The 60,948-nt window shown below is 44.7% G+C and overlaps 2 protein-coding genes across 11 annotated transcripts; both read right to left on the bottom strand.

The window, feature by feature from the left end:
• Positions 1 to 771: 771 nt before the first annotated feature.
• LOC118081770 (uncharacterized) lies at positions 772 to 48,065 on the bottom strand. 9 transcript variants are annotated; one of them, XM_088667353.1, is made up of 32 exons: positions 47,260 to 47,812; positions 42,657 to 42,761; positions 37,286 to 37,447; positions 35,686 to 35,817; positions 34,646 to 34,834; positions 33,491 to 33,574; positions 32,745 to 32,863; positions 32,465 to 32,579; positions 32,279 to 32,365; positions 31,168 to 31,283; positions 30,095 to 30,182; positions 29,275 to 29,354; positions 27,975 to 28,068; positions 26,254 to 26,370; positions 25,388 to 25,650; positions 24,817 to 24,940; positions 23,253 to 23,480; positions 22,163 to 22,318; positions 21,557 to 21,774; positions 20,371 to 20,548; positions 19,929 to 20,075; positions 15,367 to 15,774; positions 14,821 to 14,940; positions 10,670 to 12,433; positions 10,053 to 10,133; positions 8,711 to 8,797; positions 7,394 to 7,488; positions 6,537 to 6,622; positions 5,779 to 5,845; positions 4,827 to 4,984; positions 3,427 to 3,582; positions 772 to 2,257 (listed from the first exon to the last, which is right to left on the bottom strand). In XM_088667353.1, exons 1-32 carry the CDS (start codon positions 47,668 to 47,670, stop codon positions 2,019 to 2,021), a joined length of 6,474 nt encoding a protein of 2,157 aa, XP_088523479.1. In that variant the 5' UTR covers positions 47,671 to 47,812; the 3' UTR covers positions 772 to 2,018. The 9 variants fall into 9 exon arrangements, with proteins under 9 accessions (XP_088523479.1, XP_034964065.3, XP_034964067.3 ...); XM_035108174.3 differs by lacking the exon at positions 14,821 to 14,940 and having other exon boundaries at positions 47,260 to 48,055; XM_035108176.3 differs by lacking the exon at positions 14,821 to 14,940 and having other exon boundaries at positions 3,427 to 3,579.
• Positions 48,066 to 48,134: 69 nt separating this feature from the next.
• Positions 48,135 to 49,284, bottom strand: MYMX (myomixer, myoblast fusion factor). Of its 2 annotated transcripts, none has more exons than XR_015949349.1 (2): positions 48,408 to 48,814; positions 48,135 to 48,262 (listed from the first exon to the last, which is right to left on the bottom strand). XR_015949349.1 is itself a non-coding variant. In XM_035108180.3 (2 exons), the coding sequence occupies exon 2, from the start codon at positions 48,671 to 48,673 to the stop codon at positions 48,482 to 48,484; it is 192 nt and encodes a 63-aa protein (XP_034964071.1). In that variant the 5' UTR covers positions 48,674 to 48,700; positions 49,153 to 49,284; the 3' UTR covers positions 48,340 to 48,481. The 2 variants fall into 2 exon arrangements, 1 of the variants encoding a protein (XP_034964071.1); XM_035108180.3 differs by lacking the exon at positions 48,135 to 48,262 and adding an exon at positions 49,153 to 49,284 and having other exon boundaries at positions 48,340 to 48,700.
• Positions 49,285 to 60,948: the final 11,664 nt, after the last annotated feature.

The following is a 60,948-nucleotide window of genomic DNA, read 5'->3' as shown; positions in this document are numbered from 1 at the left end:
TTAAAAGGTGAAACCAATATATGAGATAGATGGATGACATGCAAAGCAAGATATGTCAAGCCTTTATTTGTTGTAATTGTAATTATTTGTCGTTAGGCTGGTCAATTATAAATGGAATGTAATTAATGAAATGTAATAGCAATGCTTATTTTTGTATTATTGTAACTATTGGTTTTATTACTGTGGAATTTCCAAAAGAAAGCATTTGTAAAAAATAAAAATAAAAAAATAAGTCGCATTACTGAAATAAATGCACTTTTCGACGATATTCTAATTTTCCAAGTTTCACCTGTATTTCCTTGACATCTGATGGGAGGGCACTCCACAGTGTGGGCACCACTACGGAATAGGCCCTCTGCCTGGTTCCCTGTAACCTCACTTCTCGCAGTGAGGGAACCAACAGAAGACCCTCGGAGCTGGACCTCAGTATGATGTTTGATGTTTTATCGTGTTTTTAATATTCTGTTGGGAGCTTCCCAGAGTGGCTGGGGAAACCCAGCCAGAAGGGTGCGGTATAAATAATAAATTCCCTCACTTCCTCCCATTTGAGAACCCGCCACCATTAAAGGGACAAGCCACCTGTTGTTTTCCAGATATCATTGGACTACCACTCCTATCGGCCCCAGCCAGCATTGCTCAATGGACAAGGAGTGCCAAGTGTGCTAAGGAGCCTTAGAGCAGGGCTATTCAGCAACAGGTTCACTGACAGACAGTTAAATAACAACTTGGTAAACTCTATTACGCTTTGAAGGAAGGCACACAGACAGCCAATTGGTGTTTTAATGTGGTGTTAATGTCTCTTGAGGAGATGCAACTGACTATTTAACAAGTCTTAATTGCCGCTGCATTAGGCATCATAGTGCAGGAGAAAAGAAAGCAGAACATTAAGGTTTCTTGTGCACGCATGCACACACACAATGGAGAACTCACCCTGTATTTCTGAACCATAAAAAGGGTAGGTACAGAAATTGTTCTTTTTGAGGTGCAAAAACAAAACAAAACAAAAAAACTAGTTCCATGGGCATGGATTAAAGTTTCCTCCACAAACCTTAATCCATGCCCATTCTAAATTAGTAATGTACCAATTTGCCCAAGAAATAATTCCTTTGCTCTGGCCTCTGTTGCAGACTTTAGGACTGACTCACAGGTTTGCTGACTATCCAAGATAATCCTTGGCCTGGTCTCTCTCTCTCTCTCTCTCTCTCTCTCTCTCTCTCTCTCTCTCTCTCTCTCTCTCTCTCTCTCTCTCTCTCTCTGTGTGTGTGTGTGTGTGTGTGCGTGTTGACATGTGCATTTTACAAAGCCTGACCTGCAGAAATCAGGAAATTACACATTATCCCCTGCTAATATCTGCAAAGGCACCAGGTCAAGTTAAAAAAACAAAAGGCAACCCTATATGGCTGCGTAAATAACATACGGTAGTCAGGATAATTGTTACTGAGAAAGCGCTTCCTTTTTTGATCCCATCATGAGCCATGCAAACATTTGTTAGGAAGGAAGAGAAGCAACATGAGTCTTCCACAAACCCCTGCCTTGAATACAAATACAGTATTAATATGTATGTGCCTGGGAATGTATTACAGTACCTGATTTCCTATATTAGCTTGTGTGTCAAACAAAGGCTGTGCTCTGTGCTTGTAGAGAAAAAGCCCATGGTAGTTGGAATATACTACCCTGCAACAATATGAATTAGGTGGGGTGGTTTTTAATTTTAATTTCCTTTCTCCCTGAAGACCTTTGACCCTTTCAGCTGCTATTCCCTGGGGTTGCTACCCCTATCAGGGTTGAGTTAAATGGCATAGAGGGCTGAGGGATAAGGGATTGTTTCACAGAGCCTACCAGTCCCACCTCTCTCACCTGACCTCCTTGGGAAGAGAGAGAGAGAGAGAGCAAATGTCAAGCAATGGTCCATCACAACAGTGTCCCCTGGTAGCCATTGGGCCCAGTCCTAGGAAGGTTCAAGCTCTTGCATGCAGCCACAAATCCCACTCCTTGGCTGAGGAGAATGAGCTGGTATCTCAGTCCTTCTTCCCAAAGAACTTTCTGAAGACAGATTTGTTCTTCTGGCGAGGCGAGGCGCCTTGGCTCCTCTCACCCAAGGTTTCTCGGGCACCACCAGGAGAGGCGATGAAGGAATGGCAGCGAGGCCTGGGAGGAGTCGGTGTCTGCTCTCCAATGTACAGAGTGACTGAGTAGCTGCTGCCAAGGCCCAAGGGTTCCTTGGACACCGACAAAGGTGTGATCTTCTGGTACGTAGCTGAAAAAAAGAATGGAGCGGAATGGTTGCACAGCAGCATCATGAACTGAAAACAAGCAGCAGAACTATCAGAGGCTGGTTAATAGTCTGTGATTCACACGGTTGTTTTACTCCAGAGTATCATGTCCATCCCATCTCTTAAGTAAAGAGGGGAGAAGAGAATTCAGGGCAGTGTTTGAATTGAGGCTTTTCTGGAACAAGGCTCAGCCATGGAACATGTGATAGTAGTAGTAGTAGTAGTAGTAGTAGTAGTAGTAGTAGTAGGCCACCTTGTCTCCGAGTATGTTCAAAATATGCTTTCCCCTCACCAAGGAAAGCCTTCCTCCACCCACAGCATATTTAGATACAATATACATTTCTGGTCATTATCTTTCAAGCCCTAAACGGCTTGGGATGAAGATTCTATTGCCCATACAAAACTGACCCATTTTCTACATGCTGTAGAAGGGTTACATGCTTTTTTTTGTGGTGTCCCTGCCCCCCCCCCCACGAAGTACACTAGGTGGGGACAAGAGAAAAGGGCCATTTCTGCTGTAACTCCCAGGACGTACAATTCAAAGGCCTGTAAGATTAAACACACATCTTTGTTTACTTTCTGGCCATTGCTTGCATACTTTATTATTTCTGAAGGTCTGCATTTTATGAGATTCTGCTCCTCCAGAAATTGTTTTTGGAAAACTGTAATACTGCTTTTTCTTCTTCTTTTAAAATGTGACTACTTTCACTTTGCGGGGGTGGGTGGGGACGGGGGGGGGGGAGAAGGGATATGCTATATATATATATGTAGTGACTGCACAGCCTACAAAGGTAACAAGCTTCAACTTCGGACGTGTGCCATTGAGTCAAAAGTGTGTTGCTGACACCTAATGGTGACATTAAGCAATGAACTTGTTCCTTTGAGAATAACACCGTTTTGAATGAATGCAGCCAAGCACTGAAAATAGCATAATGATATCATGCTGGGTGCACAACAGACTGGATTTAGTCAGAGAGATTTCAGCTGCATTTGAACAGAAGTCAGTTGGCAAAGGGCCAAACTGAGCAAATGCAGAACATGGGCAAATGAACAGACTCAGATTTCTCTGTACAAACAGGCAGAGGGGTAGAGGTACCGGTAGCCTCAACCCCAACTAGTAACCCATTCTTCTTCAAGGTCATACAGTATATACCTGAGGTAAAGGAATATGATCGCCTCTTGTTCGCCACTAGCCCATAGTCCTCTTCCTCAAAAATGTAAGGTTCCTGCGACCTTGTAGATGCTGTAGGAGAGCACTGCCTCAGACTGTGATCTGTGGTATAAATGGCAGCAGATTTCTGGCTATCTGCTAGGAGGAGAGAAAGGAAGAAATCAAGGATGTGACACAGAGGCAGACCTCCAGGGATTCCTTACTATTATTATTATTATTATTATTATTATTATTATTATTATGTATTTAACTGAACTTGCCACATTATACCAAGGTCTCAAGATGATTTAAAACAATGGACAAAAAAAATAATCAACAACAATAATTCACACATTTAAAAACGCAGCACAGGCATCAAAATCACAAGGGGTCACAATAAAATCAAGGAGCCCTCTCCCCTGACTGTCTTAAGCAGAACCAGCATCAACAGCTAGAAATATTCCAGCAGCAACAGTGAGGTGCTGCTCTGCTTTGCCATGGCCTTTGAAACCTGAAAAATGTATTTTAGGACCCACTCTATGCTCTTGATGGTGAGCTGTTTTAACTGTTTGTAATATTGTATTTTTTTATCGTTGTAACCTGCCTGGGACTTCATAGTGAAGGGCTGGTAAGAAATCTAAATAAAGAAAGAGCAACAAGAAGACTATCAAGGACCTGACAGAAGATAAAAGTCTGTGTCTGATACTGTAAATATCTTAACATAGTCACTAGGCAAGCTTCTTTTGGGAGAGCATTACACAAGGGGGGGCACCACTGAGAAAGCCCTCTCTCTTGTTGCCACCGTCCAAGTTCTGCCAACAGAGGCACTCTGAGGAGGGTCTCCAAAGTGTATCTTAAGCTCTGACTGAGCAGGCTCATATGGAGAAAAGGGTACCATGAGGTATTGGGGTCCAAGCTACATAAGGATTTATAAGTTAAAACCAACGCTTTGAATTAGGCCCAGAAATATATCAGAAGCCAGGGCATGGAGCCAGACCTGCTGTAATGCGTTCAGATTGTCTGATCCTGTTGGCAGTATGGCAGCTGAATTCTGCACCACTTGCAGTTTTGGGACCATCTAGAAAGGCAGCCTCATATATAATGCATGAAAGGAATGCACTTGGGAGGTTATGAGGCCACAGACCACCAAAGCTAGATTATTAATGTCAGGACATGGATAGCTGAAGCTAATAGAAAGTATTCTGCACCACAGAGGCTATCATTTCCCCCCACTGACTGCAATGGAGTTGCTATAATCCACAAACCACATCCTTCAGGTAAGTGCAACCCCTCCCGAATTGGTTGCAGAATCGTAAGAGACTGCTCAGTCTGGAAGGCCACAGGTCGCCCGTCTCTGCTTTAAAGAGAACCCTCAAGAAACTGTGAACAGCCCACAAACACACCTGTCCGTGATTCTGCTGAATCCAATACGTCATCCTGATTTTCATAAGGCAGCTGCAGCCTGACACTTGATCTGGGTAAGAGTATGGCCTCTTGGCTCTTGGCTGTGAGAGACTGATGAGGGCCAAGGAAGTGGGGAACTCCATGGCTAGGAATCACACTGGGGAAAAATGGAAGCAGCAGAAAATAGAGAATTGGTCTCACATGCCCAGTTGCACAGGGCTATGCCAAGCTAGAGTAAAATTTAGTCCTAGCAAAGGTAATAGAAGCCACCATAATCACAGCCTGGGTTTAGAGCAGGCATCCCCAAACTTCGGCCCTCCAGATGTTTTGAACTACAATTCCCATCATCCCTGACCACTGGTCCTCTTAGCTAGGGATCATGGGAGTTGTAGGCCAAAACATCTGGAGGGCCGCAGTTTGGGGATGCCTGGTTTAGAGTATCTGAATGGGAAATTAGATGTACCAGTGATTTCTACGCAGCTGAGAAAATTCAGCAGAATGAACAATAATGGGATGTAACATGTTGGGGGTGGGGAGCACAAGGAAGTTGCTATCACTAATAAAGGTGGAAATTAGAGCAGAGCAGCAAGGGGCAAATGGGATCACTCCTAAACAGGTTAACTAATGGCCTCAGTTCAAATCGTCCTAGATGCACTTCTAAATCTTAAGCTGCCCTTAAAGAGAGAGAGAGAGAGAGAAGAAAAAGGGGAACACATACCAATTTGCATTCCAAAATCTGAATTTTGGTTAGAATGCATACAAATCCCAAAACCGATTTTTCTGTTTAATATGCTAAGTTTGACAAAATAGCACCGTATGATTCATGAAAAGATCTACTTGCCTCTGGACAGGAGTTCTCATTGGGACAAATGTTATGAGAAGAACTTTTTAAAAAGCTAACCCCTGCCCCCAGCAAATACATCTGGATCAAGCGTTGCTTATAGTAGTTACCTAACAGCAGAGGTCGTCTCCTGGGCAGTCTGGGAAGCTGACTGGAAAAAGTCCACTTCAGGTAAGCCTTTGAGGACAGAAAAGCAAGCACTGAGAGATGGCTTTTGAAAATCAAGAGTGTTGTTCACCCAAACAAACCTGAGGCATAGGTCTGTTCTACATACTTGCTGCCTTGCAATAGGGAGTGGTAGCCTCTCTGATAAGCAGACTTTTAAAAGCTACATATCATTCACCTGTTTTGCCACATGCCCACTTGTTTCTGGGGTGTACACCTAAAAAATGCAATGTGTACAGTAGCCCATGGAACCTATGGGACAGACTATTATTTTCTTCTTTACACAAAAGGAATGGAGCCCAGGAGCCAACTGTTTTGCAGAAAACCTTGTAGCTAAACTGGAATCTGAGCTCCAGCCTCCCACATGCAAGTCCCAGCACCCTATGGGCCTTCTGTATGTCAAAGATGAATCCCCCTTATGAATTCAGGTCTGACTCAATTACAGTGGGAAATGTGGGAGATATAAAGTCTGGAACAAATAAAACCAGTTACCAAAAACATGACATGGCATTGCTGCTTCTCTCAACAGTGAACTTCTTGAGGGAAAACAGAGAGTGCCCATGTTGGCCTTTCGCTCATGTAGACCACCAGAGTGGTCTGCAGGAGGCCTCAAATTACCTCTTGTTCCTGAGTAGTAACCATATCTCCTTCCCTTAGACCTCCAATGCCCCCAGTCTCTTCCTTATAATTACTTCAGTCTTACCTGAGTTCTGCTGCAATTTTGTAATCCACTCCTGCATGAGTGGCTCAGTAGGAGCCCTAAGGAGGTACTTGGAGTCATCCTTCAACCTGGGGTATGCAAGGAAAGGTGAAGGAATTTGATGGGATACAGATACAACAACCAGCACCAACCACAAATACCTAGCAATCTAGGAGCTAGAAGCGGGCACCCTCCACAAAGATTTCTATTATCACCATTTATGCTGTTCAGGGGCTGGCATCAGTGTCCTCACAATGCAACCCCAGCATGTTCAAGTCTTTCTTTCCCAGATCTATCTATCTATCTATCTATCTATCTATCTATCTATCTATCTATCTATCTATCTATCTATCTATCTATCTATCTTACTGTCCTTCATCTGAGGATCATAGGGTCACTTACAATATAAAAACACAAACATACATAATAACAAACGAAACAATACTCCCACCAGTTTAAATGGCCACAGATTGATTATTTAGTCAAAGACCTGGGAGGAGAATGTTTTCACATGGCACCTAAAGATTTGTAATGAAGGCTCCAGGCGAACCTCCCTGGGGAGAGCATCCCACAAACATGGAGCCACCACAGAAAAGGCTCATTCTCGTGCTGCCACCCTCCAGAACTCTCATGGAGACGGCGCACAAAGAAGTGCCTCAAATGATGATTGCAGGGTCCAAATCAATTCATATGGGAAGAGGTATTACGGTCCTGAGTTACTTTTGTCCCCAGTTACTTTTATTTTCTTTTAAAAACCTGTAATAGTATTTATTATTATTTATCATTTATTACCCCTTTATAGAGTTTAATGTATACTGCATGTATTACCTTGTGAAGGAAAAGAAATGGAGGTTACTCACTGTAGTGTGAAACAGTTGTTCTTTTTGATATACTCTGTTTCTAGGGTGCAAACGGCTCCACGGAGGTTCAGCGGCAAGGCCACTGCAGAACTCTGCTGTGCAAAGGAAGGCAAATGATAAAAGTCCCTGGAATCAGAAAGCCACTGTTTTTAAGTTGCATGTCAGTACAGATATGTATTTGTAGGACCCTTCTTGTTTCTGTTGTTTTAAACTGTTTTTAACATTGTGTTTTTAATTGTTGTAACCTACCCAGGGACCTTAAGATGAAGGGCGCATAACTAATAATAATAATAATAATAATATTCTCACATGAAGAAGAGTTCAACTGGAGAACCAAGGAGCAATGTCCGGCAAAGCTGTTCTTTCTGAAGTTATAAATTAAGGACAGGTTTTAATGGGGGGAAAGGCAGGCCTCCCAAGGCATGGCTGCTGAGTCTGAAGAAAGGGACTGCTTGAGTTTACTGCTCTGCCTTTCTTCAGCTGCATACACACCATGCCTTTAAAGCGTCCTTACCCACCAAAAGAATCCTAGGGAATAGTTTGTTCAGGGTGTATGGAACAGTGGCTCTGTGAGGGGTAAACTACAATTCCCAGAATTCATGGGGTGAGGATGGGCTATAAAAGGTATGGTGTGTATGCAGCCTTTGTTCCTTCAGTTACAAACTGCAGGGCTCTCTTGGTGGTGGTGCTCTCACACTCTGAAGTGGGCTCCTACTAGCTACTTCACTCTTCTCTTGGGTGGGCAATTGTTATTTGGGACAGCCTGTGCTGGTACACTGAGCTTTTATATTTGTTGAGTTTTTCTTCTGCCAAAGCTCCCTGATGGTTTTGAGATTTGCCACTTATGACTAGACTTGGTTTTACTGTGATTTGTGGACTGTCTTTATTTTAGTTTTAGATGTAAGTTAGTCTTTACAAGAATTTCAAGTTCTATTTTAGCAGAGAATGTACTGAAGGTTTAGACAAAAATAAATACAATCGGCAAAGTGTAGATGCTTGACAATCTATGCATGCCAAACATTCACAAGAGATGTCAGTGGGCAAAGGAGTATACAGGATATGAAAATGCTGGAGGCAGTGCTTTTGCCCCTGGGTGGACGCAGGGGTATGCATACCCCTAAACATTTTTTGAATCTAAGTTTGGCCTGATTGAGGGGCAGTATTTCAATATGAGTAGGAAAATGAGAGTACCCCTAAACATTTTTTTATTTTAGAAAAAAAGCACTGGCTAGAGGTATATGAAAACGTGACACAGGCCTTACTCATACCCATTTCTTATCTCCATTTGTCTTTGGGCATCTCACTGCCTACCATTACCTTGAGGGTGTCTTTCTTGTCCTGGTAGAAACACAAAGTTTGTCTCATCAGTACTGTATGGAATGTGTTCCAGGAACGACAATTTGCCTAGGAGAAGAGAAATGAAAAGATCAGATCTAAAGAAGGTGAAGAGTTAAGGTTGGTTCATAAGGTGACCTGTTCACACAGTTCCATGTGCATGAAGCCCCTATCTGCCTGTGCTTGCCTCTAGAGTAAGGTCCCTCCCTTCCCCTGGAGGCAAAGACAGGCAGACATTGCCTGAGAGCCCCGTCTAGCTCTTCAAAGCATGGGAACACGAACATCAGTGCAAAGTAAAAGTGAACATCACCTTCAGATATATGGTCAGCTTACTCTGAACCTTATGTTTCCACCTTCTGTCTGCAGCAGCTACAGTTGGCAGTGCGGTAAGAATAAAATCCACATTTTTTTCGTCATTTGGAAAGGCCCTTTGCCTTCTGCACCACCCACACTGTGCTGGTTTAAGCTAGGCCAGTGATCCAGATCCTTATATCCACACCCCATCACAGGCCACATTTGCCCAGTAGGTGGGTCTATCCACCTGTCAATTACTTAATGTCACAATAGCATCAAGTCGCCTGTATTTCTCTGTGTGGTTTGAAATCAAATTGTGCAGACAAAAACTGCAAAGTGGCAACTAGCTGCCTTTCATCCAAGCTTTGCCTTTACCTGCTCCACACCTGACTTCAGGTGTAGAGCAGGTGGGCATGGCTTCATGAAACAGCCTCGTAGGCCCATAGACTGGAGGTTTTCCCACCCCTGGGTTTAGACATAACCATGGCTTGGCATTATGTGAATAAGCAGCAAGGAGCCTCAGTTTCATGAATTCAGCCACCAAGTCTTGTGCAGATCCTAGCTTGGACCAAACCATAGCTAGTTTGTCACACGGCAAACTGTTATTTATACTTCCCCTGGAAATCAGGATCAAATCTTGGTTTGCTGTTATGCCTGAACCACCTCACTCGGAAGTGTTTCTGTTGATATAAGTCAGAGCTTTCCAAATTATGTGTTGTGACACATTAGTGTGTCAGCTGCAGTGTGTAGATGTGTTATGTGAATGCTCCCTGCGCTGCTCCTGAGGCTGGAAAGGGGTTAGTTCAACCTCTGGCTTGCTAGTAAAACTGAATTATTGTGTCATGAAATGATACATGTCTAAAAAGTGTGTCAACAACATGAAAAGTTTGGAAAACTCTGCTATACAGGGCTAGGCTCTGTGGAAGTGTTACGGGAACACCAATGAAGTTGTTTCTTGGTGGCAAGTCACTGGCATCCATATTCACACACACACACCCCTTCACATAATGCCACGCTGCTCTGACAGTACCTTCTTGCCTCCTGCCTGCAACAGATGCTTCCTCTCCAAAGTTCCTTCCATCATCTGAAGCTCAAGTTTACTGGGAAGAGTCTAGAAAGAGGCAGGCAACAATTAATGAAGCAACCACAATGAAAGCAAGAGTGTTTCAAACACGAAGGCATTTTAACACCACATTCCCCAAAACAGAGCAAAAAAAAAAAGTCTGTGCTTTGAGCAGTCATGGAAAATACATGCATTGTATGGCTCATGCTCATGCTAAGTGTTTGGGTTCTCTCTCTCTCTCTCTCTCTCTCTCTCTCTCTCTCTCTCTCTCTCTCTCTCTCTCTCTCTCTCTCTCTCTCCACAGCCAAATCAGGAACAGCACTGATGTAAACATCTCAAGTGTAAGCATCTCATTAGTTAGGAGATCTGTATCTCCTTTAAAAGAAAATACTCCACATAATACGGAGTTGCTGGTTCCTGATAGGGGAAAAAATACACATTTCATTATGCAATGAGAAACTGCTTAAGTACACACTGCAGATCAATGCCAGCAGTATCCAGGGACTTGAGGAAAAGAACAGTAAACACCTGGTTTCCAGGCATACAATCCCCACCTCTGCCCCATAGAAGCCAATGGTTCTGACCTTTCCAATACTTCTGCCCTCCGCCTGAAGCTTCTGCTGGGTCCCTGGGCAGGTACTCTGCAGTGACCTCACAGCTGCAGCAACTGCCCCTTCTGATGGCTCCTGGCCAGAAGTCATGGGTGCCCGGCACCGACTTGGACTGCCACAACTAGTCCCTCTTTCTCCTTCAGACCTCTGAAGCAGCTGGGCAGGGGTGGGGAGCTTGAACTTAGCCACCAACAAATTGTCTGCCGCTGCCAGGAGGAGTCTTTCACCAGAGCTGTCTGGACTTTGCAGCTTATCCACCTTTCCAGCAGGGCTGCTGTGGATCCCCGAGCTTTTCTTGTGCTTCTCCACATTGCTCCATATGGCCTGCAGCTCCTCTTCCTCCTCTTCAAACAACTCGTGGGCAGGGTGACAAGCCTCCAGCAACTTTGGCTCTTTAGTCGTGCTTCCTCCAGGAGCCAGGACAAGAGGGCCCACCCCTGAGGGTGTTGTGGTGCCTAGTTCACAATCAAATACAGACAGCTTGGCAGGAGATTTGACCCGCAGGTGGAGGAAGGAGGGCGAGGTTCTCGCACAGCTTCCCTTCTCTGCTGCCCCATTCACAGCAGGGTTCTTAGTTCTGGCTATGCTGGAAACTGCATCGGAGCTGCCCGTGTGCTTAGCAGGCGAGGGCTTCAGCTTCACCCAAGATGCTTCTCTGGCTTTGTGGTCAGCAGGAGCCTTTACCTGCGCCTCCTTGGAGCTGCCAGTTGTACCCAGTGAGGTAGCTAGTCTGTCCCACTCTATACCTATCTGCTCATGCAGGACACTAATGCGGGATAGCCGGTTCTGCTCGAAATCTAGGAAGTCATCACTGGGACTGCTCTGGCTATTCGGACTCTGCCTGTCTTCTCCACAAAGAGCACCAAAGCAGGCCTTCTGCCTGCTGTAGCTTGGGTTGATGCTCACCTCTTCAAACCATGTGCCTCCTTTACCCTGGGGAAGCTTGTCACGAGCATCTTTGGGCTTGAGGGGCCTTTGGTGCATGACTGGCTGCCCTCCGAGCACTCTCTTTTGCAGGCTACTACCAATCTCCTGCACTTTTGCCCCAGCTGGGCTGCTCCGAGCTCCCTGGCAGGCCTGGCTTATTCCCTTCCTTCCTGCTGCTCCCTCTTTTGCTACTCTGATGGTATCATGGATATTCCTTAGGACTGTGGGATCCTTGGGGAGCTCCAGGCTCAGGACAGAACCAAGAGGAAGATGCTGGCATGTGTTGCTCATCTGCTCTGCCAGTGATGGGGGGCTGTTGAGACCTCTGCTCTCTCTTGGGAACACATGACATCCAGATATTTCCCTAACCAAGTCACATTCAGCATCAATAGCCCGTGCCAATGGGTTCTTCACATAGTCTGTCAACTCTCTGCAGAGTGCCGGGCACACTGCCTGCAAAGCCTGTGCCCTCCTGTTACCCTTTGGGGGCCAGGTGCTACTAGTGCTGCGCCTCTCCCCTTGCCCTGCCTGCAGGTCGCTTGGTTCAGTTCCCATGATCCCTTGCAAGGTGAGTAGCTGGGCATCTTCTGCCTCCACTCTGCCTTTTCTCTTCAGGCTCCGTAAGAAGCAGCTGGAGCTGATCTTGGGCAAGGTGTGGAAGGCTGAGGTGCCCCACCCAGGACTGGGAAATGGGGAAGAGTGAGCTCCGGGGGGCGTTTCCTTAGCAGGCCGCAGCACAGTGGAGCTTCCACAAACCATGCCTGCATCTCTGTCTCCCTCTTTCTCCTTCACGTGCAAATAGGTGCTCACCTGCGGAAAGAGGGAAGACCCAATGAGGAGCTCTCTTCAAATTGCACAAGGTCATTGGAGCATAAACCTACCTATTTTGGATGCCACAGCAGCAAACTGACATGCACCAGCACATGCTCCTTTCAATTGAGTGAGTATACATGCATGCATGTTCATTAATCGTAGCAGACACTAAGGTAGACTGTCCATAACAGGTTCCAGGATGTTAGGATCACTTTAGTTCAATCCTAGGAAGTGGGAACAAAATTTCTGGCTTACCATGGTTCCAGGCTTACTACTGGAGATGACCCAACTCTGCTGGGCTTTACAGAAAGGGCACACTGCTAACTTGCAAGGCTGCTAGATGCACCCCACTCTACTTCATGATAGATGATGCAGCCTGAAAAGAGGCTACAGAACTCCGTGTGAAATATTGCAGTAGAAACTGAAGAGCCTAGCATGATGGGAAGTACCATGATAGCAGCTAAGGGCCAGCTCAGGGCCAAATGAAATGTGCATGAAGAATCTTAGACTGTATGGTTACAGATTGCATGTGGTGCAGATTGCATGTATGAATGCTCCTTGTAAAAACATAAAAACAAAGAAAGAAAGAAAGAAAGAAAGAAAGAAAGAAAGAAAGAAAGAAAGAAAGAAAGAAAGAAAGAAACCCTTCATCTACACAGAAAGTTATCACAACAAGAAGAGAACTGGGCTTAAATAAACTCTTAGTGAGGGACTCAGCCAATACATAGAACACATGCTTGCAGAATGCATGTAGAAGATTCTGGGTTCCTTTTGCAGCCTCTTCAGAAAAATCTGAGAAAACTTCAGTCTGAAATCTGGAATAGCCAATGCCTGTCAGAGCAGACAATCCTGAGATAGAAAGATTAATGATCTGACTGTATAAGGCTTCTGTAAGATCTGGCTCTATAAAGTATAAGGCTTTAAGTTTGTATGAGCTCCTTGATGTACCAGGATCAGCTCTGAATCAGCTCTAAGTATAACAGGAATCCCCCTTCCTGCAGCAGCTGCAGGAGATGTCTAAAAGTTTACCGGTAATTCAGGAATTATTACTGTACATTGTAGAGGCTGATGTTCCTTTCCCTTCATGACTGACAACAATTACACTTTCCAGTCCTGAAGTCCTCCTCTCCAGTAACAAGTTCTTGGAGCTAATGTACCTTCTATGCTCAGGCACCTCGACAGAAACTAGTTTTGGACAGCATGCCTCAGCCTTTCAGTTGTAGCAGCTACCCATCTGCTTCAATCCCTAATTATCTTCTTGCCGTGCCCTTTTAATCACAATTGCTAATGTGTGAGTGATTACGAAGACTTACTTGCTAGCAAATAGGTGTATTCCTCTCCTCGTGCAACCCTCAATTCATCTCGTCCCCAAATCATCAAGACTGAATTCTTGTTCAAGGGACAACCCAAAGTGAGTGTGTCTTGTCATGCGGGTTGTTTCCTCACAGCAAACTAGTTTGGCCTGCCTTCAGCCCCTATCAAGAGGCAGTGCACTTCAGGCTCATTTCCTGTTTCCTCTAGCAAATCCAGTAGCTCTTCTGCTGTGGGATATGAATTACTGTGCTGAGGAGGAAAGCTCCACATTCCACTGTGCTGGCTGCACATTTAAGCTCTGGTTTGTCTGTTAGGATGGTCCTGTGCCTCTAAGAATAATCCAGAAGGGGGGATTCCTGCAGATGCTGCTTTCCCCAGGATGGCAATAATATGACATGACAAGTTGTGCCAGCTGAAATTCTTTTAAAAGGCACAGAATCCACATTTTGTGCTGCACATGGCAACCCTGTGGTTTAACCAGGAGAAGTCACAAAATATTTGAAGGTGTTTCCCCTAAGGGGGCATCTCCTCAGGAGTACAGGTGCAAGCACAGAATGCACACGAAAGCTTATGCCAAGAACAAACTTAGTTGGTCTCGAAGGTGCTACTGGACAATTTTTACATTTTTTATATATTTCGACTGTGTCAGACCAACACGGCTACCTACCTGAATCTAGTAATTTATTCACCATAGCCTTGGAAAGGAGAAACACAGCATCTGTGTGACGTCTTAACATTTTGGAGATGCCATTTAAGTGATATAGGAGAAGGGAACATGCAGCCTTCTAAAAGCTGTTGAGACTCCAACTTGCTAAGTCCCAAGCCGGCTAGCCAGACCAATGGTCAAGGAAACAAAAAATAAATTCCTTCCAGTAGCACCTTAGAGACCAACTATCATGGTCAAGGATGATAGCCGAGTCACATCTGGAGCGTTTCCCTCTCCTAATTTAGGAGCTGCCTTTTAAGTGAGGCTATTGGATGGGTTAGTCAAGGTTCCCTTGCACCATGCAACCACTCTCAGTCTGACATGCTTCATCGTCCATTCTTTCTCCCCCACTGCTCCATGTTACCTCTTCTGCATGCTGGCGGGGTGGCCTTTTCTTTCTCTTTAAACTACCCAAAGTATTTCCTAAAAGCCCCTGGCAACGTTTCCAGAAAGCTTTACAGGCTGAGGATTTAGTTTCAGAGAGCTGGATTTTTAGGGAAGAGAGAGACAAAAGAATAAAAGTGAAGGAATAGCAAGGATGACCTGCAAAAGCCAGGACGAAAAGGGCAAAATCAGTGCCTGACCCATGAAGAGGAAGCTCTAGAACTGCACACTTGGCAGTGGCTTAAACGAGAAGCAAAAAAGCAACAGAGCTGCTAGTATCCCTGATTCAGAGTGTTCATTAACATCTTAATGCTCACTGGGAAGTTAGAAGTTCTCCACTTGCAAGCCTTAGCCATTAAGCTTGGCACTCCCTCACTTGACATCCCACTTCTGTTCTGCCTGAACACTTGGCAATCCTTTGCATTATGAAAACACTGTCTCCCTTTGCCACAGGGGCACTTATTTGATGTCCTGGAGATAGCAAACAGCTCTATCGATGTCATGCCTAAAGTAAAGGGCACCTTACCTTGTGCAAGGTTTCCTGTCCCATTGATGGTGCTGCTCCAACCTGGCTTCCTGTGGCTTCTCTCCCTGCTTTCTTCCCAATGCTCAATATCAGGTTCACTGTGCCACCCAGACTGCCAGGGCCTGGCTGGGGCACCAGTAGCACAGGAGTCTCCAAGGGTTCTAGGATCAGAGTCTCCTTCGGGACGTCCATCTCAAAGGGCAAGTGGTTTTCCAATTCTTCCAAACTCTGCCTGTGCCCTGAAAGAACATCCAGGGTAGATAGCACTGCAGTGGAGACCGATTCGCTCTCTTGCTGTGCTGCTGAACCATTTGGGAGGGAGCCGAGGGTGAGTGGAGGCCTCTCAGAAACACTGGAGTTAAGGATACCATTTGCTTCACCCACACCTGATTCAGGAACTACTTTAATCTGTGGAGTAAGGTAATACAATGAAGAATGAAATTGCAGCGATAGCTTCTTTGTTCTTTGTTAATTCTAGGATTTCCTGTTAAAATGGGATCTCCCCTACCTAAAGACCAATACATGCAGGTTAAAATTTGCTCTGCTCAAGTGTGTGTGTGTGTGTGTGTGTGTGTGTGTGAACAGTGTGAACAGCAGCCAGGGATTCTGTCAAAATGTATTGCTTGGTATATTATGTGACTGTTAACTTTCCCACCTCTTTTGTACTGGCCCTGATTCTGCACCTATACCAGCAACGTGACACACAGAAATCAAACTGTGAAAAACTTCAGCTCTTTGATTTCTCTGTTAGATTGCTGCTATGGGCATAGGAGCAGGGCCAATATAAAAAGGTGGCAATATTAGCAGCCACTCAGTGACACACAGCTGACGCTGGTTCACAACCAATGCAAAACTATGGTTTAGCTTACATGCATGAGTCCCAGCCTTGTGTGGTCTCCCTGCCCACCTTTTCTCTCCTCCTCTGAAGCAGCCATGAAGAGACCAGTTTTTGCTTCTGTTTTCAGTTAGCGACAGTTTAGTGTCATGTCTGAAGCCTAAACTGTGGTTAATCTTAACTACAGCCTATTGAAAAAAGCTAACTTTGTACACCACGCTTTTAAGTTGTTTTGCTTCAATAAATCACAGTAGGATTGCTGGGTCATTTTATCAATTTATGATGTTGTTGAATTATCACATAGTTTTTTAATTTTATCCATTGCACTGTGTATGTCACCTAGAGAATATTTTTTATTAGGAGACTCATAAAGTAAATACCATTAGCAGCATCTAATTATTTCTGTTTTGGTTTAAGCCAGAAGTGAAATAACAATTCGGTTTCCAGACATCTAGCAGTTTGGAGCCAAGTGGGCAGTTGCCCCTTTCTATAGCCCCAAATGTTTTTTTTGGGGGGGGGGGAATATCCCTTCAATACTCCTTTCCCTGCTTGCTGGGCTCAACTGCCTCCTTGCTGCAATTTAAGGACGGGAAAGAGAAACATAATGACAATGCTGTTTGAAAGGGATTAAAGTGTTGATTCCTAGAGAGTTCATAGATAAGGAAAAGGGTAGAGTAATCTATACAGGTCATTATGACATTTTCTTAAGTTCGTTATATATCATCTCCCATAATTCTTTTATTATTTATTAAGAAGATGTTTAAAAGAATGTTTCCCAAAAACTCAGAAGCTTTCCTTCTGGGAATAATAACAACAGAAATCCCCCCTTCCAAAAAAAACTAATTACCCTAAGGATGTACATAACTAAAGCTGCTTGAATTTTGATAGCACAAAAGTGGAGAACAGATGCAGCACCATCAATAAAAGAACAGCATCTTAAAATATTAGAATACGTACATAGAACTTGCCAGCATGACAAATGGATTAAGAAATAAAGACGATAAGAATTTAAAAGAAGATTGCACATTATATATAGGGTATATGGGAAAATATTACAATAAGAAAATAATAATCATAACAGGCTGACAAAAAATACTCAGTAGTAGATGTCACAACGTGGGATAATGTAAAGTAATGAAAACAACTTAGTAGGGTAAGAAAATGCAGTTGAAAAGATAGTAGATAGGAAACCAGGGAAAGAGTGTAAGGGGAGTAAAAGTTAAGGTTTTTAAAAGTCAAATAAACTGGAGGAATAAGTTATGTTACCATTATTACTCACATGCATATGTCTTATATTTATGTTATGTTATTTTCTTTTCTTTTTTTATTTTTTTAGATTTTAAAATAGACTTTATTAGAAAATTTTAAAAGATGTACAGACACCAAAAAAAAAAAAATTTGAAGTAACTTAATAACATAAAATAACTTGGCAACTTAAATACTATAGTATATCAAGTAATATAAATAACATAACTACATATTTAAGCCACCCAACGTAACTTAATCAACATAAGTAAACAAATCAAGGTTGGTCTAAATAAATTAAATCCATCAGACTACAAATAATATACAAAATCAACTTAGGCAAACCTATCATAATATAACATAATATAACATAACATAACATAACATAACATAACATAACATAACATAATGATATAACATAACATAACATAACGAAAAGGGAAAGAGAAAAAAAAAAGGAAAAGGAAAAAAAAAAAGGAAAATTAGCCCCAGCTTAGATCTTAACACATGGGCCTATCTCCATAAAATCCATTCATTTTAAATTAAAATTGGCTTCCAATCGCCAACATATCGCTTCTCTTGCTATTATTTCCCTCTTTAGTTTGCTTTCCCTCTTGTTAAATCCAACTAAGTTTTTCCTACGTTTTCTCTATTCCAGACAAATCACTAGCTCTGTTTTTATATTTTCCTTTTTGAAAAACTCTTCTACGTATCTCCATTCTGTTATTATTCTCTGTTTTGGTATATTCCTAATTGCCGCCGTCATTCTTGCTAAGTTCATAAACTCTACTACTTTAATTTGCCACTCTTGGATTGTTGGCGTTTCTGTTCCTTTCCATTTCTGAGCTAGTACTAATCTCGCCGCGGCACACGCATATAAGAAAATATTAATTCTATCTTTAGGTATACTTTCTGGGATTAAACTTAATAGAAAATATTCAGGTTTCTTTTCAAACGTAATTTTTATCATTTTCTTCATTTTTTCATATATCTCACTCCAGAATTTATATATTTTCTTACATTCCCACCAACAGTGAAAATACGTACCAGTTTTTTCCTGGCACTTCCAGCATTCTTTTGTTTCTGTCTTATAGATTTTAGCTAGCCTTTCTGGCGTCAGGTGCCATCTATATACGAGCTTCATCATATTTTCTTTAATTCCTGAACACGCTGTAAATCTCATTGTCGATCTCCACAATTTATCCCATTGCACTTTATAGATTGGTCTTCCTACATCCTGAGCCCATTTTATCATTACAGATTTTATCTCCTCATCTTTTAATTCCCACTCTAATAAAAATTTATACATCTTAGACAGTGGTTTAGCCGTATTATCAATCAAAATTTCCTGTAATTTAGATTTGCCCTCATTGAATCCTATTTCTTTATGTTTTTTAAATAAGCTTTGTATTTGTAAATAATGTAGCCAACTTGTACAATGATGTTTAATTTCTTCATATGGCTTTAATATAAGTTGATCCCCTTCTTTTACTGTTAATTCCTGGTAGGTTGGCCATTTTCTATTTTTACCTCGGCCACTCATCGTTGTCATTTCTAATGGTGACGCCCACCAGGGCGTCTTTGCTTCTAATAGGTTTTTATACTCCTCCCAGATTTTAAATACCGATTTTTTAATTATATGATCTATAAAACTTTTATCTTTTCCTTTGTTTTCTTGCAATAGGTACGCGTGCCATCCTTTATTATTCCTAAACCCTTCCAATTCCAAGAGTTCACAATTTTCTAGTACTATCCATTCCCTCATCCAGCAAAAACATGCGGAGGCATAATATAGTCTGAGATCCGGGACCCCCCAGCCACCTCTCTCCTTGCTGTCTGTTAATAATTTATATTGTATTCTCGCTTTTTTCCCTAGCCAGATGAACTTGCTTAGGTCTTTTCTCCACGAATCAAAAATTTCTTTCTTTCCTATGATAGGTAACATTCTGCCTCATAAAGACCTGTGTTGTTGTTTTTTGCATAAATTTTTATTTGCTTTTCTATTTTATCATATCATCAACACATACTATGTTACAGTCAGACACAGAATAACAAGAAAATAACATTTGTTTTTGTTTCAAATGTTATTTTCTTTTCTTGTTATTCTGTGTCTGACTGTAACATAGTATGTGTTGATGATATGATAAAATAGAAAAGCAAATAAAAATTTATGCAAAAAACAACAACACAGGTCTTTATGAGGCAGAATAGCAACAAGATAGATAATATACACATGGGGAAAGTGTGTAGGTATTCCACCAAGTTTAAAATAAGACAGATTTCTAAGCTCGGGGGTGGTGGTGGTGGAGGAAGGAAGCTAAAGAGAGAAAACATAAAAGGGGGTGTTTTGTTTATAACTTTGTGCAGATGCCCCATAAAATGAGTGAACAAAGCATAGCTATTCTACAATAAACACACAGTGCAGGCCAAGCTATTTTTAAAGTTTAGCTCTAGTATTGGCACTCAGGGGCTGCATACTAACTTGGCAGTGCTCAGTCATGTTCAGCGTGCCATTCTGAGTCTCCCTGCCATCACTCTTACTGCCAGGGTCCTTCTGGGAACTCTGTGCTCTCCAGCGCACCATCACCCATCCCAGCATGCTTTGCAGCTCCTCCATTCGCTCCTTTATCTAAAAAGACAGAACAAAACTGAGAAAGAAATGAAAGGAGGAAAAAAGGCCACATGATTAATTCCTCTCTTTTCTCTTCTAGGTACGGCTCTCAGACAGGGCCATTCCTCAGGATAACAAACAATTGGGACAACTGTCTAGCTCCCACCCACCTGATGAGATGCTTTGCCTCCTCCCTTCCAAAAGCAGTGATGGCAAAAGAAGGAAAAGGGAAGTGAGGTGGGATGGGAGGTTGTTCCCCAAAGGATGCTGCAGGCATGTAGGAAGCTTGCATATCATGGCCTGCCACACTTACTGTCTCACTCAAGCTGTGCTCCTCAGCTACCAGTTTCCATCCAACTGCTGCCAGCTCCTCAAACTCCTTGAACTTAGTCTCCATGTTACTTTCCAGGTCTTCCCACTGAGCTTCTGAGAGACCATGGGTACTCATAGTCTCAGAGAATATCTGTGCCCGAGTATCTTCTGTCCAGGAGCTGGAGAGTCAAGGAAGGAGGAGCAGCTATGAATATGCCAGAGGAAAACTGCACCTCAGTTTATCCTCTACCCTTCCAACAAAGCTACAGATCAGGGTACTTACCAACTGATAGAGAAACCTGGAAGAATCCCAATGAAAACCTATTCTGCATCAAGTTGTTTCAGCCTCTAGACAGCTCTGTCTTTCAAGTAGTGGCATACAGTTAAGATATATACCATTTCCCCAGAGCTTTTAAAGCAGTATTAAAAAGGTGTGTCCCAGTAAAAATAGTTTTTCTCTCTCTTTGTTAACCACTAAGGCAGGCACCCCCAAACTCAGGACCAGTGGTCAGGGATGATGGGGATTGTAGTCCAAAAACATCTGGAGGGCCGGGTTTGAGGATGCCTGCACTAAGGGCTGCTTCCATTGTGGCAAAACAATCTACACACTAAGCCCTTCCATGGAAAAGTTGGTGTTACATCTCACAAGCAAATCACCAGTCTTGGCAAATGTGTGAGCAAAGAGGAGTAAATACTCAGGAAATCTGCAGCTAAATCACAACATCCAGGGCATGTGTAACTGCACCAAAATAAATGCAAGATAAGTTGTGATGTGCTACACTGAAGTTGCATCCAATTTCAGTAAGAGCATATTTGGTGGGGTGGAGCTGCCCTTTCAATGCAGGCCTTGCTGCCACTTGCCTGGATGGTGCTGGGCTGGGACAGCAGTAAGCTCAGCCTTTCACAGCTGCACCAGTGGGAGCAACCACGTGGTTGCGCAGGTACCCCTGCAAGGTCCCAAACATCACTTCCACCCCATCCAGGTGTGTGAACGGGAGTTAGAATTGATGCTGAGACTCAAGCTTGCTGGACTGACTTCAAAGTAGATAAAATGGATAGTTCCCCAAGCGGAATTGAAAACAAGGGGTGCTTCCAGATGGGGGCTTAATATCACAAATGGGTAAGTCAGACATTGCAAACCAAACTTTCAAGGGACAGGAAGAGTCCACTAAGGTCTAATGACTTACATAATGGCTAAATAAGCTCTGAAGAATTGCCGCAAATGAGCAGCTTGCTGTCCATGAACTGCATTTCCCAACACCAGCTTTTGCAGATCTTTCCAAGCCTCCAATGTTTCACCGATTCTTCTGGACTCATTTGGCATTTCAGTCAGAGAGCAATCTTCCAGCTCAATGAAGGTCCTCTCTAATTTCTCCATGTCCCCTTCCAGGCTAGAAATTTCACTCTATGAAATACAAGACAGCAGGATTCAGGCTAGCAAAAGGGCTTTCAAATGGGGAACTCCTGGCTCCTTCCCAATAGTAAATGCTTGCCCAATTTAAAAACAAGCATGAGACTCCCAACTGGCTTTAGGAAGCCAAACAAACAACAGGGCAGTATCATCAAACATCAGATCTATGCTGACCCATTTAAAAAAATGAGAGCTCAGAACCGACGATCACACCTGAACCTGCATAACAATCTCAACCTGCAATTTATAATGGTGCTGGTGTATGTAATGCCTTCCAAGGTGTATGTAATGCCTAATTTAGCATTTCTCCAACATTGCCATGAGCAAACACTGGTTATATGGGGTGCTTGGTACAAGCCCTCAAATCACCTTTTGATCTCACCTCTATCTCTTTCTGCCTTTTTGTGAGCCCCTGCAGCTCCAGAAGATCTACCTCACTCTTCACTGTGGCAAAGCTTCTCTCTGCCTGCATTATGTCCTGAGCCAGTGTTTCTGCTTTGTTCCTCATTGTCTCGATACGTGAGGTGACCCAGGCCAGCTGAAAAATTGAAAAAAGAAAGGCAACGCTGAGAAACAGTTCTCTGTGCTATAGGCTGCTTGGACAACCAAACCAAAGTTGGAACTGCAAAAGAGTAGTGCTGGTAGCATTTAATAGGCGGTCAGTCCACCTCTATGAAACAAGAAGATAGATGCAGCGGCGAGACTATTGATAGCTCAAAAATGGAAAGGGATAGAAATACCAACAATCCAGGAGTGGCAAATGAAGTTAGTAGAATTTATGAACTTGGCAAGAATGACGGCGGCAATTAGGAATATACCAAAACAGAGAACAAAAGCAGAATGGAAATATGTTGAAGTGTATTTTTAAAAAGAAGGTATAGAAACGGAGCTAGTGATTTGTTTTGATTAAGAAAACACATAGGAATATACATATATATAGAAAGATGAAATAATTAATTAATCAGTCTAGGATACTAAAGCAATAAGAGGTAAAGCAAGTTATGTGATTATAGTAAGGGAAACAACATATTAGCGATTGGAAGTCAATTTTAAACTATAACGAATAGATTTTATGTTTACATGTTTATATTTTATAAATTTGTTTGGGGATTTGTCATGTTTTGTTAATTTGATATTGTTTATTGTTTAAATGACTTAATTTGCCCAATAAGTTTCAATTATTTTTGGTTTAATTTCTTTATTAATTTATGTTGAGTGGCTTAAGTGTGTATTTATGTTGTTATATTTATTTTTGTGTGTGTGTGTGTGTTTTTGTAATCTCTTAAATCTTTTTTGAATAAAGATCGAATTTTAAAATTAAAAAAAGAAAAGAAACAAGAAGATAGATTTTGTAGCTTCTTGCCCAAATGCAATAACCAACACTGAAGGATGGAGTGGTTCAGGCTTTCCACCTCTAACCACTAGGGAAGAGTGATTTTTCTAGCACGCAGCCCCTCTTAACCTTCTCTTACCTTAGTTTCCTCCACACTTGTGAAGGCCTGCTCAAAGCACTTCAGGTTCTCTGTCTTGGTCACTGCCTCCATGGCCCGCTCGCGCTCCTTCATGACACTGTTCAGCATGTCCACTGCTTCTTGCAATTCCTCCAGTGACCTGCTCATGTCCTCACTGCTCAGCTGTTGAGCACTCTGGGCTATGAGGAGCTGCAGAGGCTTTTGGGAGCCTAGCTGGTCCGGCACTGCCTAAAGCAAAACAAGTACATGAATAATATTGGGTACCAATCTAGACAGGCCACCCTGTTAATTCTCTCACAGAAGTCTTCTGAGCAAATTGCCATGATTCCTACTTTACAGGGAAGGAAAGTGAAACTTCAAGATAGAGTCTTGACTAAAACCACTCAATATTAATATTAATAATGATAATAGATTTGGTTAAATCTTTGTTCTACTACTAATTGTATCTACCACAACGTACATCAAAATCATAAATAAAACCATGCAATCTACTAATAATATAAAACTCAGAGCCAACACCCAATTTCTAAAAGCAGCAACAAAGAACATGTGATATAACCAACATTTCAAACTAAAGAAGACCTAATATCAGCATATGTAAAAGATGTTATGTATTAAAAACTGGCAGCAATGAAACTAGGTTTATAAATTAAAAGCAAACTGAAATAAAAGTGTCTTCAATTTCCAACACTGATCTTAAGTCCCGAGTATGTTTAGATGGGAAGCTAATTTCTGCCACCTCGCTGAAGGCCCAGATACTTGCCAGTGGATATCAGTAAGATCAGGCCTCAATAAGCAGCAATAGCCAATTCACCAACAGTGTCAAGAATTGCAATTTGTGGCATTATAGTTAGGGGTTTCATGACTAAATGTGGCCAGAGCTAGGATTGTGACAGAACTCAGCTGTATAGGGCCATTACTATCCGCAGTAATTTGGGTGGCATACCATACTGAAATCATGTGAACCAAAACAGGAAAGTCACACAAACTGTTCCTGTGTCACTAATCTGACCACTTAGATCAGGCATCCCCAATCTTCGGCCCTCCAGATGTTTTGGACTACAATTCCCATCATCCCTGACCACTGGTCCTGTTAGCTAGGGATAATGGGAGTTGTAGGCCAAAACATTTGGAGGGCCGCAGTTTGGGGATGCCTGACTTAGATACAATGCAGCACAAGGGACTTTTATGGACATCTGTGTCCCTTCAGCGCCATGCTCCCTCATTGTTCAAACTAAACATAAAGAGAGAACCCCCCTTGCTTGTTATTGTTGAACTCTGACCCTTCTGGGGAAGTGTTGTAGTTCCGTGGCAGTGCATCTCCTTTCCACATAAAAGGTCCCAGGTTCAATCCCTTGCACCTCCAGGCTGGGAGAGACTCCCTATCTGAAACCCCGGAGAGTTGCTGCCAGTCAGCATGGTCAGTAGTGAGCTGGGCAGGCCAATGGCCTGACTCACTATAAGGCAGCTTCCTATGTTCCTATGACCGGATGGAATTCAGACCACACCTCTGCACATCACCTCATTCTTCCCTTCCCTGGCCCACATCTTCTCTGCTTCTCACCCGTACTTGGTTCTTGTGACTCAGCATTTCTTCCATATGCACATTCTGCAAGAACTTGGTTAAAACCAGGGCATCTTTCAAGTCTGATGTTCGGCGCCGGAGAGCCTCCTGCACACAGGCAAACCTAGGAAGGAAACCATGACATCTTCCTAAAAGCATATTTCATGAGAGCAATACTACCTGCTGCCTAAACATACGCAACTTCCATTTGGACAGACAAAGCTGATGGGAATGATAGGTCTAGAATGGCATGGGCTGCAGCTCAGTGGTAGAACATCTGCTCTGCATGCAGAGGGACCTAGGTTCAATCCCCAGCATCTTTGTCTGAAATCCCAGAGAACTGCTGCTTATATAGCGTGAAGACAATACTGGGCAAGATGGACCAATGGTCTGACTCAGCAGAAAGCAGCTTCCTATGCTCGTACGACAAGGGAAACTTAAAGAACAACAACCCTGGCTCTCTCCTCCTCCTTGGTTGCCTGCATCTATTCCTTTGAAACCATTCTTCTGCCAAGTCTCCTTCCTACACCACCTCCATACAGAGAACACTCTTTTGTTCCCGAGAACTCACTTTTCCTTCACTCGTTCCATCTTTCTATGAATCATTGCGGCTGCTGTGTGTTCCGAGGGGGAGTCCATTTTCATTTCCTCCTGCAGGGCTCGAAGCTTAATATGCCACGCCTCCAATTGGTTCTCCAGGGTGCCAACCTTCTCTAGGTCCCCATGGAGGTCATCAAGGTTCGCTGCTGCTGCTGCTGCTGGCTCATAGAGCAAGCCTAGCACAGTTTCTAGCCAACACTCAGCCTCTTCTATCTCCCCAACCAACCGCAGAGCCTGCAAACAGAAAGGAGTGGCATGAGGAAGGCAGCCCCACAGCCTGAGTATGACAAGAAAGTGATTGCGCACTGTCCTCTGCAAGAGAAGGCCTTCACTCTGAAATCTGGCAAACGACTTTCTTAAATAAATAAGAGTGTGTATCCTAATCTCAAGGTTCAAATTAACTGTGGGAGAAAACTGAACACTAACCCACAAATAATCTGTTCCCTATGGCTAAACTTTTCAGTGCATGGGTGACAGGCAAGCAATCCAACTGAACAGGAAATGTAACCTCTGTCAGGGATAGAGCTACAAATATTAGAATTGTTAGGGTCTTATGAGTAAGGCTGAGACGACATGTTACCCACAACATAGAGCAGCTGCCAAGAACAGCAGCTGTCTCATCCCCTTCCACCCCAAACATTTTTTAATATCTAGCATAATTTGTCTCATCTGACGATGGCGTAGATTTCATTTGCCTCCACTCTGCATCATTTGGCTGTTGCCAGCAAGGGTGGAGAAACACGCAGTGCCATGAGATCGCAGGATGTGAAAAGCTGGCACACCATGTTTACAAAAGGGAAGGATGAGACACCCTTTCCAGTGGCAGCCACTACTCACTGTATCAATCTCCCTTAGGGCCACGCCATTCTCTTGGTGCCGCCTTCTCAGTTCCTCCCATAGATCCTCCAGTTCATCAAGGGCATCTTCCACCTGAGGACTCCAACTGTGTAGCTCCTAAGATGTACAACACACACATGCCATTAAGACTTATGAATAAAAGGGCTCCCACTGTGGTGGTTCTGCATATGTGGAACTCTTTGCCCAGGGTGTTCACTTATCATCCTCTCTATATGTGTTCGGACAGCAAATGAAAGCAGTTCTCTTTAACAAGTTTTTGATTCTGTTTGTTACTTCATGTTTTGATTTATTGGTGATTAGTTTTGGCCCTTAGGTGCTGCTTTTAACCTGGTAATTATGTTTTAATGATGGGTTGCTATTTTTATGCCTTTTTTAAACATTGCAAGTTGCACTAACTTTTTGAAGGGGAAAAGCAGGATACATTTTTTTGGGTATAAATAAAATTCAAATATATGAATCTGACTGAAGCGATGTCAGACTGCTGGACCATCTACTCCAGTTTTATCTAGTGATAGGCAGCTGAATTACAGGGTCTGAGGTGTCTTTTCTAGCCCTTTTACCAGAGAGCCTTTTAACTGGAGATGCTAGGGACTGAATTTAGGATCTTCAGAATGAAAAGCATGCACTCCATCACTGAGCCATAGCCCCCACTTGTTCAGTTCCCTCCTCAGATATATTCTAAGAGTAGAAGCCATTGTCCCTGTTAGGGAGGTATTAACAGATCCAGTGTGGTGTAGTGGTTGGAGATCAGAGTAGGACCTGGGAGACCAGAGTTCAAATCCCCACTCAGGCAAGAAGCTCACAGGGTGATTGTGGGCAGTCACTGCCTCTCAGCCTAACCTACCTCAAAGTGTTGCTGTGGGGATTAAATGAGGAGAGGGAGAACTATAAATACCATCTTGAATTCATTGGAGAACAAGATGGGAGAGAAATGCAAAAAATAAACGAAATCTCTTTGTCAGGCTGGGCTAGGGGTTGCCACCTGTCCTGTATAATACAGGATAGTCCTGTATTTCAATGTAAGATGCTATGTCCTGTATTGATACAGTATTGTCCTGTATTTCAGGTCTTTCCCCCCCTCTCTCCCAAGTTAGGGATCCTCTCCAAATGCATGTGCTTGAAAGCGTGTGTGAAAGGTCATGTATTTAAGCTCTGGGTAGCCAAGCACAGACAGGTTTACAAATTCGTGTGTGTGTGTGTGTGTGTGTGTGCGCGCGCCAAATTCAAAGGGGCCCTCCTGTCAGGCTGCAATAGATTATAATGGATTGCTTTGAAGTCACTTCAGCATGAGGGGTGGCTGAAATCACCCCCCCCAAGGTAGCAACCCTAGGCTGGGGAGGAATTGGGAGCATCCCTGGTGAACAGGCCTCTCTCAGGCCTCGCTTCTTCTTACCACCCACAACAGTCCTAACTGAAACACACTTTAATTCTACAAACAGGCTTAAATACTGGGTTATTTGAACCTCAAGATTCCTCTTCATTAACTCAAGGTATAAAAATAAATTTGTCAACGTTTTGCTTTTGATTTCTGATAACCACCTCATTCAGCTGCACTTGTAGACTAGGCCTGTTCTTCAGCAAAGTGGCAGCCTACCAGCAGCCCAAGGGAAGCCAGAATTACTACCACGGTAAGGAAATCTATGTGGGCTGCAGAATGACAAAGACTTGGGGATTTGGTGAAGCTTGCAGAGAGACATTACCCCATCAGCAACCTGGCAGAAGTCCTGAAGTTGTGCCTCCTGCTGGGGCAGGTCCTTCAAGGGATTTGAATGCCAGAGAAGCTTCTTCCTCCTCCTGTAGAAGACAGACATATATATATTCCAATTCATTGCTTGATAACTGCCACATCAAGTACACATGAAACAGCTATTTAAACACCACAGAGAGATAGAAAGAGAGCAAGCATTCATTCATACATATTGAGATCACCCTAAAACACTACACATTTTAATGGCTTTTCAGAAGTGTAGCCATATTACTCTGTTGCGGGTATTATTTGCACTTTAAATACTGGGTGGGATTCACCTAAGCTTAAAAACCTCCAAGGAAGGAGGGCTCACCACCTCCTGAGTAGTCTGTTCCACTGTTGAACTGCTCTTACTGCCAGAAAGTTCTTTCTGATTTTTAGTTGGAATCTTCCTTGTTAGTTGAAGCCATTGGTTCAAATCCTACCCTCCAGAGCAGGAGATAACAAACTTGCCTAATCTTCCATGTGACAGCCCTTTAGGAGAGGGAGGGATTATCTCCTCCAGAAATGCTTGCGCAGATGGAATGTTCATAATAGTGCAACATTGAATTCCAACCTGACAAATCTGTTATGACAGCTTCTGCTATAATAAATGTGGGAGTCTTTAAGATAGCACATGATTCTTTGTTATTTGAAGTGAAGGCAGTTTGCATTCTATAACCAATAGTGAACTCGATTCTCTCAGTGCAGGTCCTAATGTAACTAAAGCATCCATGCTCAATGGGGAAGTACCAGCAGGCTCAGGAGAACCTCGAGGTTTACATAAGTGTACATACACACACACACACACACACACACACACACCCAGCAAAATGAGGACTGAGCATGCTCAGTGGCCATGGAATGCTGACAACCGAAGAGAGTGATAGAAAACCAGGAAAAATTGAATGGAAGGGGGCATGACTGACTGGAACGCTGAATGGAGCATTTTGTTGCAGGTGCCACTTAGATTCAACTAGAAGCCACTGAGTGCTGGGCTCAACCTCACAGCTTCACTGTTTTTCTGTGGAGCTCTCAGCATCTACCCATAATGAGGCTGGGCTTAGTGCCAAGACCACAGGGACCGACCCCCCAACCTGTTCAACTGCTAGGAGTAAGAGATAAATTCTTTCCCATAGTGAATTGTTGCTAAGCAACAAAGCAGATCCCAGTAAGCAACTTCTACCTTCCCCAGTCCCAGTTTCTCCTCACCACTTCCCACACAGCTTTCCCCCAGCTTTCTTCTCCCAAGAAAGCACTGTGTGTGCCAATACCTCCTGCTGTCACTGGTGATGGCCTCCTTGCCTGGTGAGTCTGTGTTGCCCTCTTGGCTTCTTTGGATGTCCTTCCATATCTAGGATTAAAAGAAGAATAAGAATATATTTTGCTCAGAATCCTGAGAGGTAAGACTGGCTGTGACTCTGGGCAGGACCTTGACTGAACTCTAAAGTGGCTCCAAAATTTTGGAACCAGTTCCTAGAGACCTGTCTTAATCCAGCTCTTGGCCCAATGCCAAGCATTTTGCATTCTTCCCAGGTGCCACCTTGTGGGAGAAAGGGGGATGAATTTGCCACTCACCATCCTCTTCCTCTTCCCCACCTTTGCCAGCTGCAACATTCTTGTGTTAGAGCTTGGCTGAGGCAAAAAAACTTAAGTAGCATGAAGTGTGTTCTGGGATATTGATAAAGCAAACAGGCCACTGCTTAGCAGCAATCACCAGTGGTCTTCTTTACTAATTCTGGGCGAGAGAGTACCATAGCACTCATCTCTGCTTTTCCTCACCATAAAAATTAATTGCACTGGCTTGGGCCTTTAAGCACCACCTTGTTATGACGAGAAGGTTACAGGTGAGAAGGCTATAGAGACCCTCCTTGTCTGCTGAGACACTTGAGCCACCAGTTCTGGCCCAAGTGTGGCCACCTGAGATTGACAGAGTAGTCTTGCCTGTCGCCATGCATCCACGCATGGAACATTTTCTCCAGAGGTAATTTTTACCCATGAGACATGCCTTACAAATGAAGGATGCTTTGAGGCTGGTCATCTATGCACAGTACCAAGGAGATCTTGAGGTGTTATCTTGAATACTTTTCTTACCTCCCATACAGCTTTTCCTCCAGCCTCTCTCCCTGCACTGCTGGGCATCATCTTCACTTGCTCACGATTTGGGGAATCAATTGATCTCCTGGTCGAAGCCAGTAGTGGGGCAATAGGAGTGAGGGAAAGCAGAGAGTGAAAAAACAAAGAAAACTGTTAGAGTAGGGAACAGAAAAGGGCAAAAGTGAGAGCTGATAATCACCACAGAATAAATGCAGACATCCTTGAAGAACCTCATTTGGTTCTCAAGCCAAATGAGTACAGAGCAGCTCAACACTCAGTATTCCAGGGTAGAGTATCTTGGGCTTATGTACCTAACCCAACTGTTTTCAGCTTTCTCAGGTTGTCTTATTCTGACCCATTATGCTTTCAGCTTTCATTATGCTTTCAGCTTTTGTTGAGAGAGGAATGTCTTGGGTAGAGCATCCTGAAGTTACATTGATAGTCACAGAGCTGCTGGCTTAGCCTTGTTGCTGGAGCAGAGGCCATCAGACTCCAGAGTCCACATTAGCTTTGGGTGAAAGTTTCCTCAAGTTACTCACATCAAGGAAGACAGCAAGTAAGTGTTGATGGTAAGCAAAAGAGGGGACTTCCCTTTACTTCCTAAACTGTCTTTTGCCTTGACTGGTAGAGAGAAATAGATGCCACCCTCAGCACCCACACATATAGGCTTAGGCTTATTCATAACTTAAAAATCTAAACAAATGCATTGCCTGAAGGCCTACAACCTCAAAAAAATGTGATTAAACTACCATGCATACCGTAGTACATTGTTCCAAAAGAATGAAATAAGGGAAAAACATTGTCAGGGTTGCCACCTTTTCCTAGCAGCCTTGCTCCTGTGCATCTAATATCAGTAGCATGCAAAGCTTTTCAGGGTACACTACACTCTTGTCTGCTTAGCTTCTGTATGCCACACTCCTGTTAAAGGCACAGCAAAACACAAGATGGTAGTAGTATTGTCAACAATGGCTCTGGCATGCCCAAATTAGAGACATTTGCTAAATATAATCACTAACCAGCTCAGGATCCACCTCATGCAGAGAGACAAAAATTAGGCATTCAGGAAATACCTCAATAACTGCTGGAGCTGGGTCCAGCTCTCCTTCACATCTTGATGCTTGAGAGAGACTCGTGCTACTAGGCTGGGATGGAGGCTTGTCAACTGGGACACGGTCACATCCAGCATCTGGGTGGCAAAAAAGGCTGGCAATGAATGAATGAGCAGCAGTGACAACTGGTCACTTGACTTAAATTAACCTGACCCATCAAGATAAATGCACCTCACTAGCTATACATATCATGTAGCATATCAGCAATGTGACCAGCAGCCCCTGGTTCCCTAAAACCAAGTGGTTTGCTCAGTCCCTGGTGGGCTACCATGTATCCTAATGGCTGACAAGTTGTGCATATCTAATCTACAGACTGCCTCCAAAGAAGATGCTGAATTAGACTTTCAGCAGCAAACGCGTGGCAATGCAGGATTCGACTCCCTTTCTTGTGGATCATTCCTCGGCATTCAGGAGCTTCTGCTGAAAACCGAGCTTCTTTCAGAATACCAGCATGAGCACCTCACTTTGGATACAATCACTCCAGCAGTGGAGGGGGGGTAGGACATATACCAGATGTTGGTACTTCAGCTGGATATCAGTTTTTTAGTCCAGGCCATCTTGCTTAGTTCATTTTTTACAGGATGACAAGTTGCTCTCTAAACTAAGGGGGAAATGGACATGCCTACAAATCTTTAAAAAAAAACAACCTTTGCCCGCCCGCCCCAATCTTCTTTAAGCGTCCCACTAGACTGTCACTATTTTGCGGAAGGGATTCAAGCACATACCAGAAATTTGGTTTTGTGCAATTAAAGTCGATCAAAGCACTCTGTTGCCCTAGCACAAATCCATTTTTTAAAAGAATCAAGACTTTCTGTAGTTTGGAAAGTGACAGGAAAATGCACTGAAAAGTGTGGGATGAACAAATGGCTAACATGAATATGTATCAACACACCAGGATGAATGCAGGACAGCTGCTCATTGTTGTATAACCACCCCACAAACAAATCAGAATCATTGCTCAATGAAGACTGAATATACTCTGACCTCTATGTAAGCAACTCAAGATGAATGCTTAATAAATAGGGCATCTGGAGGGGCTCCAAGTCATGTTCCTGGGCATTGTCCAACTTACCATGACCTGACTAGCTATATCCCTGACATCCAGGTCTGGGCTGGTTTCAGGTTCCCTCTGTTTCCCCACTCCACAGAGATTCCTCCGCTACAACAGAAACAACAGGCGTTAAGCCCCGAGAAAAGCAGCAATGCAGTTCATAGAAAGCGCCCACCACCTCCTCTTAGAAGCTGCTCTAGAACCTACCTTTGCATGGATGGCCCCAATGAGCACTTCTGCTTGCTGGACAAAGGCAGCTGCTTCCAGAGCCAGCTGCAGGGTCTCATGGTGTTCCTTCAGTGTCCCCTGGAGACGCAGCCACCTGGAAGGTAAGACGGGCAGAAGGATCTTAGGAATGGGGAAGTAGCTTAGCCAGCACATCCTTGACAGTTAAAGTAAAGCAAATGCAGTCAGATGATTCCATAGCCCATCCTAATGCTGGTTATGCCCCATCTCTCTTCCCCCACCAGCTCCTGCTCTAGCTCACATTTTATTGAGATGCTTCCGCCGTGCCATAATGCTCCTGCTCTCGCTCTTCCCCTGCTTCTCAAGTTTGTGAGCCAGGCTGTTCATTTCCTCATGCAGGGCCTGGAACTGCTGCTCCTCCTAAGTTGGATGAGAGAGAGAGAAAAGGGGAGGAGAGGCGGGGGAGAAGAGGGATAACATAAACTTACTTTCTATAAAAGTATGACCTCATAAGAAGCTAACCGCTACTGGCATTGCCAACTGAGCCCCAGCAGAATAAACCTTGTACTCAGAAGTTATTTTCGAAGGGAGCTTAGGAGCTCCTGATAATAATTAAGCATCAACATTTTTTTTTACATTGCTTTCAGGTGTTCCAAGTACTTCTCATACATTATCTCAGCAATCCTTGCAACAACTGTGATGCAGGCCAAGAATTATTATTCCCAAATTGCAGGGAGGAGGGGATGGAGGGCTGAGAAAACAGTAGTACTATCCAGTACATACAGACAAGAGACAAAATCTTTGCAGTGGCACCTTTCTGTTCTTGCAGATGGCAGCTGCAAAATGTGATGAAGGACTGCACCAGGCTACCCTCTTGCTACCCCAATAGGACCTAGGTATGAACTATAATGCCATTTATATCTTCTGAGGTAGGATGCAAAGCCTAACTGCAACCACCCCAGGTAAAACAGCACTGTCAGAACCATTCCCCCCCCCCAACACTGTACAGAGAAGAGAATCCCACACGACTGTCAGTAAGACTGTCACCTGTTTCAAGTCAAGGATGCGTCGGGTAAGCTGAATCTTGTCTGCATTCTCTTGCAGCAGGGCAGTTAGCAAAGGTTTCTCTTCCTAGAGGGGCAGATAGAAATGGTTAGAATATATGAGATATTGAAGGCACAGGGACTACAGCAGGTATCCCCAAACTTCGGCCCTCCAGATGTTTTTGGATTACAATCCCCATCATACCTGACCACTGGTCCTGTTAGCTAGGGATCATGGGAGTTGTAGGCCAAAACATCTGGAGGGCTGCAGTTTGGGGATGCCTGGACTACAGTGTTACAATTTCATCCCATTTCTAAGAGATGCAAGTGGAGTGGTTTGGTTTTGCTTCAGAATACACAGTTAGAATCCAACTTGTAGACTAGGAGCGGGGAGCCATTTTCACTCCAAAGGCAATATTCCCTCCTAGGCAGGACTAGAGGCAAAGGTGGGCAGAGCCATAGGTGTCATTCTAACCTTTGTACAATAGGCTACATTCCAGCCATGCAAAGGCAGAGGATTCTACATATGCCCCTCTAACTCTCTCCATCTAGGCAAGCAAGAGTCCCAAGGGCCAAATGGAGATGAAATTATGAAAATCAATTAATCTTGCTTCTATTTTTGTATTCAGGGTTGTTTCCCTCTTTTAAAGATTTAGGATTTCTAGGAATTTAGAACGTCTTGTTATAGAATGGAATTTGGGGGCGAAGACAATAGCACATGAAAATTGCTATTAGATGGCCAGTGCAGTCAGCAGACAGGGGAGAAAGCAAACTATAGATGCCATGGGGAAATGACTACCTTAGCTCCCAATCTGCCATAACCAACTACTGTCCAAATCTTTCTGACCTTTGCTCCAAAACCTTAGCAGATTTTTTGAATGCTTTCTTTTTAAAATGTAATCTATTGAGTTAATTCCATAGGTGGATTTCAGAAAAATCTGACCAGCTGGGGAGATCCTTCCATATATGAGTCCGGCATCTGCAGGCAAAACGTAAATTCCTCTTCCCTATGGCTATGCATATCTCTTCCCTAGCTCTCATTATTATTCACCCATTCATTGCCTTTCTATCCCAAGGGAGATCAGGGCAGCATACATATATATTATACATGCTGCAAAAACATGGGGAACTGAGGGTTGGACCCTGCTTTGGGACATACCTTCTGCCTGATCCAAGCTTCTAGTCGCTCAGCTTTCTGGTTGAACTCTTGTAAGTTTCTGAGTCCGCTCACTGCTTTGCTCTGATTTGCTGCCATCTGCTTCAGCAGTTGCCACTGTTCGCGCAGGGTTTGTAGTCGCCTCGCTATCTCAGCACTGGAGTTTGACTGGACAATAAGCTGGTCACCCATCTATGGATGGGAAAGAACATAAGAGCGCACGAAGAGCCCTGCTGGATCAGGATGATGTCCAACATCCTGTTTGAACAGTCGCCTGTGAGAAGCCTGCAAGCATAACCTGAGTATATCAGTGCTTTCCTCACTTGTGATTCCCAGCACTGGCGGAGGAAGGGGGGTGCGGTGGGTGCGGGCCGCCCCAGGTGTCATCCCTGAGGGGAGGTGACACTGCCGTGAGGCCCCCTGGGCTGCTCGACATGTCCCCCTGGGATGCTCGCCCTGCCCCCGGGTGCACAGCATGTGCACCACTTCCGGTGCCGGAGCAGCTAGCTCCACCTCTGATTCCCAGCAAATGGTATTCAGAGGTATACTGGCACTGACCATGGAGCTAGAACCCAGGCATTGTGGCTAGTAGCCACTGATAGTCTTATCCTCCACAAATTTGTCTAATCTTATTTTAAAGCCATCCAAGTTGGTGGCCATCACTGCCTCCTGTGTTTTCCCCATAGCTCTGATAATAACCATCTTGAAGTGATGCAATCAAAACTGTGCACAGTGTTCCAAGTGCGCTCTCTCGGCATAGATTATGACACTGATGGTTTTATTTTCAGTCCCTCTCCTAACGATCCCTAACATGGAATCTGCATTCCATGGAGAGGCGGGACTTAAAAGTCACCCAGTCTTGCCAGAGCACTGATTTCATGGAAACTAGAAATCAAGAGTGCAGAAACAGGACAAAACACAGAGATGTTGGACTACAGGAGAGGGAGCAAGGGTGAGCAGGATTAAAGTCACTCTTCAGGGCCGGGCTGCAACCTAAAGGACTCAACAGGGGGGAGAGGGGGCTTCCAGAAACCTTGTTGTACCTGGTTCAGTTTGATCATGGTATTCTCGAAGTCTTTCATGTCTCTTTGTAATGTCTGAGCTGCCCGCTCCCATTCCTGAATACTGCAACCATCCTTCAGGTCTCGGAGTTTCGCTCGCACCCATTTCTCAGCCTGAAACATGAAGACAAATGCCAAGATGGGAACTGGACAAGCAGATGGGGAAAGCACTCTTTCTACTTCCATTAGGAAGTTCAAAAGTCTGATTTTGTATGATAGAAAGTAGAGACTTTGGGCAAAATGGAGAAGATGCCTGTTCTGGCATGATATTAAAGAAAACCCAGTATAGGATTATTCCATGTAACTCCCCATTGCTACAGCATGTGACCCTGTGGAATTGCAATGTTTTTAATCATTTGTTTGTTTGTTTTAACTAAAGCTTGGGTTTGTTGGTTAAGATCTCTCTTCAATATACAGGAGAGCTGCTGGCAGCAAGAAAAGACCATATTGGGCTAGATGGGCAAACAGTCTGACCGGGTAAAAGGTGACTTCCTTCCAATAATCCCCTAAAGCAACATCCAGATGTTGTGAACAGATGGCTGCTCTGGCTGGGACTCATGAGAGTTGTGATCCAGAACATCTGGAGGACACCAGGTTGGCAAAGGCTGCCCTGGAGTTAACCTCACCACAGATCTACCCCAGAAGTTTCAGACGTCAATCCAATATAATGGAAAAATGCTAAGTAGATGCTTCAAGCAGTGAGCGAGAGAGCGGCACAAGTGTGAATTAATTTCTCTTAATTATGTACTATCCATCTACACTGCTCTTCAGTTACGAAGCTCATAGTCATGTCTACAAGCACTGAGATGTTTCAGCTATGTGCTTGGGATTAGCAAGAGCTGGAAATCAGGGGAGCAAAGAAGCTGCTATGTGGAGTGCAAGAGCTCAGCCTGGGTTCAGTCTGAGCTGCTCAGATTGAAGAGCCAGGCATGAATTAGCAGCTTTACAAGAGCAGGTGGAATGCAATTGGTCCCTTGTGTCACCTGGCCAATGCTAAACTCCTGAGCGCCATATGGGTAACAGGCTTCCTGTTTCTACCACCGTGGCAACCAGCCATGGTGCTGCAGAAAGTAAAGTGGATGAGTCCCATTGCTAAGAGTTCCTGGTTCAAGACACCTGGCACGGAGAGGAATGACAGCCACCTTTCTCACAGGGCTGCTGTGAAGTCACATGACAAAAGCTACATACCCAAACATTCTGATATAAAAATAATATGCTTTTATTATCACCTAGATGTCCATACACCAGGCCGAGACTGCTATTCTGTTCCCCCTTCCCCTCAAAGAGATGGGAAAGAAATCAGATATCTGTGGACTGACCCCCTCTCCTCTGGTCCTCCATCCTAAAGACCAGCTGCCAAGGATGACCTCATGCCATAACAACAGCCTCCCTCTAGCCAAGGGACCTTGTCTCCTTCCGTCTGCACGTTCCTCTCACTTTAACAGAGGAAAGACCTTTGGCAAGGAAAAGGCTGCCTTCCCTTCCTTTCTTCTGTAGTATGGGAAAGAAGAGCAGAACATGTTCCTGCTCCACCGAGACACTGAAGTGAATTTGTTCCTCTGCCAATCTCATTTTCTTTTACCTGCATCATGTCACAGTTGAACTGAGCTATGTGAGGGCTCCATTTGGAAAGGTCAGCCAGCCCTGGGCTGCTCTGGAGGCAAGGCTTCAGCCCTGCTACTTCGCCTGCCTGTATGTTCTTGACATTCTTCTTCCAGGGACCTGCAACAGCACAGCTTGACATCTAGGAGAGAGAAACAGAGGGAAAGAGAAAGTTTGTTCAGATTTGGTCCAAGTCTGATAAAAGGGAAGCGGCAATGCCCTAATTGAGCTTCAGGGGGGTTTGGAGCTAACGGCCTTGTGAAGTAAGTTAATCAACAAGATAGAGCAGGGGTGTCAAACTCAAATTCATCAGGGGCCGCATCAGCAGTTTGGTCACCCTCAAAGGGCCGGTTGTATCTGTAGGACTATGTGTCCACTCTTTATTATCATAAATTATTGTCACTGCATTCAATTATTACTGTTTTTTGTAATAATGTAAGTAATAACTAGCTCTGAAAGCAGAAACATAGTCAGAATAATGGCAAGTAGATATTCAAATGTACAATTATTGTACAATTTATTGAAAAATGATTTTTGGTAACTGCACTGGGTGGTGGAGGCTCGCTAGGGTTTCATGCAGGACCTTTGCAGAGCTACTAGTACCTGGAGATGCTGGGGTCCTTCTGCATGCAGGACAGATGTTCTGCCAGTGAGCCACCACCCTTCACCAAAGGGACTGGCTGAGGTTGACTCACTGGAGCTGCTCTCCTGGTTCCAGGGTTTAAGGGCCAGAAGTATAAAGCAGCATCCTATGTTTCTGAGGAGAGGGAGAGGGAGAGGGAGAGGGAGAGGGAGGGGAGGAGAGGGAGGGAGGGAGGGAGGGAGGGAGGAAGGAAGGAAGGAAGGAAGGAAGGAAGGAAGGAAGGAAGGAAGGAAGGAAGGAGTGGGAGGGAGAGAGGAAGGAAGGAAAGAGGGAAGAGAAAGAAGAGTAGGAAATAAGGAAGGGAATAAAGAAGAAAAGAAAAAGAAAGAGGGAGGGAAGACGGAAAGGGAGAAAGAAGGAAGGAAGTAGAGGGAAAGAAAGAATAAGAATGAGGGAGAGGAAGAAAGATGGGAAGGACGGAAGGAAGAAAGGAAGGAAGAAAGGAAGGAAGAAAGGAAGGAAGGAAGGAAGGAAGGAAGGAAGAAAGAAAGAAAGAAAGAAAGAAAGAAAAGAGGGAGCAGGAGGGAGAGAGGAAGGAAAGAGGTGAGAGAAAGAAGAGTAGGAAAGAAGGAATAAAGAAGGAAAGAAAAAGAAAGAGGGAGAGAAGACAGAGATAAAGAAGGAAGGAAGGAAGGAGAGGGAAAGAAAGAATAAGAACGAGAGAGAGGAAGAAAGAAAGGGAAGGGGGGGGTCGCCGCCTTAATTCAGCGCCAGAAAAGAGCGTGAAGGGACCCAGGGGCAAAAAGCATTTCCCGTGCAGCGTGAGGCAGCGGGTGTCCGTTTTAGGAGAAGTGCGTAAAGCCTCAGAGTTGCACGTTCGTGAGGCTGAGCCGCTGCTGAGCTCACGTTCATGAGGCTGAGCCGCGGCAGGAGGAGGAGGAGGAGGAGGCTTGCCGGAGGAGGCTTGCGCCAGCAGCGCCGTGTGGAGGAGGAGGAGGATTCAAAGTGCTACAGAGCACTGCTGCGTCGCAGAGGCTCGGGACTCTCTGTGCGGCGCTGCCGGGCGCTGACCCGGCGAGCTGCCTCCTCCTTCTCCTGATGTGGCTTGGGGCGCTCCATGCAGCGCTGCTCTGGCCGCCTTTCTACCCCCCCCCCCCCGCCCCTAGCTGTTTGTCAGCGCTTTGTCGGCGCGGCGCTTCAGCAGCAAGGTCCCGCTGCTGGGTCCCGCTGGCTGGGGCGCTCGGCGGGCCACATGACAAGGTCTGGCGGGCCGGATTTGGCCCCCGGGCCTTGTGTTTGACACCCGTGAGATAGAGCCTTAGGCTATGTATGCACTGTATCTTTAAAGCTTGGTTCCACTGAAATCCTACAGTGTTTTTGCATTATCCGTTCACTGCAAGAATCTTGTATGCAATGAGTAAATGGTTCATCATTCTCAGCACATATGAACAAGTCTGGGGGTATAGTTGAAGACAAAACTCTCTAGAAGTTCTTTCCTGGCACTGCTACTCAAGATCCACTAAGGTGCCAGGGATCAAGCCTAAGGCGTCATCTAAGCAAAACATAGAAGAGGAAAGGCCCTATCTTTATCTCATCTCGCCTCCCTCAGGTTCGGCAGAAGTAAACCTATTTCTGCAAAACTCCCAGCCCTCAGGTAAAAGAGCTTCTGAACAAACAGGGAGACTTTTTGTCTGCCTGCCTTACAAATGAGCTCAGACCCTGCTCCTCAAAAGCAGTCTAGAGAGATACTTATTTTAAGTAACTCAACAAATGGGAGAAAGTCTGGATTTCTTCCAGGCTTTGTTCTTGTGGTCAGAAATGATGCAATGTTCTGTCACCACTCCAAGACCGCTAAGGTCAGCCAACTGCAGAAATGGCTTTCCTCCAAGCTCAGCCCAAGGTCCAGCTGCAAACTACCATGGAGGGCTAAATTTGTAAACAGTATCTCAAATCCCACTGCAGGAAGAGAGGTCAGTACTGGCTGCTCTTAAATGGTAGAGCATGGAAAGAGAAGCTTAACATTACTGAATTCAGAACACTGACAGCACACATACCAGAGCACTTAAGAAAGATGCGATGTGAGACCTTCAAGCAGAGAAGGTGTATGGTGCATGAAGAGCATGACTCAGAAATATAACAATTTTAAGATTAAAGCTTGGGCGCATATTCCCAACGAAGTTCATGCTAAGGGTAGGTCTACACTGCAAGCATAAACTGGTTTCAATCCAGTTTAATGATCAGTTTCACCCCTCTCAATGATTCCTGGAGATAAAGCTTTCCTGTAAGTGTATGTAAACTAGGTGGTAAGGGGAGAGACCAAAGCTGCTGCATTATTCTGAGTCAGACCATTGGTCCGTCTAGTTCATCACTATCTACACTGACTGGCAGCAGCTCTCCAGGGGTTCAGACAGGGGACAACCCAAGCCTTACCTGGAGGTGCCAGGGATTGAACCTGGGACCTCCTGCATGTAAAGCAGATGCTCTGCCACTGAGCTATGACTCTAGAGCAAAAGATGTCTAGCAAAGAATTCTCATCACCTTTTACAAACATAGAGGGCCCCCAACACTGTCGAACCAGTTGTTGTGTAGGGGCATCCAAAAAGGAGTCCTGAATGAAAGCCAAAAGGTTTGGCATGGAAATGTCTCAGAATACAAATATGGGATGAAAACAGAAGAGACTGAACAGAAACAGTTCCTAGAGGACAGCAAGTGGCATAGGGTTGTCAGTGAGGACACACATACCAGTATCTGCAATGGAAAAGTGGCTCCCTATCAAGACTGGGGGCAGCACAACAGTCTCATAAATTGATCACAGCTAGACACATTATAGAAAACAGGAATAATTCTAATTCTTATTCAAGAGGGGGGGAGCCACTATTAAAGGGACAGGACTTTACAGCATATAGATGACTGAGTCCTTAATCTAAGTAGTATAGTTGTTTATAGCCTAAGCTATCACCCTGCTAATGATGTCCTGTTCAGTTTTTGCATGATAAACTTGTGGAAACGCCCCAGGCATAACCTAATTTCCTCCCATGACATTTTCCCCAGAACTTTTTTTCCTTTGCATTTCTGTCTGGTGGGATACAGCGAGGGAAGCTGGAAATGAACAAGGAAGACACTTTGCACAAGGACACAAAAAAGAGACTGTGGTAGGGCACAGCCTTTGAGAGATTGGAGGCGGGCACAATACCCTGACATTTCCCATTAGCTTGTGCCTTCAGACAAAATGGCATGCCATGTTCTCATGGCATGAGTGGTGGCCTTTCAAAGGATGCATTAGAAAGTGATGAACTGGTAATGCTTTGGTTCTTTATGCTGGCTGCCAATTAGCTGAAAGAATATGCAAACTGGTACCAGGGTCTCCCAGATTACATTTTTATTTACTGCACTGAAAGAACACACATCTGTACATGGAAGAGCTATGAAAGCTCCCTCTTCAGACAAGATCCCATAAACCTGGAAAGGTGGCGTGCGAATTACTAAAGCTACAAAGCTAAGCAGGCACATTGGTGGTTAATTTCTACTGAACTTGGCAATATTTCTGAGCTAACGTTCTCAGGACTGCACCACAAGATATCTTCTGTTGCTACTTCTACATCACATATAATAATAATAATAATAATAATAATAATGATAAATTTTTATTTATACCCCACCCTTCCTGGTTCAGAAACCCGGCCTCAGGGGGGCTAACAACAAATTTAAAACACTTAATTGCAATACAATATAAAAGCAGCATAAAATACAGTATAAAAGCACGAATAACAATAAAATTCAAAGTTCAAAAATCAATCTGAGGGAAATCCATGCAATAAACATTAGAGAGTCACCAGGGCTAGCTGGCTAAATTAGTTGTACTTGGGCCAGCAAGGAGGCAAGGGGAGAATTAGCTGTGGGGTCCCAGAGTGGGTAATCTTCATAAAAGGGGGAAGGGGGAAGAGAAGGGAAATAAAAGATCAAGCTGAGTTCAAATTAAAAGCCAGGCAGAATAGCTCTGTCTTACAGACCCGGCGGAAGGAGGTTAAGTCCTGTAGGGCCCTGGTCTCATGGGACAGAGCATTCCACCAGGTCGGAGAGATCACTGAAAAGGCCTTGGCCCTGGTGGAGGATAGTCTGACTTCCTTAGGGCCTGGGCCCTCTAAACTATGGTTATTCATGGACCTTAAGGTCCTCTGCAGGGCATACCAGGAGAGGCGGTCCCGTAATATGAATCACTTGCACAGCTTCTCATTGAATGTGCTCTTCCTTGGTTCAGGTAGCTTTTTGTACATGCTTTAACAGAGCCAGAACGTACGGCCGCAACACAGGCAGCCCTTATAACAGGATGGGGAATCTGAGCTCTCCAGATACTGTTAGACTACAACTCCCATCATACCTGCCACTGACCCGGCTGGCTGGAACTGATGGGAGTGAGAGTCCAATGGCATCTGGAGGGCTGCAGGCTCCCCATCCAAACCTCAGAATGTGTGCACCTCCACTTACATAGGTAGATAATGTACAGAGGAACTGTGGAGGGACAATTAATTTGTAAAGGTTTTTTGCATCCTTCAGATTTCAATGATCTATCGAGGAACTCAAGGAATTCACATGGGCTCATTCCTTCCTCTTCATTTGACTGCACTGCTCTACAAGGACAAAAATGAAAGCATGCAGTCCATATTCTATAACTGAGTTTGCCTTTATTTACATTTGAAAAGACTCAAAACAGTCACCAAGGCCGACAAACAAAGGGCTTCTATATTAGAGGGGGTATAAAGGCACATACCATGTGAAGAGGAGCAACTCTGCCCAATGAAGAATGCCCACTAGCCTGGGGCCTCTTAGAGTCTTGCTTTTCTTCTTCTATTTCCACCTCTTTTCTGAGAAGGACCTAAAAAGGGGGGAAAACAGATAATGGATGAGGAGAGTGCAACCTCATCCAGCTCTGAAGAATATTAGAGAATACCTGAATGGGACAACTACGGGCTGTTCATGATGCAAAGGCAGAGCAAAGAAGAAAGGAAACTTCTCAGGGGCAGACTTCACCACATTTACCCAACTGCAGCATAAAGCAAAGTCTCATCCAAATTACGCTCTTAGGTGAGCATCACACACCCACGCTAGCTGGTCACCACAATTTCAACAAAGCCTATCTGCCAGCTGCTACTGTGTCACAAATCTGCAGGCAGCCACTCCACGAGAATACAGAGCAAAGGCTCATCACTTTGCAACCCTCTTCAATCCTTTATTATATTTGGAAATACTGCCTATCCAACACTAAGTTCCACTCTCACTCTTGGAAGAACAGTGTGCAATGGAAGCAATACCTATTCCTATTCTACATCTGAAGTACAGAAGCTAATACGTTACTTTCCAAAGCAACCCAGCAAGCACGTGGCTGAAGTTAATATCCAACGCCACCTCAAAAAGCATAACATTCTGGCCAATGGACTGCACCGCCTCTCTTTACATATCATTTGCTATCAAGCGGGAAAGGAAGGCAATACATTTCAGGTGTCATCTGAAGACCCAGAAACCCTGAAGTCTAACAAAACTATATTTTCTCAGGATCCAGATCTCCATAAACACTCAGCGCTACCTATGCCAGACATTTATCCACAAAGCCTGAAATATCAAAATAAATAATTTGAAGAAACGTTCTTCACCTGTACCCAAAGACTTAGCATATGGGGTGGGGTGAGTTGGTGGCATAGCTGCCAAGTTTTCCCTCTTCTCACGAGGAAGCCTATTCAGCATAAGGGAATTTCCCTTAAAAAAAAAGGGAGAACTTGGCAGCTATGGTTGGTGGTGGAAGCAGGAATGAACACATCTGGCACAGAACAGTGACAAATGGTCAAATGTAACCAGGAAGGATATGGCTGCAGCGACACAGAACATTTTTTTCTCTATATTTGTCTTCCATTAGCAGTAAAGGAAGGTACCTTCTTAATGTACACATTGGGATATAAGCAATTGACACAACTGAACAACCAATGTTATTAGAAGCAAAGGTGACATGGTGCTAGACAAAGTACCATAGGTTTCTGTGGGGGAACAGTAAATCAGCACCCAAACACCCAACCCAAAGTATGTAATCTACATTTTTTTTGAGGGGAGACTTGCTGGAGGTGGCCATAGTATGCTTGTGACTGAGCTCAGCAGACTTGAAGAACTTTCTTTTGGAAGGAACAAAGGAGGAACACAGCATGGGAGCATCATCATCATCATCATCATCATTATTTATTGGGTTCCAGAGAACACAACTGCTTGTCAGAGTTCATGATTCAGAACAAAGGAGAGCAGGTGGTTTGCTACTGTGGTGGTGGCTTCTGAACCCTAAACTGGGTATATTAGAATATTGACAAGCTATGGCCTGGGAATAAGAACAAAAAGCAGAGGTTAAGCTTGCACTTAAATGCACTCAAGCATGACTACATTTTAAGCACATATTAGAAGTTTATGTTGCCTTTTGGTGCTGTTTATTTCTATCTTATATGAGCATTCAATATCTTGCACTTTTCTAAATAAGCTTGTTGGTTGTTTAATTATTGTTGGGCTTACAACAGCACAAATCTAAGCACATTTACTTGGAAGCAAGACCCTCTGGACTTACTTTTAACTTTTGTGAATTGCACTACTGCCCAAGTGCCATTTACGTGCAGAGGGGTCTGGTTAGGGCAAGTTAAGTAGCTTTGAATGCATCATTTCCAACGGAGCTCCAAAATCTCTGGAGATTTCTGGTGGATCATGCAAGTTTGGGGCTCAGTTTTGCAAGCAAAGAAATGATAGCCCAATACAAGCTTCTTGCTGCTCAGAAGATCTTCAGGGAGGTGGGGGTATTTTATAAATGTATGAATCACCATATCACAATTTCTTTGAAGTATGTACACTCCCTCTGTTCATTACTGGAGTGTACATCTGAGATCTGGCGTGGGTGGGTGTGTGGGTAAGAAAACCATTAGCTAGGCCACTGAAGCCAGGCTACTCGTCTCCAAAACACATACAAACAAGAATATTCCACCACAGATTTTGGGATACATTTTGTTACCCAGATAAGATTTAAAGGGGCTTGAACTATCAAAGCATCCAAGAGATAAGGAGCTCAAACAAACAAATTAGACTTCCCGGCTTGGACAACTATCCCATTGGTGCATTAGGTGATGCTTTGCTCCTATCCTGTTTATGGAATGGTTGTTACTGTGTTTGGCACAGTGCCCTGTGGTCTGAGATCTTCACGGTTAAACCTGCCCATATATTCCCCACCACAACCCACTTGGCCCTTCTCCAGCCAGAGCTCAGTAATGGGAGATAAGCTTTCAGGTGACATAAGTGCTTTATTTACATACGAAGCTCCCTCAATCCATCAGCTGCAGGAAAACAAGGCTGTCAGCACAAAGATGATCTCATCCTTCCTGCAGAGCTGCTCTGCTTGGATTGCGGAGGCAGGACTCCCTCCCTCCTCTGCCATATCATCCCATCCAACAAGCAGCAGCCGGGAGCACATGTGAAAACAAGAAACGAGTTAGTCTTTCTGTTGATTTGGAAAGTAGAGGTTGCAACTGAGAAGTGACTGGCTGGAACCTCCACTGCCTGGTGTGACTACACAAATGAGGGCAAATGTATGTCTATCCAAAGGAAGAACTAGCCTGGGTCCTATGAGGCTCAATGCCAGGGAAACACAGAAGGCTTTATAGACAGACTCTTGGCTGAGATGTCAAGGTCAATTTGGAGGACGCTTTCCCTGGGGCCTATGAGATAGCACAATGAGGTAATGCCTTTACCAGACACTACAGAGAACCTGACAAAATCTTGACTTCACTCAAAACTGAAATAAGCAGGGTGTCCTCACTTTAGCCCATTGGGGCATGTTTCATAATTTCACAAAGCTGATGTGTCACGAGGATAGTTAGTCTCAGTGTTACTTTCTTCCTCTCTGAGTGTTTAAAAGTTCTGCAGAGAAACGGCTAGAAAACTGTTGCAAGTAATGCACCTTTGTAATGGGGAAATGGATCTTCTGTGATCCAGAGACATCCACTTTTAAAAGGTGCTTCTATAAAGTTTGCCTAACAATGCATCTTTTCAGCGATTTGCCAGCACTTCCCTGTATAGACTTTAAAAACACAGGCAGAACAATCAGCCCTCCGATATGCTCAAAACAACCCTAGGACTAGCATAGCAGGAATAAAGGGCATTGCTAGGGTTGTGTGTATACAAAAAACAACAACACAAGCCTGAGCAAGAAATGAAAGCAACTCTGGGTATGGTTTTTAAGCACTGGCACAATACTATGTAGAGCAGGCATGTCAAACCTGCGGCCCTCCAGATGTTTTGGACTACAATTCCCATCTTCCCCAACCACTGGTCCTGCTAGCTAGGGATCATGGGAGTTGTAGGCCAAAACATCTGGAGGGCCGCAGGTTTGACATGCCTGATGTAGAGAGACTCTGGATTACAAAGGTCAAAGGCTGCACCAGAATGCAGACTGCCTTTTCTTTCAAGCCCAGGAACCACTGCTGCAAAAAAGTACAAAGTCTTTCAACTGCGTACCTCCAAGCCTTTACCAGCATCCCTGTGTTCACTACCCCTATAAAAACCTGCCCATCATTGACATGCCTGTGGGCGAAGCATGACGGAAAAATGAAGCTTAAAGGCTTACTAAAGATATGGGCAGCCTTTCCTGGGCTTGCCGTACCATGCTCAGCTAGTTGCTTTCTCACTACATCATCCACAGGCCATCCAAAAAGGCAGATGTATCCAACAGATAAGAGATGGAATAGAAATGATATAATAGAAGGCAAGGCAGAACTAGAAATCCCTGGGCTCTGTTCCCAGTTTTGGGAAGGGTTGTATGGAAAAGCCATTGTAATCAAAATAGGGATTAAACTATCCAGGATCTACAGCTATCTCTGACAAGCAAGGCTGGTGCTGCTGCTATCGATCCATCTGCATAAAACTACCATCAGACACTGCAAAATATGATAATGAAGGAAACTTCAGTGGTGGTTCAAGGGAGGCAGGTGCTTTGTTTCATCTTATCACTACAGAAAAAGATGACATCATCACCTCCAACTGTCCCTTGTTCAGAATTATTTTCTACCATGATATGAGGAGTAATTCTGCTTCCTTAGTCTCAGGCGATCAAAGCTCTCAAGATAATCTTCCTCAACAGATAAAAAGGGGGAAACTTAAGCTTTGAAAAACCCTTGAGACGCAAATTGACCCACACATAACCACCCCTTCATCTACTTATAGTGTCTTCTCAGAGGACCCTAAAATCAAGGGAGAGGTGAGGCCTGATGTGACTGTGATATAGAGTGGAGCAATGCACTCTAGTGTAACAAAACAAAACAAAACAAAGCAAGGCAGGGGAAGAATATAAAAGACCTTACCTTAAACTGTGCTTTCCCTGTTCTGCAGTTGTTATTGTTGCAGTTCCTCTCACAATGGGTATGAGTTGATGTTTCCTCCCCTGGATTAGGTTCTCCGTGCCAGTTGGACAAGGTGATTTTCTTGATGGAGCGGGACAGAGAGTTGCGGTTGATGCGATCTTCATTGGTGGCCACCTCAATGGGGCTGGTGCTGTCAAACCTACCCTCAGAGGACACGGGAGAAGCCCGAGTCAGATATAGAGACACACGCTCATTGAGGTTTTGGTGCAGGGCGTGATTATCCAGAGCAGCTATGTCGGGGCAGCTGTCTCCTGGAAAGTCCAGGGAGCACTTGGGTAGGGAAAGCTTGGTGGTAATAGTGAACGGCTGGACCTTCCTTGCTCTGCTGCCAGACATTTCTCCCCCTCGCATTGGCCACACAGGAAACAGGGGAAAGGGAAGGGGAGAGTGGGCCACCAGTCCTGAACTCTAACAAGAGACTATAAAACACATGGCAAAGTCACAAGAGATTCTTCTCCAGCCTCTTCTGAACCATGCAGATGCAGAACTTGCCCCGTTGGGTTCAGTCCTCCTGGGAACTCTCTCAGAAGCTTGCTTGGAAATGTCTGACGGAAGGGGACTTCCAGACTTCTTCGGCTTCCAGGCCTGAGAAATCACGCTGCTACCACCACGCCAGGCCTCTGGTCAGCGATGGTGGTGGTGCTTTGCTTCCCCATCCATAATTCTCCACCAGAAATGAAAAGACCATGAGTGCGGGGTTGTGGGTGGGAGCTTGGTCCTGGCTTCAAAGCGAAGAGGAGAAAAGCATTCGGAGAGGCTTGAAGCTGGAAGAGTTTTGTCTGGGGGTGGATCTTGAGAAATGAGATCAGAAATTAAATCTTCTTCCTTGGGAGGGTTGGAGTTGCTGATTGCTCCCTGATTGCTCTCCCTCTCCTTTGGCAGGCGGAGAACAGCTCCTTCTCCACACGCACTCACCCAGAAGCTAAAAGTGTCCCTTCATATGCTGGAGAGAGAGGGAAAAAATTGGCTGCAGCGCGGGGTGACGTCGGTTTCCTCCTCGCTCTTTGGGGTGCTGCTCTACTTCGAAAGTCTCTGCATGAGTGGCGGCGGCGGCGAGGACGACAGGTGGTGGCGATGGGGCTACCTACCTGCAAAGTTGGGGGCTTCTGCTGCTGCTGCTGCGGCCGCCCCTTCTCCTTGGCGTCTCCCTGCAGAACTCGCCTCAGGCGTCGTCCACCTTCTTGCGCAGGTTGAGGACGCAGAGGAGGCAGGTGAGGAGCGCCTCGCGGGACTGCTGGGAAGTCAGGCGGGCCCCCAGGCGCCGGAGCAGCGGCAGGAGGCGCTGGCGAGCCACCAGCAGCAGGCGAGTCAGCAGGGTGCGCAGAAGCAGGAGGGCGAGCAGCGGGGCGGGCATGCTGCGCTCCGGGCGCTCGGCGGAGACCTGCGAGGGGAGGCACAGAGACACACACCGCGGTCAGAGCAGCCGCGGCACGGAAAGGCGCGCATCCTGCTCGGCGGCCGAAAGCAAGAGGGGAAGGGAGGGAGGGAGGGAAGGAAGTAAGGAAAGGAAGAAGCTTCCCCCCCCCGGTTCAAGCGGGCCTGTTTCCTTTTCTCCCTTTCCCTCCTGGCCCCGTCTTCACTTCTCTCCCACTCCCGGTTCCAGTCCCGATATTTAGCCCAGCCCTTCAGGCAGGGAGTTCTTTAGCATGAGGTAATGCGGCTTGGGCAAAGGGGAAAAGACGGCTTCCAAAAAAACGCGCAGCCTCCCTCCCTCCTGGGGGTGGAGGTCGGCCGCTTCCCGGAGGAGGTTCGGGGTGCAGCTGGGGGAAAGGAGCACGGATTGAGGAGGGGAGAGGAGGGACGCCTCCGAGACAAGGCAACGAAAGGGCGCACCCATCCCGTCGCGCGCCATGCGGGAAAGGACTCAGGCAGCAGCTGGCATGACGCGCCTCTCCGGCGCCTTTGAACGGCCGCGCGACAGAAATTCAACAGGTGAAGAGCTTTTCCCAGCGCGAGGCAGCCGTACTGAGGAACGTGTCGCTTGCTGGATTTCTGCCCGTGGGGAGGTTGTTAAAGACAACAGGAGCCGCCTCAGCGCCTCACTCAGACGCGCACGCCGCTGCAGCTCGCGCTCTCTTCTTCGGGTTAGTTGCAAGCAGCCCGAGGGAGTTCTAGGCACCTGCGAGCCACGGGAGAAAAGGATAGGGCAAACTTTCCCCCCTCTTTTTTTCCTTTTCTTTTGCAATCTCATGCGTATGCTTGAATTGCATTTTCCCTTTTAAAGCGTGCGCGCACGTTCGCCTAAAGTGAAGCTATAAAATTGCGCGGGAAGTAATGTAATCCGGCCACCAGCCTCTTGCTAGCTAGAGGATGGGGTTATAGAACAGAACTGCGCGCGGGAAGGTTCTTCGCTTTCCCGCCTCTTGTCCTATCGGAGGAAACCCAAGAGCCCGCTTCCCCTGCTTATTGCTGCGCGTCCTCTCCTGCCGCCTAGCGCGCGGGCCGCTGGAATCTAGGGGAAGGGCGAGCGGGCGGGCGGAGGAGAGAGGAACGATCCCTGCAAGTGCCCAGAGTTGTCTTAGCAACTGAGCGCATCGGAGGCGATGATGCAATTGAATTCCACAAGGATAGGCTCAAAGCGCGGGGACTCGGAAAGGAAACTTCCCCGGGCGCTATGGCAACGGAGAACACGGACTCCAGCAGCCTCCGGGCAGGGGAGGCGGGACTACAGCGCTGGACGGCCAGAGGCTGGGACGGAGCCCGGATCGCTGATTGTCGCTCGCTCCCGGCCTGGCCGAGGATCCGCGCTCGCTCCTGCGGCGCCCCGGCCCTTTTCAGGGGCTGCTGTTCCGGAGCCGCCCGCAGCCCCAATGCGCGCTGAGCGCAGCGTGATGGGGAGGGGGGAGCGTTCATTGTGAGAGAGTTTCTCGGTACAGTGGAACCTCGGTTTATGAACACCTCGGTTTATGAATTTTCAGTTTATGAACGCCGCGGACCCATCTGGAACGGATTAATTCACTTTCCATTACTTTTAATGGGAAAGTTCGCTTCAGTTTATGAACGCTTCAGTTTATGAACAGACTTCCGGAACCAATTACACCCATGTTTCAGTTTATGAACGCTTCAGTTTAAGTACTTCACGGACCCGTCTGGAACGGATTCATTCACTTTCCATTACTTTCAATGGAAAAGTTCGCTTCAGTTTATGAACGCTTCAGTTTATGAACAGACTTCTGGAACCAATTGTGTTCATAAACCGAGGTACCACTGTATTTGCTCTTCACACAATTGGGCAGAAGACACTTATCTGGAGTAATTTCAACTGCGGCTTGTATTATACATTTACATATAAGCTAAACAAGCTATAGCTAAGGGCCCCACTCTCTTGGGGGGGGGCAAAAAAATTAAAGAAAAAAAACGATGTATATTTCCAAAATATAAGATAAAAAACAAAATAAAACCTACATACTGTATACAGCAACAGTGTTTTGTGTTGTGTAAGTAAATACCATATAGCATATATTCAACACAAAAAAAAAACAGCAACAATTTGTTGACAAAGGACACCTGGGCATATAAAGAGCCACATTACCTTCAGTAGCTTAGGGGCTTATCAAACCTAAATCCAGCCCTGCTTGTATAGGCCTTTGGGCAGGGCTTCCATCTGAACAGACACACAGAGGGGCAGCATAAGCGTATCAGCAGGCCCTTTCCCCTCCACCTACTTGAATCTGCCTTCTTTGCACGTGCAATTAGAAACATGAATTTATAGGCATGCGAGTAGGGCCAAATTAAGACCTCCAGAGCCCCTAAGCACTAAAAAGATTATGGTGCACTGCCCCCACGCAATTCAAAATAAAACCAGTACTGAACTAGTTTTTTAAAAAGACAGATTTATTGCAACACATGACAGATATGCTATCCTGGCATGAGTGCTCTTTTAAGTGTTAAGACAGACACAAGTGTGCAGTGAACACAGATTTATAGCCATCAAGTTTGTGCTTGTGTAGATTTCACATTTAAAGCCCCACATGCTTGGGTTGGGCGAGTGTACATGATCTCCTCCCTTCCCCTCATGCATCCAAAGTAATGTGAACACTATGACAACTGGGTTTTTTTGTTTTGTGTATCACAATTGGCTGCACATATGAATGTTCCCATAGTGAAAAACCTACAAGTGTGATTAAAGCATCATACATGTCACATGGAGACAGTTGAGAGTGGGACTGTCTGCATCCACTGGCACCCTCTCCTTGTGCATGTTTGACAAAATCCATGGAAAGCCATGCTACTGAACAGTATACAGAAGAATACCGATTCACTATGATGATGCTTTGTAAATATATTTGCTATTTCAAAAGTTATGCCAAATTTATTTCAAAAGTTATGCCAAAGTCACTGCAAAAAAATATTATTTCACTGTAATCAGAGTACTGCTACAGCTGTTTCTGCACCAGACAGGGAAACATCTTGCTTTTATTAGGAAATTCTGTCTGACATCCTGACTATGTTTCAACAACAAAAGAATTCCGCCTTGAATGTGATTAATATATATATATTGTTATGAGCTTGTAAGTGCTAGACACTTCTAAACTCATGGAATCAGTAAGTGTTAGAATTTAATTAAAGGCCTCTTTAAATTGCCAGATCACTATAATCCCTGGATTCAGCAAAGTGTTAGAATCTAATGAAGCCTTGGGGTGTTAAAACAGTGACAGATTATCTTAATCCCTCAACAGGCCCAGGTGTAGGGGTAGTCTCGATGGCCCAGGGCGCCGGGCTGGCAGGCAGGTGCTGCGCACTGCGTCCACCCACCCACCAGGGCGGGGGCGCCAGAGTGATCTACGCGCGACGGCACCAGGGCGCCCAACCTGCTTGAGACGGCCCTGTCCCTCAATTTAGCAAGTGCTAAAAGCTAATTCAGCCAGGGGAGCCTCCTGGTTGATGGGCTGTTAAGACAACCAAGGATCAAAAGGGTCTTGGTGTGAGATGAGGAAGGAGTGAGGACTTTCCTTCAACAGATAAAGCCAGAACTTGGAGAAGTTAGAGTTAGGAGTTATGTGTCTGGGAGAAGCAAAGCAGCAGATAGAGCATAATGGTTTATTCAGGGCTGCAGCTATAGAAGAAGCAAAACTATCTTGGAATGTTTATGCTGTGAACCTTCCATCATAGGCTCAGGTTGTATATATGTGTAAATAAACCATATATCATGAAGACACCTCAGTCTCCACTGTGCCTCATTTCCAAAAGGAAACACAAACCCTGGATGAGTGGCTGGAGCCCCTGGAATCCCGCACTGCTCATAGCTTGGAATGGTGTGCAACAATGTAATAACATAACACAATAAAACTATTTGGAAACCAATGGGTTTCCAATAAGCCACATGGGTTGCTTTTGGGAAGACCCATCATGTTGCGGGAGGGCGGAAAGCAAGCATTTCCCCCCAAAATGAGCTCAACCCCACCTTGTCCCTCTATTGCTGGTCTCCTGTCTGTAACATATATGGTGGTTTTTCTTTCAGAGATCTTAATGTGTGGGACGTACTATCACAGAACTGTAGAGTTGGAAGGGAAGGGTCATCTAGTCCAGCTCCCTGCAATGCAAGAATCTCAACTAACACATCTATGAGAGATATAAATCACTTGCTTGTAAATATACCTTGCCCCTTCTATGTGCCTCATCCCCTTTTTTTCTGGTGCTGCCCACTGGGACCAGTTGTCTGTATGTTAGGTAAAGCTAGTAGTGATAATGTGTTTCTTTTTTCCATTTCTTTGTAGCATGTCTGGTGACATAATGGTAGCCAGATAAGGGCTTTTTGTACAGTATTGGAATTCCAAATTGGAATTTTGTGACAAAAGGAGATGTCAGTTTGTTTCCAATCTAGCTATGCAGTCTGCAATTGTTCACTTGCTTTTTTGCAGGGAATCCAGATGATTTTGCCAACCTATTGTGTTCAATTTCGCCACACCCCCATGTTGTCCTTCCATCTATATTCAACTTGATTTGTGCTTATCGTTTTCATGGTTAAAGGGCACTTGTAGCATCGGTCTATCCAGTGCGGACAGGCAAAATACCACTGAGGTTTTCCAGGGCTATTGTGTCTTTAATTAGACACCATTTTGTGGTGTCTGCCTCTGATTGCTTCCTGTTCAGCGCAGCAAGCCATTGCTGATGAACTGGACCATTCTTAGCTTGTTCTTGCTTTCCACTGCCCTTAATTACTGGTTTCCTTTCATTATTTTACTTTGTCTTTCTGAAAATGCTCAATTTTGAAACAAAAGAGCAGGAGAAAACGAGAGAAAACCAGTAATTAACATCTGACCATAAGGAAAAAGAATTGCTCTATTTAAAGACCAGTTAAGGAAAGAAATCATCTGCAATACTGTGACTGCACTGAACAGGAAGCACTTGGAGACTGAGGCTAGAAGGAGGCGGATTCTCAGTAAAATTTGCAAGAGCTCTTTCCTGAACAGGATTAGTTAGTGTAGAGCTTGCCAAACTTTTGGGGCCTATAGGCTCATTTGCAAACTGCTGTGGCCTGGGCTAGGGGATAGCCGATGAGCCTCAGGGGCAAGATGGGTCAGTTTGACTGCAGCAAGCCTTATGCCAGCTTTGCCTGCATCCCTTGCTCTCTTATTTTTTTGGTATTCGTATTATTTAATAAAATTTATATACTGCTTGATTGTAATAAAGCCTCAAAGTGATTTACAAAAAACAAACTAAAGCATTAAAATTGCCAATAAAAGACTGTTAAAAACGGTTTTTTTAAAATAAATTTTTAAAAACTAATTAAATGCAACAGTAAACTAAACACAGATTAAAACACATGCAGTTTCTACATATTTCAATAGGCTTTCCTATACAAAAATGTTAAAGCAGGCACTGAAAACATTATATAGCAAAAGTGCCTGCTTGCAGCGGCATAGCTAGCCGCCTGGCTGCCTGGCTGCCCGGGGCGGCAAACCCGAAGGTACCCCGCTGGGGGGTGGGGGTGTCCATCGTGCGCATGTGTCATGCGTCGCATGCGCGCACAGCTTGTGCTCTGGACACATTCCCGAATCCTATCATCTCCTGCAGGCCCTGGGTGAGAAGCATCGGGGCTTCTCCTCGATGGCGATGGCCATGTTGCGCGGCAGCAGCAGCTGTCGGAGGTGGTCAGCCCTGGATCTGCACCCCCCCGCCCCCCATTACTACGCCAATGCCTGCTTGATGTCAACAGCCAGGGAGTTCCAAAGTGTAAGTACTGTTGCATTGTGGGGATATATGGAGTAAGTTAGAGAGTTCCAGAAAAACGTCTACTTCTGCTTCATTGACTATGCAAAAGCCTTTGACTGTGTCGACCACAGCAAACTATGGCAAGTTCTTAAAGAAATGGGAGTGCCTGATCACCTCATCTGTCTCCTGAGAAATCTCTATGTGGGACAAGAAGCTACAGTTAGAACTGGATATGGAACAACTGAGTGGTTCAAAATTGGGAAAGGAGTACGACAAGGTTGTATATTGTCTCCCTGCTTATTTAACTTATATGCAGAATTCATCATGCGAAAGGCTGGACTAGATGAATCCCAAGCCGGAATTAAGATTGCCGGAAGAAATATCAACAACCTCAGATATGCAGATGACACAACCTTGATGGCAGAAAGCGAGGAGGAATTAAAGAACCTTTTAATGAGGGTGAAAGAGGAAAGCGCAAATTATGGTCTGAAGCTCAACATCAAAAAAACCAAGATCATGGCCACTGGTCCCATCACCTCCTGGCAAATAGAAGGGGAAGAAATGGAGGCAGTGAGAGATTTTACTTTCTTGGGCTCCTTGATCACTGCAGATGGTGACAGCAGTCACGAAATTAAAAGACGCCTGCTTCTTGGGAGAAAAGCAATGACAAACCTAGACAGCATCTTAAAAAGCAGAGACATCACCTTGCCGACAAAGGTCCGTATAGTTAAAGCTATGGTTTTCCCAGTAGTGATGTATGGAAGTGAGAGCTGGACCATAAAGAAGGCTGATCGCCGAAGAATTGATGCTTTTGAATTATGGTGCTGGAGGAGACTCTTGAGAGTCCCATGGACTGCAAGAAGATCAAACCTATCCATTCTTAAGGAAATCAGCCCTGAGTGCTCCCTGGAAGGACAGATCGTGAAGCTGAGGCTCCAATACTTTGGCCACCTCATGAGAAGAGAAGACTCCCTGGAAAAGACCCTGATGTTGGGAAAGATTGAGGGCACTAGGAGAAGGGGAAGACAGAGGACGAGATGGTTGGACAGTGTTCTCAAAGCTACCAACATGAGTTTTGACCAAACTGCGGGAGGCAGTGCAAGACAGGAGTGCCTGGCGTGCTATGGTCCATGGGGTCACGAAGAGTCGGACACGACTAAACGACTAAACAACAACAACATGGAGTAAGTTGCTTCTGCATGTAAACTGGTCCCAAGCTGTTAGTGGCTTTATATACTAACAGCAACACCTTGAATTTGGTCCAGTAACACATCAGCAAGCAACACAGTTCTCTGAGCAGAGGTGTTTATGTGCTGACAGGGTTTCTTTCATTCCTGCTGGTAGCTGTGCTCATACCCTCCAGCATTTCTCTGATGAAAATAGGGATGTCCTATTCCGTTGTTGTTGTTGTTATACTATTTATACCCCACCCATCTGACTGGGTTGCTGCAGTCACTCCAATATATATATTGTCATACCAGTCATAGCTACCAAAGTACATTTCTAGCCACTGAGGCTACCGAATCCTCTCCATCCACATAGGTTCGTATTTGTTGACAATGTCAAAATTATAGCACCTCTCAAGCAGAGAGGCAGACTAATCAAGATATCATTTGCCATCCAGATCATGCAAATAATGGCATTAAAACGGCGTAGTTTAAGCACTCTCTTTTGGAGATGACATTCTACAGCTCAGGCTCAGCTTATCATGACTTAAGTTCCCTAATTGTTTACAAACTGATTGACCTCTAAGGGCTTGTTCACATGAAAACAGCCACTCGCCTCCATATTCTGCCCTGGTTAATTGACTGAAATGTCTGGGTGATTCTGTGGGACAGGATATATCACATAAAGTCTTACCACAAGCTCAGGAACAGTTTTCCACCGATAGGAAGAGTTGTCCTTCTTGGTTTGCAATGGTATAAAAGCTAGGAAAGCAAGAAAAAGGTTCTCATAAAACATTTGCCAAAACAGATGGTAGGGAATAAATTGGCATTGCTATCATCTGGAAATACGGGCCTAATTTATTATCACCAATGGGCCTCATAGCAATTATAATTGTAAGGTCAAATCTAAATTTTAGCTACTCTGCCAAGATTGCCACCAGAGGTTCTGAAATGCTTTGGATAAACTTTTTATTCACCAAACAGCAGCATGGAAAGCCATCTTAGGACTCAGATATACAGCTGCAAATAAAAGGTTTTAAATGTGTTGTAAAATCCCATATACAAATGTGACACTAGATGGCTACAGTGAGCTATGCCAAATTTAATGTATTTTTCAAAATGTTTTTTTAAAAAACATTTTCACAGTGTTTTTTTTATGTGTGTGCAGATTCCAACTTAGCTATGGAACACTGGTGTTTTAAATGTTATGTGTAAAGACAACTTGTGCGTTGTCTTTGAACTGTTAATAAATTAGTCAACCTATTAAATAATTATATTATCTTCATGCAGATAGTTTGTGAATTTTTGATAATATTTCTGTATTAGATTAATATTTTGTAAGTGGCCCAGGAACTGTTACTGATGGGCAGCCACATAAATGTAATAAACAATTATAATGGTTTTCTCAATTAATACATCTTAAAGGCATGTCTAATTCAAAAGCTGTTCGAAGTTGACTGCACCAGTTACCCTATTTGTAAAGCACAGCTTGAAATCATGTGATGAAAAACGACACTTTAAATACAATATATCAGGACATCAATCAGACTGTTTATGATTCCTTTAATTCCTTTAATTTAATTCCTACATTTCCCCCAACAATACCCTTTTAAGCTCCCACCCACTATAGCAGCTTTCCTATCTTACCCACCTTTCCACCCTACCCCTTAATTTTTCACCTGCTGCTTCCTTTATTCTTCATCAAAATCTTTGCGAGAGCAAAGGCAAAACACTCAGTTTCAGTATTGTACATCTTCACTTATGCTCCCCCCCAAAAAAACCCCAACCTCCCCAAACTATAATATTTTTGTGCAAACCTCCATCATAGAAGTAGAAAACTAGCTCAGGAATGGCCAGCAAATAAGGACTGCAGTAGTCCATGGCTAGCCCCCCCGCCCTGTTCCTACATTTTCCATAAGAACATGGAACAGGAAGCTTGGATGCTCCAGTTGACCTCCAGAGGTCATCTCTGCCATGGGATGGGAACACATCCCTGACTAGTAGAGTTCCCAGAAGACAGCTATACAAATGTGTAACCACAGAAGCTCTTACTTTCTCCTTCCTGGTCTCCTCTTCCAGAATAGCAGAATGGTCCTGTGTCAAGGCCAGCCTTTACGTTTCTGCGCTAACTCTGGCAAAACGACTTGCCTGCAGCAGCACCACGATTACGCCCAGACAATGAGGGACACATTTCTTTCTTTCTTTTAAAAAAGACTCCTCCTTGTCAGCTGTCCTTTAAACTCTATACCCAGATCCAGCTCTGTCTCTCCCAACAAACAAGGGGGAGGAGGAGGGGAGGAGGACACATGCTCATTGTAAGGGATCTCTGCCAACCTTGTGACCCCCCCCCACCTGTTAGGGTGGCAATGTTGGTGCTTGGAACATGCAGACGGGGCTAACTGGGGGAAAGGGGTGGGGCTAAGGGAAAGGATCACAGCATCTGTGCTGCACAATCATAGGATCTGGCACAAGTAGCATCTGTTGAAAAGCCCTATTCAAACTCTGAGCAGGCAACTAGCTTAAAAACACAGCTCCGCAACAGTTTGCCTGGATTGCTAATGAGCATCACTTCATTTCCTCAAGGAACCAAAGAACATAGACACATGTTATTGTATTGCAGGGGGAAAGAGAGGATGGCCTCTCTCGCACCCAGCAAGTTCCCACTCTCCGAAGGCACTGGAGGGTAGGGGATAGAATGCCTTTTCAGTGTCCACCCAGGCACGGCTGGCCCATTCATGAGGGGGCTGCTTTGGGCAGCAGGATCCACAGATGCAGCAGATCTGGCCTTGTGCACCTTGGAGGTAGGATCTGCCCAGCTCCTCAGCAGTGGCCTCTTGGCAAATAGGAGGTGGTCTCCTTCCTCCCCTTTTTTCAATGTAGATCTTTATTTCCTCTTGATCCTGATGTAGATCTGCAGTCACCCCTTCTTCCCTGGCCCGGGCAGGGGCACCATTTTGTGGTATGCCTCAAATGCAAAAATATTCTGATTATAAATATTCAAATTAGCTTAAATTATGTCCACGTGGTGAGGGATTGTTTTGGGCTATAAGACATACAGGAGTCAAGAAATACAGTTAAGGGAAATTTATCTGTGCTTGAGACCTGGGAGAGCAACTGTTAGAGAGAGTAGACAACTCTGGGCTTGATGTAAAAATAGTCAGCCCTGGTATAAGACGACGACTTATGTTCCTATACATCCTGTGGCACAATGGGTCAGGGCATATAGCTGTTAACCAGAAGTTTGGTGGTTCGAGCCCACCCAGGGATGGCTGTGGGCATTGCAGGGGGTTGGACTAGAAGACTCTCGGGATCCCTTCCATCTCTACGATTCAGTGATTCTATTCTCAAAGGCTCCCCAGCAGATAGAAAACCATTTGAAGGCAAGTGAAACCTTCAGAATTATTTATCTCTATATGAAAGATCTCCAAAGCATTTTAGGAGCCTGGCTAATTTATCTGAGTCTGCAGGAACCTAGAACTGGAAGTGCCATGATAAGAACGCTGTGGGAAAACGTGGCATGTCGTATGGGTCAAATGGATCCAACCCATGTCCGACACACATAGGAAAGCATATCTGGCACACACTAAAGCAACCATGTGCCTAACCAACACGCTGTTAATCAATCCATGTTTATCTAAGCACTGCAATGTTGCAGGGAGTGGCTAGTCATACTGCGGTAAAAATGAACTCCACTGCAAGTTGGCTGAGCATTGGCAAAAAAATGTCACCACCACATGTCAGAGCAGGCCCCCTCCACCCACATATGCAGCAGCATGAGATTTTATTTCCCATTATGCAATCCCATTCATCTGTGTAACCCTTTCCCATGGCCACAACCAGACTCTGGAATTCCCCACCCAGGCAGATTTGCCTCACCTTGACCCTGAATATTTTCTACCACAGTGGGGAAAAAACTTCATTTTTAGGAAGGCCTTTGTTACTGAATTTAATGAACTTTGGTTGACAGGCTTTTATTACTGTTCTTATGGTTTTGTTGTTGTGGCTTTTGCTGTTCTGCTTCTTAAGTAATGATGTTTTAGTGATTTTTTTAAAAAAATAATGTGATGCATTTTTTTAAAAAAATTCTCTATATAGTGTTTGTTATTTGTTAGTCACGTTGAACTTTTGGGGATAGTAAGCATTTTAAATATTGGAAGTAATTTAAAAAGTAAGTTTGTAAACACCACAGTTAATGTGGAGAGGGTTGATCATGCAGTTCTTCTCTATTCCATCATCACCCCCCACTTGTGCTGTATCAAATATTTGCAGAACTTGATGGTGTGAGAGGGACCCTTCTTCAAATCACTTCACATTAAATTGGCCTTCAACTTATTTAATTTTCTTGAAGCCAATGAGATTCAACTGGCTTAAACCCAAGTGCTCTACCTTAACTGCGTTATGGATAGGCTTAACACTGAAGAAAATTGCCAATGAAACGATTGGTTACTTAACAGTTAGAGTACAGTGGTACCTCGGTTTACAAACACAATTGGTTCCGGAAGTCTGTACTTAACCTGAAGCATACTTAACCTGAAGCGAACTTTCCCATTGAAAGTAATGGAAAGTGAATTAATCCGTTCCACACGGTCCGTGGAGTACTTAAACTGAAGCGTACTTAACCTGAAGCGAACTTTCCCATTGAAAGTAATGGAAAGTGGATTAATCCATTCCAGACAGGTCCGCGGAGTACTTAAACTGAAAATACTCAAACCGAGGCGTACTTAAACTGAGGTATGACTGTATTACCAGTATTATGTTCATGAGCCGGGGTGATACCTAACATTCTCTGAGCTGGGAATTGGATCCTGTTGCTCATGCTTTGCAGTTAACTCACACACGATTTAACTGGGGAACAATTGAGGAAAAAAATAAGGAAGTGGGAAACTGTAAGCAGTTCACTTTGTTTGACGCCGTGTGGAGGTTTATGTCTGAGAGCAAAGATCAGCCCTTCCTCCTCCTTTCTTCCAGTCCAGACTGATCTTGACTATGTGACCCATCTTTCGCCCCTTAAAGGCTGCTGCCATGAGCTCAGCTGGGTTGACCTTTCCCAGCCCCTTGCAGCTTTCTCACGGAGAGGCAGAGATCAACCCAAGGGACCAGCTTGGCCCCAGCACAGCAGCAGCATGCTCCAAAATCAGAAACAGCCACTCAACAGCTCAGTCATTAGCAAGAGGGAGCAGGAAGGGTCAATGGTGATGTCAGACTCCTGGGGCTTGCTTCCTAGCTGCCCTCTGCCTTGCCTGATTCTTTTAAGCTGATGAAGAACTTGTTCCTTCCTTTCCTTTCCGCACACTCAGTATCATTTAGT

This window comes from Zootoca vivipara, chromosome 3 (assembly GCF_965207765.1).
Source record: "Zootoca vivipara chromosome 3, rZooViv2.hap1.1, whole genome shotgun sequence".
Lineage (NCBI taxonomy): Eukaryota > Metazoa > Chordata > Lepidosauria > Squamata > Lacertidae > Zootoca > Zootoca vivipara.
Note: the sequence above shows the minus strand (reverse complement) of the source record. Positions and strands in the feature narration are given on the sequence as shown.

Excerpts from the sequence above, each read along its gene's own strand:
- LOC118081770 (XM_088667353.1), bottom strand. The coding sequence starts at position 47,670 with ATGCGAGGGGGAGAAATGTCTGGCAGCAGAGCAAGGAAGGTCCAGCCG. Across the intron at positions 10,134-10,669 it reads AGGGCAGAAGTATTGGAAAG|ACTCTTCCCAGTAAACTTGA; the intron begins GTCAGAACCATT and ends GCCTCTTTCTAG. Across the intron at positions 3,583-4,826 it reads TTCAGCAGAATCACGGACAG|CAGATAGCCAGAAATCTGCT; the intron begins GTGTGTTTGTGG and ends CTCTCCTCCTAG.
- MYMX (XM_035108180.3), bottom strand. The coding sequence starts at position 48,673 with ATGCCCGCCCCGCTGCTCGCCCTCCTGCTTCTGCGCACCCTGCTGACT.